This window comes from Rhinolophus ferrumequinum, chromosome 11, assembly GCF_004115265.2.
Source record: "Rhinolophus ferrumequinum isolate MPI-CBG mRhiFer1 chromosome 11, mRhiFer1_v1.p, whole genome shotgun sequence".
NCBI lineage: Eukaryota > Metazoa > Chordata > Mammalia > Chiroptera > Rhinolophidae > Rhinolophus > Rhinolophus ferrumequinum.
The window spans coordinates 62,897,602-62,969,690 of NC_046294.1; positions in this window are offsets into that span (position 1 = coordinate 62,897,602).

Consider the following 72,089-nt stretch of genomic DNA (forward strand, 5'->3'; position numbering starts at 1 on the left):
TAGAGAAAAGAAGACATTTTAACTTCAAAGGAACAAAAATACCGATCAGCTGGCTCCTCCACAGAAATGACAGAAATCATAAGATATATAATGATAGTTTCAAAGTTCTGAAAGACAGTAATTGCCCAGCTTTACTATTATGCCCAGTAAAAATATTCTGCAAAGTTAAATGTAGAATTGTTTTCTGAGAAACAAAATGAGAGGACAACATAATGATAAAGGAATTAATCCAACAGAAATATCATAATTCTATGTTTGTATGCACACAATTACATAGCTGTAATACACATAAAACAAAAATTGACAATTAAAATGAGAAATAGGGAAATCCACAATCACAATGGAAATGTTAAAAACTTTTATAACTAATAGAATAAGCAAACAAACAAACAAAAAAGCAGCAAGGATAGAGCATGTAAAAAACAATAAAATGGTAATGATGTATATACCATTTGCATATGCAGAAAACTGAATCTAACAATGACAGAACCAATTAAAAACAGTACTTTTTTTTCCTTCCAGTTTCTACTTTAAGTTATCTAAAATCAAGGGGGAAGACATAAAAGCATTTTTTGCTTACAGTGAAATTTTACTCAAGGACATACTTAGACATGAAGTCTATTAAATGTACTCAACAAACATAATTTATAATGTCTCTTATCACAAGGATCATTTTCATTTGCATGTTATTTATAGTTAACTTAAAGAGGTGAAACCATGGCCCCAAAGTATAGCTTGTGAGATAACAATCATTGTTCCTATCTCCATTATTGTAATTTGAGTTAGGTATGACAACAGCTCTATAGTAAAGAGATAATTCAGTTCATATTTCATCATCGTTTATTGTAAATAACTTAATAAATTGTAAATCACAAGCAGACTCCAAGTCCATATAGCATTGGGTCAAAATCCTGAGCTTTGGAGTCTGAGAGATATAATTTTGATATTTAATAACTGCGTTCTTGGAGTTAGCTAACCTTCCCACAGAATGAAAATAATAATGCCTATATCACAAGGTTGTGATGAAAATTAAATTAGCTAATTTATATAAAATCTTTGCAGATTGCTCAGCATTGTATAAATCCAGAGAAAACTGTGGCTATTATTCTCCTTTTCATCAGCTCAGGACTTCACTAAATTCATTGCCATATAGTCCTAAATCATTATATTTTATCTCCTTAGGAAGTGCAGCAGGGGCTGGTGGGTAAGGGAGAGGTGAAGGAGAGGATCAAAGGACATTAGACATTATTAATCAATCTCTCTTCTAATCAAGAGTGTTTTTTTTGTTTTTTCTTTAATCTTCTGATGTATCAATACCTTAGATCAAACTAAGATAAAAATCTTACAGGCATTGGAACCATTGTGTACCTTCAATAATGAAAAATATGTGTGTGTGTGTGTGTGTGTGTGTGTGTATGACCTTATCGATAATAAGTAGAATTAATTGTCTAAATCTAGAAAGCAACATTCTTGCCCTTATTTCCAAGTTCTCTGAGGTGGAACACCTCATGTCCACATCCATATTTCTCTGAAATCCCAATTCTGTTAGTAGAAATGGCCCATTAACTAAAATATTAGAGAGTTAAACACACACATACACACATACACACATACACACACACACACGTAGTTCCTGATTTTACATTTATTCCAAGTATAAAATGGCTAACCAAAAACTTATCTTATTCATTATAGAGTACAGATAGTGTGAAATATATGTAGATTCCCTTTTTCCCTAAGGTATACCTGTTGTATCTGTATGCGTATATTACTTTTTTGGAGTAACAAAATAACGGACTGAATAATTCTAATCAAGCCCTCTAGTTAACACTGAATAGAATCATTTGGTTACATGTCTCTACCACTTGACTGTGAGTCAGTTGAGGATAGTGACCAAATCCTATGTAAATATTTGTACCTCCAGGCTACGACAGTGATGAATGAATAAATTAATGCCAGGAAAACATTTTAAATGAAAAGTTTCTATTAGACAAAATGTATTATTATATTGCCATCACTAGCATTTCTTTTACCTTTCATTAATGTATACTATTTTACAACACTATCCAAAAAAATATTTTTTCGACATCTCACATTCCTTTTTTTCCCACCTCTCACTCCCACACTGCCTTTGCACAGCTGAAGAAGCAATTAGGAACCAGGCCATTAAAAATTCAGTGGTGTTTCCTGAAGTTATCGGAGGAGGGTGAGTGTGAGTCTGAAACTTTATCAACCAGCTCATTTTATTTCCTTTCCTGGAGCAACTGGAACCTTATTTCATAACTCTTCTCCAAGTTTTAAAAACAACAAAAAAGGAATATCACTAGCAGTACTAAAATATTTGGTTGCCAATGATCTATTTTCAAAATCAGCCTTTCAAAATCTTCAGTAAGATAATTCTCCAATATAAGAAATATAAGCTAAGTGCTGATAATTTAAACCGAGTCATTCAGTATTCCCTACCTTGAAAACAGGAGCAAGGTTACAATTTTAATTTGAGCCATACTCATTTTCAAATAAATGTACTTGTAAAATGGTAGTGACGATAATGATACCTACCATGCAAAGTATTTTTAAACATAAAATGAAATAATAATGACGAATGTGCTCTGTAACATGTAAACTGTCAGAGAAATAGTAATTATTATCAGCGATATCATTATTGCTAGTAATATAATTATATATAAGTAAAGTAAGTGATCATCTATGTGATACAGTGCAAAGACACCTTGAGAGCATTATGAGAAGACTGATTACCCTGACAGCCTCTCTATACTACTAATGTGCTGTTTACCTGTTAGAAACAAATAAACACCATTTAGAAGATGAATTTGTCATTTATTCACAATCTAGTATGAATTAAACAAGATCATTTTAATCTTAACTACTAGTTGAAAATGACCAATTGACGTGCAGAAGAAGAGAGGCAATTTTATGATATACGAGGTCTAACAATTAAGTTAATGAACTCACCTTAGAAAAAGTGCTACACAACTCATTGCTGAATATCACTATGGTCACTTTTGAAGTACTCCCCTTAGGAAGCTATGCACCGACGCCAGCACCTAGTCCACCCTTCAAAGCAATTTTGGAACTCTTTTTCTGGAATGACCATCAGAGCTGTCGTTTTATTACCCTTGATGTCCTGAATGTCATCAAAATGTCTTCCTTTCCATATTTCCTTTATCTTCAGGTAAAGAAAGAAGTCATTGGGGGCCAGATTAGGTGAGTAGGGAGGGCATTCCAGTACAGCTATTTGTTTACTGGCTAAAAACGCCCTCACAGACAGTGCCGCGTGAGCTGGTGCATTGTCGTCATGCCAGAGCCATGAATTGTTGGCAATAAGTTCAGGCTGCTTTCATCTAACTTTTTCATGCAGCCTTTTCAGCACTTCCAAATAGTAAACTTTGTTAACTGTTTGTCCAGTTGGTACAAATCCCTAATGAATAATCCCTCTGATATCAAAAAAGGTTAGCAATATTGTTGCAACAAGTTTGCGAACTTAATTATAAACACTATAATAAAAAATCTCAGATTAATAACTTAACTATACCACATAAAGAAACTGGAAAAAAGAAAGCAAATTAAAATTCGGTGAAAGAGAAACAATAGTAGACATTAGAGGGAAAATGAGCAAAATAGGTAATAGACCAATAGTGAATTAATGAAACAAAAAGATGTGTTTTTTTTTTAAAAAAAGTTTAGCAATATTGACATACACTGCATAATCATATATAATTGTGGACAAATAAATGCATTTGACCTCAGATCTGGAACAAGGTAAAAATGTCCGCTCTTGTCATTTCTAGTCATTCTAGCCTGGGAACGTAGACAAGAAACAGAATTAAAAGACACCTAGTTTGCAAAAGACAAAGTGAAATTATCTCTATTTGTAGATAAATGATCACGTACGTACAAAATTTTAGGGAATCCACTCTGGGCAAAAAAAAAACTTTCATAACTAAAAAAAACAGTTCATCAAGTTTGCAGGATGTAAGACCACCTTAGAAAAATTAATTGTGTGTCTATACTCTCACATGAAAAATTGGACATTGAAATTAATAAAACAATTCCAGTGACCATGCCTCAAAAGAATAAAATACCTAGGAATGAATTTAACAAAATAAATGTAAGACTTTTGAACTGAAAACATCAAAATATTGTTAATGGAAATTATTGAAAACCTATGTAAATGTAATCACATTCTGTGTTCATGTATCAGAACACTTAAAATGGTTAAGATGGCAACACTCCTCAAATTGATCTACAGCCTCAACACAATCAAGATGCTAATATGCTGGCTTTTGTTTTGACAAAAATTAACAAGTGAAAATGAAAATTCATGTGAAAACTCACCCGAGAAGCCAAAATAATCTTGGAAAGCAGAACAAAATTAGATTCAAAATTCCAGTTTTTAAAACTTACTACAAACCTACATTAATCAAAAGACATATACAGCGTAAGGATAGACATATACAGTAATGGAATAGAATTTAAAGTACAAAAATAAATTCATATTTATGGTCAGTTGATTTGTGACAAGGGTGCTGAGGTAATTGATTAAGAAAATAATAGTCTTTTCAACAAATTTTGCTGCGAAATTGGATTTTCACATGTAAAGCAGTAAGGTTGGACCCCTTCCTAACCCCATACACAAAATTTAATTCCAAAAGGATCACTGATCTAAATGTAGTAGATAAAGCAATACAACTCTAAAAGAAAACATTAGAGTAAATCTTCATAATTTCAGATTAAGCAAAACCTTCATAAAATAGACACCAAAAGCACAAATGACAAAAGAAAAAAATAAGACTTCATAAAAATTCAAAATTTGTGTCCTGAAAATGATACCATCAAGGAAGTTAAAAGCAAACCCACATATTAGAAAAAATATCTTCATGTCACATATCTGATATGATGTGTGTCTAGAATATGTAAAAAATTATTACAAAGGAAAAGATGCTCAGCATCATTAGCCATTAGTTAAAAGCAAGTTTAAAACACAATGAGACAGTATTTTATACTCACTAAGGTCACTACAACAAAAAAAGACAGACAACAACATGTTGTCATAAATGAGGAGAATTTGGAATCCTTATACAGTGCTTATACAATCCAAATACTATATAAAATGGTGCAGCCACTTGAAAAATAATTTTACCAGTTCTCAAAATGTTAAGCATCGAGTTACCATATAACTCAGCAATTCCACACCTAGGAATTATTGGGTTATATGACAAATGTAAATATATGTTCATACAAAAATATGTACACGAATGTCTACAGCAGCATTATTCTTAATAGCCAAAATGTGGAACAATCCAAATATCCATCAACTGAGCAATAGATGAAATGTGGTATAATCATACAATAGAACATTATTCTGCAATAACATGAAATGAAGCATTGGTACATGCTACAACATGCATACATCTTGAAAACATTATGATAAGTGAAAGAAGCCAGTTAACAAAGATCCCATATTGTATGATGCCATCTACAAGAAATGCCCAGAAAAAGCAAATCTACATATAAGAAGTGGATCACTGTTTGCCTTGAGCTAAAAAGAAGATGGAATGTGACTGCAAATGGATACAGGATTTCTTTTTGGGATAGTGAAAATGTTGGGGTGATGAAATTGATAGCAGTTGTACAACCCTGTGAATATACTAAAAAACATTGAGTGGTACACTTTAAATAGGTGAATTGAATGAGGTAAATTATATTTCAATACAGCTGCTAAAAAATAGTCACAATAAATTAGGTCATAATATATTAAACAAAAGAAAATCCAAAATAAGTATTGAGATTTTTTTTTTATTGACCTAAAATCATCAGAATGGAATCTCTCTTATCTCACACCTGCCCTTAGAGTATTACAAATTCCAGTTATTTCTCTTCAAGATGCTATATTCCTTTATTCTTTCCTCAATGATTTAAAGTAATCATTCAATTAAAAATTGCTAAAAAAAAACATTTTAGAGTGTCTGAGTTTAACTCAGAAATTAGAAAGCCATAGGTAAAACTGTCTATTCCATATATGCATTTCTATCACTGGCTATCTAGTTGCAAGATTGCTTTAACTCATCAAGTTTACACACAAGAGGATAGTCTTCTTAAGTTTACTTAAATTGGGAGCCAAAATTTTAAATTAAAATGTTCTCTCTCCCAACCACTTCAAATGTATTAAGTTCTTCAGAAGTTGTAGAGTCTGGGAGGGTATTTATCATAAAATATAATTGTTCTATACTCTGAGAGGTGAACTGTGATGCATTATTCTGAATGCCTTGCATGCTTTGTCCAATGGTCAAAGTGACCTAATTACTGCAGACTGGTGGGTCATTTATGGAAGACGTATTTTTCAAACCAAAATCATCGATGATGATATCACCTACACCCTATGTAATATCCCTTATATAAAACAATATTCTGCAAAGTCATTTTAAATTTTGATTTCAGTAAAACTGTATTCTATTCATATTAACGTGCACATATCTTCTAAACTATTAGAACTATGTTTTAAGTGATTTCTAATACACCTTGGAAGAAGGCATAGAAGAAATAATAAATCAGCAAATATTATTCACTTGGTATAATCATTTTCATACTTGTGATTAGACAAAATCAATGTATTTGCTTAAGAAATTCATCTTTTTCTTCATAATTTTATATAGCTTCTAAATTCCTAAAACATAAGAACAATGCATTTTTTAACATCTGTTTATCCTTGAGCCTATTGTTGTGTTAGGTATATATATTTATAATATATATATATATTATATATAATATGTATATATATGTATATATTTTAATTAAAAAAAAAACTTTCAGCAAAGAGAGGTACCCCAATGGAATATGCTGCCTGAGGTGGTAGCAACCTCCTCCATTCTGGGAGCTTTAAGGATGGATTGGTCAGCACTTTACAAATATGTTGTGAGGGAAGAATCATTCACCTAAGGGGAGTTCGGGCTACATTAAACTCACAGTCCTTTCCAATCTTATGATTTTGTGAATATGGGTGCATTGCCACTTACTTTGAGATGTTTATTTTTTTTTTAAAAATTGTTTCCAATATTCTCCCCAGTGAAAATGTGCACGGTTCCATCAATCAGTATCTTACCTAGAAAGTTAGATTGAATGTACACGTAAATGCCATTGCTTTTATAAAGAGTACTATCTGGTAAACAAAAGTTAATCAAATTCTTTAACACAAAGTTTCAAACCTTGTGTAGAGAGAGATTTGGGTAGGCTGGGTTTTCCTAATGCAGTTTTAATAGCTCTGTTTACAACCATATTTCAGTACACAGTGTCTAAATTTAAATGTAATGTGTAATTAATTTCATGAAAAGCATGTTTATTTTTAATTGAAATAATTTGTACTCTGTATTTTTGCCAGGAAACTCAATATGCATATACTTAAACATGTCAGAGGTGAATAGCTACACATTATATATTCATGAGTACTACATTCCTACAGCAGTATTGCACATAACGGGCCCTGTAGCCCAGAAAGACATTTACATTGTAATGACTTACCCTACTGGTTATGAAGAAATAATGTAGAAAATCTGCCAATCAGTGTAGGGGAGCAGGGGAATGATTATTTTCATAGAATCTTGCCAAAATAAGAAAATTCCCTTTCACCAAGTTTGAAAACTAAAAGCAGTCACTGTGTTTGAATTGAAAGCAAAGCTCCTCATATTTATATGAATAATAAAAGCTTATAGAGCCATTGTTGTCAGTCCTAAAGGGATGGCAAATATATTTCAAATTAACAACTCTCTGAAACTGGATGGACAACTATTATACTCATTTCAGCGATCAGAATGCTGTTGCTTAGGAAGTTGTGTTTTCTTCAAAGTCACACAGCTAACTAATTATTAACAGAGCTAGTCCATAAACTCAGAACTTTTTTATGATCTAGGATGTTGCCTGGTAAAAAGTGGGTCCTTTCTGATATATGTTGAGTACATTCATGATGGAAAATTGGGCCTTAAGTTACAGGACTTTGTCCACTGATCATTCCATTGTGTTACGATGGCTTTGTACATGAATGCTTTTCAGTGGTGTCCTCTGAAAGACTTCATTTAGAAGAGCTGATTACTTCAGGTTTTGCTAATCAGGTAAATGAAGTGTCTGACTACAAAGAAGACAGAGTTTCAAATATGCTTGCGGCACCTTAATCTAGTAGATCACCTTTGTTAAGTGAAGATGTGGTGGCTCCTGCAATGATGACTTTTTGGGGTTTCATTAAAAATATGAGACACCAATAATCATAATCATATTTTGCTAAATTCGACATTTCCATCTTCTTCTGTCTATAACACAGACATGAGAAAGTCAGGGAAAGGTCAACAGATGTCCATGAAAAAGAGAAAGAATGATTACCACTTTTCAATGCTCGTTAGTGTAAAACCACAACAGCTCACTTGGATGTTTTTTGGAAAAATGTCTTTTGGATCACTCGTTTGCTGGCATATTAACTTAATTTCTGCCAAATGAGAGAGTCCATATAGGAACCATGATTTATTTTGGTGGGTACAAATCAAAATATCTTTGATAAAGAGATGCAGGTAGGTAGTTCTGATACGTGCAGTAAGATGAGAGCACTTAAGCCAGCCCCCTGAAGGCTGGAAGACCCGTCTCTCAGTGCCAGGCCAGCTGCCTCAGAAAGTTCTACTGAAGTGGCATTTATGCAGGTCCTTTGTTCAGGAACATGCTAACAATCTGAGCTGGCCCTGACGCGTGCCCTGTATTTTTGTCTTTTGAATTATTCCTGATTTGAATTTTGTCATAATCTCTTCCCGCTACAGCGATGGGGTCAGTTTAGGGCCAGATTAACAGGATTTAAGACACTGATTGAGTCACAGATTCCAGGACTGGTGGAGATGACAAGGAACTGACTACAGCAGCTACAGGATTTCCAAAAACAGCTAGAAGGAGACACAAATCAGGAGACAATGAGAGATTGTAGTGCCTGGGAATTAAGGGTCAGCAACTGAGAATCAGTACCAGTCCTTGCATCTAATACCTCTGTGAAGTAATTCCTCCATCTCTGCTTTGGGCCAAAGGTTCCTTTCTCTAGCCCAATATCTCCAATCGCATCCTGTGTTTAATCCTCTGATAACAGGGTAAAGAGGAATAAAGAGGGACAGGTAGACCTGGGTTTCAATGAGATCTATCACTCACCTTGATACTTTGGGCAAGTTTTTAATCCTCTAAGTCTCATTTTTCTGTATTAATAAATTAGAAATAATAATACATTACTCACAGAATTTTTGAATGAAATAATATATGCATTATACATATAAAGTGGTTATCTAGCATATATATGATATATATATCTCATATATATGTGATATGGTACATATCACATGGTATATACCTTTTTCTTCACCATATATATATAAATATACACATACATACATATCATATATATCACACATACATGTATCACACTATATATATCATATATATGTATATATATATCTCAGACATTTATATCTCATGTGATATATATATGCTTGTACATATATATGATATATAGATATTGTGATATATGATATATGTGTATGTGTGTGTGTGTGTGTGTGTGTGTGTGTGTGTGTATATGGTGATATATATATATGGTGATATACCATATAGGAATATAAAGAGTAAGTGCACACTACAATAACCACTATTTTTATTATTAATATAGAAATTGGAAAACTGTTCATCAAACCAGGTTCTTCTCCCCCTGGTCACTGAGATAGATTATTTCCCTCTGTGATAGGTTGACTATCGGCCCAGAAAGAAGTCTATGTCCTGATCCCCAGGACCTGTGGATATGTTACATTATATGGTAAAGGACACTTTGCAGGTGTGATTAAGATAAGAATCTCAAGCCGGAGAGAGCGTTCTAGAAGATTCAGTTGGGCACAATGTACTCACAAGGGTTCTTATAGAGGGAAACAGGAACATGAAAATCAACAGTAGGAGATATGAATATGGAAACAAGAGGTTACAGTGACGTAAGGAAGGGACCACAAGCCAAGGTATACAGGCAACCATTAAAAGCTGCAAAAGAGTTGGACATGACTTCACACCTCAGAGTTTTAATTCTTCCCAGTGAAACTAATTTCAGACTTCTGACTTCCAGACTATAAGAAAACTTGCAGAGGGGTATGGCCACCTGAGAGAGATCTGACCAAAGAATGTGGGTGGAATCCATGTACCTAACAATAGGTCTACTCCATAAAGTTAACACAATTATTTACCCTTTTTCATTCTCTATCTATGAGGCAGAAGTCAAGAATTTAGAGGTGGAGTCTACCTTGGATGTTATAGAGCAGCAAAATGAAAGGAACCTTAGTCCCTAAATCAACCTGTGAAAAACTATCTACAAATATCTCACTTTACTGAAATTACTTTTTTTTTTTTTTGCATACCTGTACTATGAGACAAAACATACCATGGAAAGAGGATATGTCTTATTCTTGTATCCCTATTGCTTAGCATTATGTTTGGTACATAGAAAGCATATACTACGCAGACACATTTCGTCAAAAGCAACAATATTGATTTAAACTGAACTGGGCAGCTCAGAAATGGAAGATCGTAAGGACAGATTGGGAAGCAGAAGGCAGAGTAGGTACAAATTTTTGAGACACGGGTCAAGAATAAAGCCGGCATCAAGGGTTAACTCATAATGGATATGGGCCAGTGGCCTGTGGTCCATAAGCTCTGAAGAGGTTCAGAATGGGCCTCCCCCAAATGTGCCCCTTTAGCATGCAGACTACTTTGAGCTGAAGACAATCAAGACCCATGAGACTGAAGAAAAACTCCTATCCCTCCTATCCCTCCCTCAATTACCTAAAGAATAGGGTCTCTGGCCCAGAAAGATTGATAACTTTTTATCTGAATGACCTACCTGTACAGTGGGACAAGCATCTAATTATTAAACATCTGCTCTTCTTACTGTCCTGTGAAGTACCCTCTGCCTCTTTGAAGCCCCAAGCCCTTATCCCAGTCCTTAGCTCAGAATGGCACATAAGCCTCAATTGCCAGACTTGTCCTTGGGTCTCACTGACTGTGCAGCCTTTGCACATGCAGAATGAAATTTGATTTTTCTCCTGTTAACTGTATTGTTCATTTAATTATTACATGAGCTAGAAGTACCTAGAAGGATAGAGGAAATTTGTTTCCTTCCTGACAGCTAATTTAAATATAGAGATCCAGATCAGTTATCTACAATACAATGGGTGACCATTGTAAAGTGGGGTGAGAGTGACGGCTTACGAATTTTGGACCTCTATTCAAAATTCGTAAAGAGAATTCCTGGTTTGCTTATATCATCAATCTCTTGATCAGAAACCACTTAGCCTTGCTTAAGTTATTCACTTCTTTACACATGCTAGTTGTGTGTTAGAATTAATAAAACCATACTTTCCACCCTGGTTCACATGGGAAAGCAAAATAAAAATGTTCTCACTAGAATGAAACTGATTTTTCCCCCCAACGATCAAATAAAATAAGGAAACTATCAGCTCAAAGAATTTTGTTGCCTCAAATGGAGTCTGTGTTTCAGAGAACATTTGCTTTTCTTATTTTCAGTCTACCTAAGTTCTGCATTATTTGAAGAGCAATCTAAACTTTTTTATAAACTAAATGCTCCTCTGATCTGGAACAAACTTTTGCTTTTATCAGACAGTTCTCAGGCCTGATAATAGTCAAGATCATTGTCATTGCAGTCCCAAGATATAGTCTCTTTCTCAGTGATGCATAAAAGGATTTTCCTCTCTTCAAATGATAATTAAATTAAAAGCAAAGTTGGGAAGAAGGCTTTGAACTGCTCTGGTGAGAAAGGTCACTGACTGATCAGCAATCTGTTAGCACAGCTGTGTCCAGAAGAGACTTTCCAGCCATAGCATCGAAAGTGGGTTCTTCACATCAAGCGAAAAGGCAGTTGGTTTCGCTTCTTTTAAATACTTTGCTAGTGACACTCAGAAGCCGGCAAACATACACACATTTGGCGAGCTTTGCAAAGACTTAGGTGAAACACCAAATTAAATTGTCAAGAAAACCCACAAGTGGAAAATGTCATAAAATCCACCATTAGGAAATAAATTGTGATAATGGAGCTGATTTCTGTCCTTTCTGTTAAATGTGTCAGTGCCATTTTGCTCATTTCCTTGATCTTTGTTCCACTGGAGGGGAAGGAGTTGCGTCCAATATTTACGCTTAGTATTACTTTTATAAGCTGTATGTAGTCAAGTCATTTTTGCATATTCAGTGATCTAGCTTCTAATCTAAAACAGACAACAAAGTGGCAATGACCAAGAGACTTTAACGTTGCTTAAAGAAAAGGAAAAAAGTATGTACCATGAACAGCAAAGAATGGCAACCTGATAACATTGGCTTCATACAGATAACAATCTAAGTTTTATTTTTGTTTTTAATTATTTCCCTAATTTTATAGATAACTAAACTGAGACACATATGATTAATAACTTCTCTGAAGTCACACAACTAACAGATAACAATCTAAGTTTAGTGTTGAGAAGTTTTACCCCGGTGCTTCTCTTTTATAGCTGGGGAATTGGAAGATAGAGGACTTAGTTTCTTTATAGGATGTGAATTTATCCCTTGGGTAATTTCATGTTCAAACATGTCACTAATAACTTCCTTTAAATCAATGGGAAAAAGAATGGACTGAACCTAGTGCAGATTGGAAATGGATTTTTAATCCTTTTCAAAATGGCTCACTGTGTTGTCATTTGAGTTTTTTAATAAATGCAAATGACTCATTAACCCCACTGTAGAAAAATATAAATGGGAATTCTGTTTATCATTGGTTTCACTATACAGCATAGAAGTTTGATGAATAGAAAAAATAATAACAAATTAACATTTGCTCAGTGATGTCTAAATGGCAATGAATGAATCCAGTAATACTCCTTGAAAAATAAAGGCAGTAGTTGTGTCTATCTCAGCAAATTTACAAGGCTTTTTGGTGCTTTTATAAATACTTTGTTTGCCTTGTCTCAATCCTCACAACAATCCTTAGAGTTAATTGTTATCATCATAATTTTATATGATCTTTAAAGGTAAATTACAGCCTTTAAAGGCAAAGTATGCAGTTCATAAATCTAAGTTAATACAAAACGGCATTCTTTATAGTCCCCTAATCTTCCCTGATAAATTTTCCTAACTTCATATCTGGAGAAGAGATGAGAGAGACTCAGCCCCTTTTCTTCCCAGAACTTCTTATACCAAGGAATCCATGGCTTCTAAAGTGAAATAATAAACAGTTAACCTCCATCAAGTCCAAAGGGTAGATCTATTCCCCCATCTCTCAGACAACGGATGACTACTTACATTTTTGTAACTAGGAGGGGGCCACTCAAGTGATTCTTAATGAAGAATTAACTCTTGCTTAAATGTTTTCTTGGTTAAAAAAAAAATCTTATTATATCTTTTATTGTTGTTGTTTATAAAAAGTATTCTTGCAATATAGTGAGTTTATTTTTTAAAAAAAAATAAAAGAAGAATCACATGAACTTATGCATTTATTGATTTACTTTTATTAATAAAATAAGATCCCATGCAAAGGGATCCCTGCAGGAAAAATCCATTGTGTAACCTATTCTTCCAATAATGTATTTGGAGTAAGCAGAATCCCAATATTTGGATCTGTCTTGTCTAGTTGTTGACAGCCTCTAGAATACCCTGACAGTGTCACTTCTCCAACTTACATGATCCACAAGAATAAATTAGAGCCACAAGAATAAATTACAATCAAGGGCAAGTAATAAGACTTCCTAAGAAGAGGTCTGATCTGTACTGAATGAATTTTATGATTCATATTGGGCACAGCCTTATTTGTCGATAAAGATCACAGGGCAGAAGGCTATTGTCTCTTTACCTTTGACTCACTATAAAAGTCAAAGATACCCATCTTTCTTTCCTTTTTTCTTTTAAAGACTTAATTTTTTAGAGCAGTTTTGGGTTTATGATGAAACTGATAGGAAGGTGAAAGGATTTCTCATATACCTTCTGCCCCCACATATGCATAAAACTCCCCCATTATCAACATTATTCTCCAGAATGGTATTTTTTTTTTTTTTAACTAGGATGAAAGTACACTGACACAAGGAGGAAAATCCATAAGTTTACCTTAGGGTTCACAGTGAGTTTGGGCAAATGCATAATGATCTATATCCAATCATTAAAATATACATAAACAGTATTTTCACTGCCCTAAAGACCTCTGTGCTCTGCCTATGCATCTCTTCACCACACCCCCATGCCCCAACCCTGGCAACCACAGATCTTTTTTATTATCTCTAGAGTTTTACCTTTTCCAGAATGTCGTATTGTTGGAATCATATAGTGTGTAACCTTTTCAGACTGACTTTTTTTACTTAGTAATATGCCTTTAAGATTTCTCCACATCTTCTCATGGCTTGATAGCACATTTGTGTTTAGTGCTGAATGAGATTCCATTGTCTGCATGTTTACTTACCATGGCTTATTTATTCATTCACCTGCTGAAGGACAACATAGTTGCTTCTAAGTTTTGAAAATTGCTTATTTTCCTTTTGAAACTTATTTTCCTAAATTGCAGCCCTGCTCTGAACAACATAGCACCTTGCCTAGTAAGTCTGGAAAGGGTTTGTCCTAGGCCAGATGGCGTTAGGGCAAAGCCTCTCTGTCAAGTAAGCTTCAGATCAGTGTTCGTTCACATTAAAGAAGCGAGAATAGGGTTTGTACATTGAGGTAGAAATGTTTCTTTTTATAATTAAAATTTATTAGTGTGACAATGGTTAGTAAAATTATATAGGTTGCAAGTGTACGATTCTATAATACATCATCTGTATGTGACATTGTGTGTTCACCACCCAGACTCAGTTCTTCTTCCATCACCATACGTTTGATCCCTTTTACCCTCATCTACTTCCTCCTACCTCCTTACCTTCTATTTAGAACAGGATTTTGGGTAACTTGGAACCACCTTACAAAGGGAGAGAGAATCTCCAGTTTATCAGGCTTGCATCGAGTTTGGCACCAAAATGCCAGGTAATAATAGTTTCACTTTGCACATGGTCATTGTTCTGTGCATGTAAAATAGTTTCTAAATTCTAAAATATCAATAATTTTAAGATACACCTTCAATGCAAGAGTGACTTTTCAAGATGAACTAAATACCACACTAAATGCATACCATAAATTTTGTTGGTAGTGGTTTGTCGGTTTTCGTCAACTAATCAAACAACGAGATATAACTAGGTGCATTTTCTCCTTTTTTTTTTTTTTAGCATCAAGAGTAGCTTGGCGCCAGTGATGATGTTTGGAGAAAAGTCTCTTGAGAAACTACATGTAACTGTGTGCATGTGAGCTGAACAGACCCACAATCCACAAGAAAGGTTGCAGCTGAACTCCGAGGCTTTAATGAAGGCTGCCCTATCCCTCCCCACTTGAAGGTCCTTAGCTCTCACTACTTAAAAAGAGGCACAGTAGCACTCCTGCATGTCCCATAGCCAGGGCGGTCTGCTGGAGAGGAACTCTTGGCCCAGACAAAGCCTTCTTCTGCAAAGGTTAAAGGAGAATGAATTATGAGAGAAGAGTGATACTGGCATGGAAAGTTCCTCAGTATTTCAGGGAGGGCTAGCCATCACACAGATGTGACTGAGCAAATGAGTGTAAACCACTCAAATAAATACAACCCTGGAGTTCAGCAGGTTGCCTGTTGGTATCAGGGAAAGATTCAGGACAGCTGTTGACAAGCGTCCAACAGACTCTGCTGGACTACATTTCAAGGGTGACACTGGCCACCATGACCAAAGCAACTGGGTTGAAACCTGCAGGGATATACTAGTTATATTTCTATCTTATAACCATTTCTATTCTGTACTCTGTGTTTGTTAATGAACAGGACTCTTGGACTGATTAAGTCCCAGAAATCCAAGAGGAGATGAATGTGGTGAGGAAGCCAAGCCTCACAATAAACGCCCACCAGTAAGGACAGCCAAGAAATTAACTGGACAAGTAAATGAGATGACTCTGTTTGTGTATATTTGCCTCACAAAAGTTATGCATAAAAAAAAATCACAATTTTCCATCTGGCATCATTTTGTAAATATTGGAAGATACATTAAATAATTATAGATCAAACTGTAAGTTAAAATTAATCTGGAGGTGGGTCTCCCAATGTAAATTTAAAAAAAATAATAATCAGATGATCACATAACTAACATCACACATTTATAGACAATGGCAGCCAGAACTGTCAATCACACCCAACTCTCAGCCTGGTGATCACAGCATTTCTTTAGATATCACAAATAATAATAATAATAACAATAATAATTAATACAAATAATTCTAGGAATGTTACATTTTAGTATATGTTCAAGATTTTTAACATGTACATAAATCTAAAAGATAATGAAATGCATTTCCTTCAATAATCTCACATGAGAGATGTCATGTCTGCATAAGGATGTGAGTATTGAAAAAAACCCATGAACTCTATTATGTTACCTAAATTTACTGCATTCCATGTAATCTCAAAAAGTACTACTTGTCATTGAGATCCATCTTTGATCATTTAGCTAGCTCAAACTTTAGTAATAAATACAATCCTTTCTAAGAGTCTCATTCCAGACATGATTACTCGCCTTATATTTTAACTCCGATCCTTACAGCAATCCTGCAAAGGAGGAATTATCAACATCATTTTTAGAAAATATAGAGTTTATGCATTCATGTTTTACATGTATTCATGCAATAAACATATAATGCTTCCCTGTTATTTGCAGACACTTCTCTAGATACTGAGGATTCAACACCAAACAAAAGAAAAGCCCTAGTCTCATAAACAGATAAACAAACAAAATAGAAGCTGATAGTTTTGACCAATTGAAGAACCACACCAGAGTTGTAGGATAGAGAATCAAGATGGGAATAAGTTCCACTTTAAATACGGAGCTCAAAGGAGGTCTCTCTAAGCCCCTAGTCATGTGAAGGATGTAACATAAATATCCTGGGGAAAGGAACTCCAAATGGAGGGAACAAGGGCAATTGCTCAGAGATGGGAGTGAACTCAGTGTCAGATGGGTACTAGATCTATTGGGGTGATAGATGGGAGGGGGCTTGGGGGGATGGTGAAAAGGGGAAGGGATTCACAAGTACATGTTGGTTGTTACACAGTAGTCATGGGGATATAGGTTATAGCACAAGGAATATAGTCAATAATATTATAATAACTATGTACGGTGTCAGACGGGTAGATATTAGATCTACCAGGGTGATAGATGGGAGGGGGACGTGGGCAGGGTGAAAAAAGGTGAAGGGATTAAGTTGGAAGTTGGAAGTTACAAAATAGTCATGGGGATGGAAAGTAAAGCATAGGGAATACAATCAATATGGTAATAATTATGTATAGTGCCAGGTGGGTATTAAACTAGTTAGGGGGATCATTTCTTAAATTATATAAATGTCTAACCATATGCTGTACACCTTAAATTAATATAGAATAATATTGAATGTCAACTGTAATTGAAAAATGAGAAAACAGGAGGAAAGGTATAAAACAAGTCATGGGGATATACACACCACATGGGGAATACAGTCAATAATACGGTGATAACATAGTACAGTGTCAGATGGTTGCTGGACTTATCATGGTGATCACTTCATTAGGTACATAAGTGTGGAATAACTATGGTGTACACCTGAAACAAATATAATCTTGTATGTTAGCTATATTTTAATGAAATCTTTTGAAAAAGGCATCAAAAATGCTAGGTTGTTTGGACCACAGTGCTCAAGAAATAGAAAACGATGAGAGAAGAAAGGCCAGGACAGATAATGTAGTGTCTTGTAGGCAATCAGAAGGAATACGGAATTTTAATTTGAACCAAGGGAGGCTTTTGACTAAGGAATTATATGATCTGATTTTAATTTCGAGGTTCAATCTGGCTGTAGAGTGATAACAGAGATAAATTTGTACTGTAAAGGGTACAGGAGTGAAAGCAGGGAGACCAAGTAGAAGGCTATGGCCCAAGTAAAAGAAGATGATATCCTTGACGAGAATTTGTGTTTATGGAGCTGATGAGAAAAAGGTAAAATTCAGAATAGATTTTGAACACAGATTTGCATGACTAGGATAAGGAAGTTAAGGGTGAGTCCTAATTTGGGAGCCTAAACAAGTGAATTACAGTCAAGTTTATTAATACTATGCATACAACACAACAAAAGGAAAGGGAAGAAATAAGAGTACCACCGCCCAGTCTGGTTCCCTCATTGTACTCGTTATACTATAGTATCTCCTGCGGGTATGAAGAACACTGCCCAAGCCTTTCCTCTTCAAAATTAGCGAAAATCCACAGCTGAGCTAAATTGATTTCTAGGCCTTCGGTAACTCTTTCTCAGTATTAGGAGTTCTTGGGGGAAAGCAGAAAGGAGACGTTGACCCTTTTGAACAACTGACAATGGAATGCAGATTAGATAGAATTGCACTTAATTGCTAGGAAGATATTGACACCAATAAAGAGTGATTCTATTTATAGTTTAGATGCTGTAGGGAACCTGGGAAATAATATGCAAAACACTTTCAATTATCTTGCTTTCTTTGGCTATTCTCTCAAAACACATTTTCAATAGTTCCTTGAGGTTATTATAACAAAAATACGTTCTTACCCAGAAGCAGTAGGGAAGGTATCAAAAAGAACAAATTAACACAATCAAAGCAATGGCTAAAAAATTGTGGCAGCTACAACCTGTGGCTTAACTGTGTTACATGGGTTTCTGCTTTAAGGAGCTCATGCAAACATAGGGGGACTCCAAAGTGCAGTTAAACAGGAAGCATTTGCTCCTGCTGCTCCTGAGGGTGTTACTGTTGACAGAACAGACCTAGGTCAGTTCAAAACCTCCTGGAATTTATTGAGCATTCTTGGCACAAAGGCAATACTGATGGAACAGAAGTTACCTACTGGTATGGCAGCCTTTATCCATTATCCATGAAAGGTACCGTCAGATGCCCTGAGGCTTTAGAGAGAAGTAAAACCATATGTTCACTGCTGCTAGGGTGACTGTACAAAGCCATAGCCCTTGAGCCATACTGATGATGTTAGTTGGATAAAATGATGGCACCATAAGGTCTTTCTTTGTGAATTTTAATAAGTTAAATGCTCAGAAACATAAGGTTATACACCCCTAAGACGCCAGCCTCACTAATCTATTTGTTTCCCAGCATCACTGGAAAATGCTGTCAGGCTGGAGTGGACGCCCTTCTTGAAAGCTAAGGTAACAGATGATTTGCATGGTTTTTACCCTGACATTTATTGGCTAGTAATACGACAGTGTTCAGTCTAGGTGATGCTCCAGCTTCTCAGCAGATGGTAGAAATTTACAGAAGCATACGCAGGGCTTTTTTCAGCGGCTGGGTTTTAAATAACAGGCTGTATCTGTACAGGATTTTGGAGGCTCTTGGATCTATGTTCAAATCCCAGCTCTTCCTTTTATTAAGCTGTAAAACTATGGGAAAGTTATCTAACCTTTCTGTATTTCTGTCATAAGAAACGTGGAATTAATAATAGCTACGTCTTACGATTATTATAAGGATTAAGTAAAATAAAGTAGGTGATACACATAGCACAATGCTGAAAGTTTAGTGAGTACAAGGTACTCTCCCCAGCCTAACACCTCGGAGGTTTTCCTAACTGTGTGGACTTCAAATTCTGTTTAAAACAGAAAGTAAATAAAACTGTGATGAATTTGTAAGCCACCAAAACTTTCACTGCATATTTTAAACATTTTTTTTTTTTCTGATCCCGTCTTGTTAAACCATGCAAACATGATTTAAATCTCGTACAATACTAGTCATCAGATTACAGGGACCTGGAAAAACACCTCAGCAGACTATTTGATCTGGCATGTAGCAAAATGTCTGGGACTCTGCCCTGACTATTAGTCTAAGCGACAGCATCACAAGCAACATAAAGGATTATAAATAGCTGCTGTAACTCCAACGCCGGTGCCAGGGGACGTCAGGGGAGACTGCGGGCAGTGCAGACGTAAAGGGGGTGGTGGCGGAGGAAGGATGCATTAAATAATCCGTTGAAGTTAGCCAATGTTTGTTCACGTAAGCATCGCTTATTGATCACTTGGTATGTACCAGGCACCATGGAGAATTCTCACCATGAAAGGCAGCCCAGCTTAGTGTCAAGATTGTAGGCACCAAGGTCAGGCACATCAGGGTCCATATCCCAGCTCTGTCATTGGGACTTTATTCACAGGAGTTACATAGCCGTGTGCAGGGAAAGCTGAAACCTGAACCGCTCCACCTCTGTTCATTGTAGATTGCTTACACATAGGTCAGGCATGTTTACCCATAGCTCATTCCTTTATGTTTCTTTCAGACATTCAGACACTGTGCTCCTTAAAACAGTGACAGTATCTCCTGCTTTGAGACTTTCTTACTCGTGGTGACACAGCAGGGGAAGACTAAACTATCAACTCTATAAACTATATGCTGGGAAACAAAAACACACACCTAATCCTAGTGCTCCCATCACTAGGGAAAAATCTGAACTTTTATTATAGTAGATAGGGTTTCTCATTGTTACCTTTTCAAGTGTCTTCTACTACCAGTCTTCATCCTAAATGTAATACCACTAATACACAAAACTGCATGCAAAGCACAGTGGTGTGTAATAGGTGAGACGTAAATATCATCAGGCCCTTTTCCTTCCTTGCAGGTACCCTCCCTGAGTGAAATGACCAGCATAGTCTATTTTGGTTGTGTAGAACAATAACAATGAAAAGCACAGAGCCATTATAAAATCACCGCCAAGTCTTCGTGCCCTGCACTTGGATGGGGAGGGATTTCCCACCGCAATCTATCTTGCCCCCCTCCCTAATTATGACAGCCATATTCCTTTAGGGTAGAGATTTGCGCCAAACTTTTTAAAATCCCTTGGCTACATGACTAAGACCTACTCAGCCTCCTTCTCCATGAGTAGCTTCAAATGTCTTGGCAAAATCACACAGCTAAGTGGAACCGGCTCCTGAAAGAGCACTCCTTATAAACTGTCTTGTCCATATGTTTCTGGAGGATGTGCCATCTGGGATTAGAGTGCTCATATTTTATGAAGCAGGAAAGCAAAAATATGTTCACAATTTAACAGTCTCATTTTATGGGAAAGTGGAATTGAATTTACAACAAATTTATATCATCTCAATATGTGAACCCACTGTGTGCCAGAAATCATATCAGGTACTCTTTGGAGTTGAAATGAATTAGAAGACATTGTGCTGCCTTTAAGAAAGGGGAAAGTTCAAAGAGAGAGCGTGAACCTGCCACTGGTCAACCTGTCAGTAATATACTAACAAAGTTATAAATAAATATCCTAAAAAAAGACTTCACCATCCATGCCAGATCCAGATTGGTAGCAGCTGCCTGCATATTGGGAAAGAAGCTGAAGTTCAAAGCAACTGTGTGTTTTTATAATGTCTGCCATGAGCAGGCAAATGTGAAGACAACTATGCCCTGAGCTTGTCTTCTCCATCATAGCTTAAGGAAGCAAGGACCACATTAGAGGCTCATTTGTAAGTGATGCTGATGTCACCGAGCTTCATTCATTTAATAGGCATTTATTAAGAAGCAACTAAATGCTAAATGCTCTGGAGCAAAAAATAACCACAATCCAGTTCTTGCCCTCAACGTGCTTATTAGGCCTCTGTCCTCTAGCCTTCTCTGGTATCTTCACAGATGCTCACTGTGGCATTTGCCACACTATGTAATTTGTTAGTTAGTTGGCAATATTACTCCCTTCAGTTGTGTTTAAACAACAGACCTCAGCCCATTATTATATCATTATATTAAATTTAGTATGTTGTGACAAGAATTCTTCTGGTTCTTATTAACAACAGAATTGAATAAAATGTAATAGAAAACATTAGAGTGCTTCACACATAAATGTGCTGTATGTATATATGTACCGAAACAAAAATATTCATTTGCTGGATTTAATGTAAATTGTAATTATTAGAGTAAATGACAGTTTAGAAAACTTAAAAGCCACCTATGTATTTATCTAAAAGTATTCCAAAAAAGAGTATAAAAAGCATATTTTAAAAGTGGAAGGAATGTGGATTAAAGAAATAATAGTAATAACAACAAACATTTATAAAATATTCAGGATATGTTCTCTAAAAACCATACTCTCTATTAGAGAAAGAGAGATTGACTTCAGCTCTTCTGGGACAATACACTTGCCTGCATTTTCCCACTACTAACTCCCACTTTATCGTGCATATACCTTCACCATGTCACTCATCATAGTGTTTTCAGTTAACCAATTTACCTATGTGCATTATTAGACCAAGGGCACCTAGAGGACAGGGAACATTGTAATCTATTTTCAAATAGCCAGGATTTAGCTCAGAGTTAGATACCTGGTAAGTCCTCACTAAATATATATACTGCCATGCACAGACCCTTGGGAGACACTGTAGGAAAAAGGATTTTGCCCTTCGGCCTTGCCAAAAGTGACTCAGACGAACCATAGCATGATAGATTCCATGGATTAGACCAGAACGGTTAAGTGAACAATGGAACAACTAGCAGGTTAGCAGATGTAAGCACAGAATTCTTTATGAGAATAATATACTTTTGAGAGTTGACTTAGACTTGCTGAAGTTCTCTGAGCATCATCTTGAAGCATAATTCTCTACGATGCCTATGTAGACTGTATTTATTGCTGAATATTGAATATCATAAAAAAAAATTCTAAACTCAACCTAAAAAAAATTATGAAAGGAATGTAACAGTGAGGGGTTGGGGTGAAATTAAATGGGGAGAGGTGATCTACCTTAAAGTATTTCATAGAAAGAACTAGCATGATGTAATGATGGGCAATCCAAGAACTGCCACATGTTTAGGTCCTTATAATAGATCACTTACAGGTATCTTCTTAAAGGAGCCATTTTCTCAGGAATGGCTCAGGTGACAGGGATGCTACGGTCAGTGTTCTACTGATTGGGGCCCAAATGCCTCTGGTTCTGTAAAACTCACAGCCAGCTTAGAGAAATGAAACTAAGATTCTGGAAACTGTGTACTCTGAATCTGGCTGAAATCATCATGAACATCTTAGACCGGGATACCATGTAAGCTAAATTCAAGTTCTAAGTCCAAGGCAGGTGAACACCATAAAGAAGATTCAGGAATACTATTTCAGATAAAGTACAAAGAATCAGTTTCCAGACTTCACCCAACACAGAGTCAAGTTGTATCAATCCAGAAAAACTTCCTATTTGTTTTCTATTCTTGATAATTACTTTTTTTTCCTGTAAATTATATCAAAATTTGACAGTGGCATATCACTGCTCTGTATCAACAGATACTGTGGGTGAGAGTTTACAGGCATGCTGGTTGGAACAATAGAGATACCTATTTATGCACTATCTACCCTGTGTAGGCATCATGCATCACTTTCTATGGTATTTTGTCCAAATAAATATACATCTTACATATGCATTACAGAGAGATGAACCAACTTCCCTAAGGTCACAAACATGGAAATCAGCAAAGCCAAGACTGGAGGTCAGGTCTCTCCATATCCAAAGTATACCCATGTTCTTTCCATTTCACTATAATGGCCCGCAATCAACAGGCTACTATCTGCCAGAGACGTTCTTCTGTTACTTCATTAATATACCCAAACTTCATCACTTTCTTATTAGTAACTCCTTTTTGCAGATGGAAAAAGCAGAGGTGCAGAGAGATGATACGACTCTTCTATGATTACATCAGTAGTAAGCAGATGAACAGATTTAGATACAGGCCTGTCTGACTCCAAGAATTTGAGTTTTTACACTGTCCCTAACACAGTATGGACATACTTCAGAGATACTGCGGGTTTGGTTCTAAACCACTGCAAGAAAGCAAGTATCACAATAAAGCCAGTTGTAATCTTTTTGCTGGTAGAGAGTCTTGCCTTCAGTTTGTAAAAAACGCCAACATCTGTGAAGCACCATAAAACACCGTATGTCCGTACTGAATTAATTCACAAATACGGAAGTAGAATTTGCTTACAGCCTCATCCTTATAAGATCTGAGACTGTATGACTTGAGCAAGTCATTTGCCCTCTTGGAGTCTCTATATTCTCCCCTCCCCCACTTGCCTAATCAGATTGTTGTTAAGACCATGTTTAAAAAAGCGTAAAATACTGGCTTATAAATAGAAATCAGTGTCTGAGCCTTAAGACAGTTACTCTTTTTCCCCCAATATTCAATGGTTCAAGAGATAATTATTGTGTCATTACTTGAGGTTTAATTTTGGTTAGCATTACAGTCATGAGCCTCATAACGACATTTCCATTAATGACGGACCACACATATGGCAGTGGTCCCATGAGATTATAATGGAGCTGAAAAATTCCTATGACCTAGTGACATCAGAGCATCATAGTACAACACATTATTCATGTGTTTGTGGTGATGCTGGTATAAATAAACCTCCTACACGGCCAGTCTTATAAAAGTATAGCACATACAATTATGTATAGTACATAATACTTGATAATGATGATAAACAACTATGTTACTAGTTTATGTATTTACTGTACTATACTTGTTACCGTTATTTTACAGTGTACTCTTTCTACTTATTTTACAAAAGTTTGCTGTAAAACAGTATGCCATGTTATGCCAGCAACAGCGTCATCCATCTCCTGTTTACTGCATCTCTTGCATGCATCACTTTCTCTTGTGTTTGATTTAATCTTGTGTTGTTTTGTTCATCATGGCCCCCAACCATTCCCACATGGATGAAATTCCCTAACCAAGGAATTTCTCAGAACATATCTCTGTTATTAAGTGACATATGACCATTTAATAAAATGTATCAAATTATGTGCGTATGTTAATCTCCTTTATAAAATCATATAGATGATGTATTACAGAATTGTACACTTGAAACCTATGTACCTTTACTAACCACTGTCATCCCAATAAACTTTAATTTAAAAACAGGAAAAATATATATGTAAAATCCTGTTATTCAAATTTTATTCATTCTTTATATATGGGGAGGGAGCTCAGACTAAAGAGTAAAAAGTTTGAATCAGAATTTTTCATTAAAAAATAAAATTTTCTTAGTACTCCAAATAACTGAAAATAAGCTGTTAATAAATTAAAGTCCAGCCTAGACTATTTTAATAAATAAGACATGTTTACTTGGTGTTACTTATCTGGAAATAATCAGTTTATATAATATTGTGTTTAAAACATATAATAAAATCCTATGATTTACTTTATTGTTGTAACGTATAGAATGCTGAAGTATATTGTCTGGGAAAAATATGCCTGTGCTTCTCCTTTACTCACACACACAAAATACTTCTGAACCTGGATGTATAGCATACTCCCACCCCCAACAAAGTAATTCTTTGTCATACCAGCTGGGTGTCCTACAATCCAATCAAAGTCTAACACTATCTGGAGTTAGGGCAGACCCCACAGGTTAAGGGCCCCGTTCTTAAGACGGTCCCCCACTTCAGATGCTAATCTCAGGTAGCTGGTCCCCAGGTTACCCATAACTTCTATTTGATTTGGCTACAAATCAGTTTCCCATAACCCCTTCCTCGATTTGATCATTTGCTAAAACAGCTCACAGAACTCAGGGGAACACTATGCTTATCAATTCATTATAAAACAAAGGATATGATAAAGATGAACAGCCAGAGGAAGAGACACACAGGGTGAGGTCTAGAAGGGTCCTGAGTGCAGGACAATCTGTCTTAGTGAAGTTGGGTCACACCAACTTTCTGACACATAGGTATTTTCATAAACCAAAAAGCTCTCTGAACTCCATACTTTGGGGATTTTTAAGGAGGCTCCGTCACGTAGGCACAATTAACCATTAACTCAGTTTCCAGTCCCCTCTCCCTTATCGGGAGATGGGAAATGGGACTGAAAGTTCCAACTCCTAATCATGGCTTGGTCTTTCTGATGACCAGCCCAAATCCTAAAGCCCACCGACCATCACCTCATTAAAACAAAAGACACTCCTATCACCCAGAAAACCCCAAGGGACTTAGGAACTCTTTGTCAGGAACCAGAGTCAAAAACCAAATCTTAAAACAGAAGATGCTCTTAGTTATCGATTAGGAAATTACAAGGGCTTTAGGAGCTCTGTGCCAGGACCTGGGGTCAGAGACCAATATACGTATATACATACATATTTCTTACTATTATCTCACAATATGTTTTCTTCATATTTAATGCAAAAGTAAGTTTCAGAATAATTCAGGCGAATAAGTACAACTTATATATTAATAGACTCTGAATTAAGGAGGTTTAGGTGTCTCTATGTTATAAAGGAAGTGACTGAGATAACATTACAAAGAACGGAGGTCACTGGATTATTTTATTACTTCCTTTTTACTTAATAAATGCATTAAATTTCTTTCAAGACTTTTATGATTTTATGACACAGATTCAAGTATGTTATTAAAAAGGAAACTTTTTGCATTCTTAAATCCTTAGAATAGGCTCAAAGAAAGCTGCTGCGTGGACACTAAACAATAAACCCACTTTTCTGACTTGCAAGTGGGAGTCTGGGACAGTAGGTCTTCACTAAGGGATCTGCCATGCACTCCACACTTACAGTTGTGGCAAATTTTCTCATTCCTCAACGGGGCGGCCTTTCTCAGCATATAGTGCAGTACCTTGTGAATAAAACTGCTCTTGCAGTGCTTTCCCAATTGTTTTTATTAAAATTAAATTTATTGGGGTGACATTGGTTAATAAAATTATATGAGTTGCAAGTGTAGAATTCTATAATACATCATCCATGTATTGTGTTCACAACCCAAAGTCATGTATCTTTCTGTCACCATATTTGTCCCCCTCATCTGCCGCCCACCTCCCCCCTTACCCTCCGGTATCCACTAAACTCTTTCCTGTTTCTATGAGATTTTGCTTGTTCGTCTTGTTCGTTTGTTGCTTTCAGTTTTATATTCCACATACGAGTGAAATCCTATGGTTCTCGACGTTTTCTGATTTGTTTTGCTTAGCATGATAATCTCAAGATCCACCCATTTTGTTGCAAATGGCAGTATTTGATTTCTTATGGCCATGTAATATTCCATTGTTTGTATGTGCCACCTCTTCTTTTTCCAATCATCTATCAAAAGATAATTTTGTTGTTTCCATGTTTTGGCCACTGTGAATAAAGCTTCAATGAACATAGAGTACATATATAGTGTTTTCAGACTTTCGGGGTAGATACCCAGAAGAGGGATTGCTGGGTCATATGATAATTCCTTTCTTAATTTTTTGAAGAATCTTCACACTGTTACCAATAATTTTCAAAAAATGTTTTTCAGGAGGCCAAAGATATAGAGTTAAATTCTCCTGAACTCCTTCAGAACTAGCTTCAAAACTATATATGCTCATAAAATAAAACTTCTTTGTCTATAATATAAAAAACAAAACATATCCAAAACCACAGCAAACAAAGTGAAAGCCTTTCCTTTCCTAGACCCCAAAACACTAATATTGAACCATTATACACCCACTCTCCTATCACTGGGTAGGTAAGCTTTTCTATTTCAGCAGAGGATACATGGCAAAAACAAGTTTTCAAATAGTTCAAAGGGCCATTTCATTAATAAAAATCAACTGCCGAAAGTAGTTTTCTCCACCCACGTAAACAAAAAAATTTGTATCAGGCCTGTTTTAAAATAAATATAATCACACATGTTTTTTAGAATTTACTTTTTCACAAAGTAAAAAACCATCTCGTTGATCTTCCAAACAACCCTTAAGAAAACAGGCCTGGATTGTTACCTTCATTTTGCAGACAAGAAAACGGAGATGCAAAGCCAGGAGATGCTTTAGCTAAAACAAGGAAACTGCCTTAAGTTTCTATTAGGTTGGTGGAAAAGTAATTGTGGTTTTTGCAATTATTTTTAACCTTTTAAACTGCAATTATTTTTGCACCAACCTAATAGATTCAGGGTTGTGCCAACTTACAATTAAAACTTACCAACCAACCAACAAAAAAAAAACTCATACTTCTGGAATTGATGGCAATGGAAACAAGGTGAAAAAGCAAGAGGAAACAAAAATACCCACGACAGGAGGCAGGCCTACAATGGCAGGCCTTCATTTAACTTTCTCCTCTGTCTCTGCTTGGACAGGTAAGGCCATCCCACATCCTGCCTCTTAAGGCAAAGAGAATCTACCTGCAGCATCCAATAATCATAGTAGATGCCTAAGACCTAAGACCTTATATTACAGGAAAATGTGGGTTAAGGCATTAAGGGCTGTGTAGAGAGCAAGAAGTCTGACATCTGTACTTACGATATAGTGTAAGTCCTGTGATCTCCCCCCAGACCCTGCATCAGTGAATGTAAATGGAGAGAGCTGTTGAGGAGAAATGGACTGACACCCTTATTCAGGACTGCTTAAAATATAGTCTTACATTTGGAGGCTGAGGTTGTGCCCTTATGAAAATATATTGGAAGCCATAAACCTTCTCTTCAGTAAAAAGGTACAATGTGTTTTAATAAAGATTATTTCCTAGAATCTGGAATGTTTACAGATTTCCTTATGCCAATTTAAGAATCTCCATGAAACCTGCAAACTTGAAACTAAGAATTACCGACAGTCTGATAAAAAATGCATTTAAGATAGGGCTTCAGCTTTTGAAAACAGCTATTTAGGCAGTTTGATGTTAAACACAATCAGCCAATTAATTTCATTTAATTAAAACTCAGTTAATTAAGGGTAAAATATCTACAGATCATTGGGCAAAATCAAAACAAAACACTGAAAGAAAAAAAAAACAACAACAACAATTGAGCATTATTTAAATTTGCTAATGTCTCCAGCAGACGTTTAATCCCCTTTTTTCTCATAGTTGGTCAGCTGCTCAGAAATGAAAAGAACACATGCATATTTAACCCAGTCCTTTCCCGAACCACCAGTACACTGTGCACCTTGAACTACCTGAGACTGAATCAAAGGCAGGGCAGATTACAAGAAAACAAGAGATTCTCTGATGTCAAATGATTTTACAAGTAGTTCACCCAGATTAAATGTTCTACCAGATTTCTCTCTTTGCTCTCACAATTTAAAATTTAAACCTCCCCTGTATTCAACCTCTCTGCATCTACAGCTGGAGCTGCTGCTTCAATGTACTCGTATACAAATAAGTATACACCAAACACATCTTGGCTCCAAGATTCCGCAAAGGTGGGCACTTTCACAATCCTTCCTATGCCGAATTCTTCAACATGGCTCCAGGGTATAACAGAACATGTCTGTGAAATTTGCATTTTTCTAATTAGTAAATTTGTGCTTTAGCTACCTCCACAGTAACCAGCTGCCACTTGTGTTTCCTGTATGTATGACACCTCATGATACCACAGAGCTTTCTCTCTGAATCTTCAATTAGAGAGCAAGATTGCATCTTTGTTAGCCTGTAGGAAAAATATGTATCTCCGCTTATTTTGCTTTCCCTTAAATAAACTTGAAACTGACCAATTTCCAAAGTGTAAAACAAGTAAATATCAGAACCGCTATTTCCTGACTCCTCCAACCCAAAACGGAAGGAAGGAGGTAGTCCAAAGTGATCTGCTTATGATATTTTAGATTAAAGTGAAAAATGAATATAACCAGAAATAGCTTAAAAATGAATTTTCAGTAGAGACTATGTAGGTATTGCTGAAAACTTTGATAAACAGAAAGCATCTGTTTTGCCTAAAGCCAATATCACTTTGGCTCACTCTGACTTTCCCCTCAAATGCAAGGAAATGTGACTATTCTGCAAATAAGGTGAAAACCATCACAAGATAATGTCTATGTAGATCACAACAAAGTGGTGAGTGACAATAAATTTCTTATCCTTGACTCTCTTAAATTCCAGCAAGACATTTCAAATAAACCCTAAGATTTTTCTAAATAGTGCATGTTCTGCTGGATTCCATCTTAATCAACTGAGTACGTGCCTTTGGATACAAATGGGCAAGCATTGGAGAAAAAGCTTGATGGCTGTGAAATTACATCCAAATAAGGAAACTATTATATGGAAACACCAACTTCTATTCCTCGGCTATGAACAACTAGTAACAAAATGATTATCAACAGTAACAAAGACCTAAGACATTATTTTGTACACTAGCTATTGTATAATAGGTCTCATATTATGAAAACAGAGCCTGAGAGAAATCAAGTAACTTGATAAAAAAAAAAAAATTACACATTGTATAAGAAACAAACCTAATTTAAGCATCTTCTGTCCTTCACTCAGCAAGTATGGAATGTTTAACATGTGTCAAGTACTATGCTAGATGCTGAAGATGTAGAAATAAAACATAGGACATCTCCCCAAAGAGTTAAAAGAGATTGACTTAGAAACAAAATCAACAAAAGCCTATGAGATTCATACTATTAATTTTCATTTTACAGATTAGAAAATTGGGATTTTGAGAGGTCACACATCCAATGAGTGGAACACACAGATCTGTCTGATTTTAGAGTCATGTCCTTTACCTGTTCTTTATAAGTGTAAGAGTTTTCCAATAAACATGTTTGAGTGTGTGTATGTGTGAGGTGAGCAGTGGTGGAAGGAAATTACAATAGTGTATTTACAATTGTTCATAATCTCACTCTAGTGAGCTATCCAACAAGCTCTATTCAAAAATAAATACCAGAGGCAAGCATTAGCCCACAAATGCTGACCTCTGACCAGAGACATTTTGCAGAGGTACAAATAAAATTGTGCTAGTCAATGCTCATTACCTTGAGCAGAATTGTATGTGTGTGTGTGACAAGTTTCTATTGATCCTACCTATGCTACAAACAGTCAAAGAACCCATCTGTCAAGAGCTTTCTAAAAGCCTGCTCTGTTTCATCTCAACTAACTCCTCACCCTGAGAAATATAAACTTGACAGGAGCAAACAAGCAGCCGTTAGCGGCAGAGACTATCCTGTTAATGATGTTGGCTATGCTCCATTCCGGGATGGTCAGGGCCATTCTGCAGTTTCAACTGATGTAGAATGGACTCTCTGTTAGTGAGTCAAGAGACGTCATCTCTATAATCCTAGGCAGGTGGGGAGTGGGTGATGGGCTAAGCAGAGGATGGAATCCATGATGGTATGGATGTTTACTAAAAATATACTTGTCCCTATAAAATAGTTTAATTTTTATGTCGTAGTCAGAAGAGCAGGGAACTCTTCCTAAACAAGGAAGAGAATCCAAATTCAGCCCAAAGCAGGTAGAGGAAGTAGTCAAATTGATGTTTCAACTGTCTATGATATTAGGAGACCTGACTTCTCTTAATATTCTGCTTTAGATAGAAGCTTCTCTAGTACATAGTTTCAATTAATAGCAACACCTACAACAATAATAAACAATATTTTTAAATTAATAAATACTAATTACAAAAACTACTGATTTCAAACTTCACAGTATGTGGTTTTCCTTATTCCCATTTCATAGCTTGAAAAAGTCACCAAAAACATTTAAATTATTGCTCAGTGACGCAGAGCTAATTAGTGACAGACTGCTGGAGTCCAGTACACGTCAATATGGCTCCAAAGTCATGTTTTTCTATTATACATTCGTTTTCCAAGATTGCCTCAATAAAGTATCACAAACTGATTGGCTTAAAACAACAGAAATTGATTCTCTCACAGTTACAGAGGCTAAAAGTCAAGATGCTGGCAAGGCCATACTCTCTTTTATTGAGGTCCTAGGGAAGGATCCTTCCTTCTTCTTAGCCTCTGGTAGTCGCCAGCACTCCTTGACTTCGTTGGCTTATAGCTGCATCACTCCAGTGTCTTCCTCCATCTTCATATGGTCATATGCCCTCTGTGCTTTGTGTCTGTGTCTCTCTACATGGCCTTTTCATAAGAACACCGGTCATTGGCTTTAGAGTCCTCCCTAAGGCAATGCAAGCTCATCTTATTTAATTGATTACAAAGATACCGTTTCCAAATAAGGTCACATTCTGAGGTTCTAGTGGATATGAATTTTGAGAGAGAAACGATTCAATCCAGGAAACAAGGCAATTCAGCAAAATAAATAGGTAAATAAATAAATAGTATCTGAAATAGAAAAGAAAAAAGCAAAACTATCTCTATTTGCAGACGACACGATTGTGCATTTAGAAAAACCTAAGAAGTTCACAGATTCTTTAATTTTAAAAATCAGAATTATTTCAGGATACAAGATTATTATACAAATATTAATGAATGATCCAAAAATGAAATTTTAAAGTGACTCTGGGTGGTGAAAACATAATGCAATATAGAGATGATATATAATAGAATTGTACACTTGAAACAATGTAGTTTTATTGACCACTGTCACCCCACTAAATTTTAATTAGAAAAGAGATTTTAAAAGGTTTCATTTTAAAAGACCAAGAAGAATAAAATATTTAAGAATATATTCATCAAAATAAGTTTCCACACTCAAACTTCAGAACATGTTGAAAGTAATTAAAAAAGATCTAATAAATGGAAAATATGGTGACGAACGACAGGACTTTATATTGTTAAGATGGTTATACTCCCCATATTTATTTTCAGATTCAATGCAATCCCTATCAAAATCCCAGCTGGATTTATTTATTATTGTTTTTATAATTTTTTGCAAAAATTGACAAGTTGATTATTAAACTCCTATCAAAATGCAAGAGACCCAGAATAATCAAAGAAAACTTGAAAAAGAAAAACAAAGTTGGAGATTTTAATCACTTAATTTCAAAACTTAAGAAGCTATAGTAATTGATACAGTGTGGTACTGGCATAAGGATAGACATCTGTATTTTCTATCCCATTTTTATCTATTATTCCTGCTACCACTGTTATCTCAGCAGTATATTGTATCCCACTGATATATCTATATTGACATTTGTCAATATATCTATCTTTCTAGATAGATAGATAGACAGACCGATAAATGGGATAGTATTGAAAGTCCAGATATAACACCTTACATTTATTGTCAATTGATTTTTGACAAGAATACGAAGATATTTCAATGAGGAAAGAATTGTCTTTTTAACAAACAGTGCTGGACCAATAGCATATCCATATGGAAAATAATAAGATGGACTCTCACCTATACCACAGACAAAATTTAACTCAAAATGGATCCAAGATATGCAGGAACTAAAACTATAAAACTTTATGAAAACAATGTAGGCATACATCCTGTGACCTTGTGTTAGACAATGTTTTCTTGCATGGGACACAAAAAGAACAAATGACAAAAGAAAAATATAATTTGGACTTCAAAATGGAAAATATTTGGCTGACACAATATGATCAAGGAAGCGAGCAGGCCACCCACAGAATGAGAGGAAATATTTTCAAATCATATATCTGATAAGGGATTTAGTCAAGAATATATATAGAACTTTTACAACTCAATAATATATGTATATATAAACACACACACACACACACACACACACACACACACACACACACACAAATGACCCTCTGCGTAAAATAAGCAGAGGATATAAAGTTCACTAGAACTATGCCCAAGTGGCAAACAAACACATGAAAGCACCCACAACATCATTAGTCTGCAGGGAAAGGCAAGTCAAAACCACAGTGAGATACCACTTCATAACAACTAGGATGATTATAATAAAAAAGACACAGATAATAAAAAGAGTTGGTGAGGATGCAGACATTGAAAAACTTATACATTGCTGTGGGGAATATAATATTGTGCAACTACCTTGGAAATCAACTTGGCAGTTCTTCAAAATGTTAAGTTACCATGTGATCCAGCAATTCCATTCCTAAATATACACCCAAGAGAAATCAAAGCATGTGTCTACACAAAAACTGTACATAAGTATTTATGGCAGTACATTTAAAATAGTAGAAACATGGAAACAAGCCAATTGTCCAGCAGCTGATAAATGGATGGATACATAAAATGTGGTATATCCACCCATAAAATGGATACTCCTATTCTGAAATAAAATGAGATGAAGTATTGATGACATAGTATAACATAAGTGAACCATTAACACACAATGCTAAGTGAAAGAAATCAGTCAGAAAACACTATATATTATATGATTTCATTTATTTGTAATGTCCAGAATAGGCAAATCCATAGAAACAGAAAGTAAGTCAATGGTTTCCAGGGGATGGGTTCAGGGTTTCTTTTAGGTGAGATGAAAATCTAGATAAAAGTAGATTATAGTAATGGTTTCATAATATTGTGCACATTTTAAAAACTATGTACACTTTAAATGTGTAAATATTATGGAATATGAATTATATCAATTAAGCTGTTTTAAAAAACCTATTAGAATGAGAAACCTATAATTAGGTAGAATTTTGTAAAAAGTCCACAAATTAAAGGCCATATTTGACATATAAAGAAACTTTTAAAAATTCTCCTTTATATAATCTCTCCCAATCTGTTAAAATAATTGATCTTACACGCTATGCTGTCCACTGAATATTTCCATTTAATTTCTTTGTTCTGCAGTCATTTTCCTACTTATTTTTCCAATCAATTTCTCTACTTTTCTTAGTATGTGCTACATCTCCCAAATTGGCTTAATTTGCAAATTTCCTATACTATTTACACCATTCTGAGAGACAGTAGAACTGCTAATTAAATTGGATCTAATACAAGTCTCATGACACCCACCCAGACACCCCAACACGGTGGATTTATATTTATCAATTATTTTTGTTGTTAGTCTTTGATCAATTTGGTCTCTGGCACTTATGAACATGACTTTGTTTTTAGAGAATAGTACGTAAAATATCTGTATTGATTAGTACATAAAAAGATAAATAGGCATCTTTTAAACATTTTAAAATTAATTCCTGCCCTGTCTTAATTCCACTCAAATTATATTAGGTTTATTGCATTTAGAGGATAATATGATTTTAATATCAATATGTTAGAACTATAGTTAGATTGGAATTTAAGATTACATCTATGACACCCAGGCACCATCACATAGGTTGGCTCTTATTGGGTGGCAATGACACTTATCCTAATTTTTCGTTGACAGTTATTTATTTGTTCTTTGTTTTTTGTTTTTTCTTCAGAGGAGAGAATTACTTATCCATGTTTAGGAGGGAACAGCATCAGGAAAACTTTCAGTGTCACTCTCCACCCCCATCTGACTCATTTCAATCATTTCAACCCCCATCTGACTGATTAAATCAGTAGGTGGTGATAATGGTGGAATGGTTTATTAATTGACACTCTAAACCCCAACATATGGTGCCATGGGATAGGACATTTAGATAAATAGAAACCAGCACTAAGTCGGGACTACAATGAGGTATCAGTCTCATATCCTAGAGTGCAGGTTTCCTCATAAAGCAGCATAGGAGAACATTGTAATTCCTTGCTTATTGAATTGCCTGACTCAGACATCTAATCCAAGGCAGTGAAACTGTGGAAATGCAGCTTCCCCACCAGTGTCTTTGTCTCCTGAAAGATGGATGGAGGGAAGTATGGATGACCAACCGCAGCAAGCAGAAAGAGTGAATACAAACTGATTTCATCTGAGCACTATTAGGTCCAAGGCAGAAAGAACAAGATCTAAAAAGTCAGGCTATGCTTTACCTCTGCTCCAATTTCATCTATAAGAAATATCCTTCTTCCAGCTAGAGAGAAGGAAATCAATGAAGGCAGAGACTGGAGGTGTCCTACAACACTGTTTCCTTCTCAGACGTGAAAGAGGAGCTCCCTACCTCCACCTCCTTCTTTGTAAACAAGGAGGTTAATCAGGAGGCCCCTCCTTTTCCCCAACAGCTGAACAGTCTGTTGGGCAGGCACTGAGCAACTGTGTTTGGTCAATGGTCCTACGTCATGTCAGTGCCTTAAAAGTCCAAGCTATTACATGCCAGTAAACTAAGAAATGTATTTCTCCTGGCACATTCCCTCCCCTCTTTTCTCTTCTCTTCTCCTCAGCTCTCTTCTCCCCTCTCCTTCTTTCCCCTCCCCTGCCCTTCCCTCCCCCTATTCTCCTTTCCTTTCAGGCATCCTTCAAAACCTTTACATACTCCAGTAAATTTGGATTCTATCCCTTTATCTGATATCAAGATACTATCTCTCTTGGTCTTTTTGTATTACCTGTCTTTATCTTTTGGTTTTTCTCCTTTACAGTGTCTGAGCTTCATACCTTTTATCGGAGAGTAAAATTCCAGTTAATCCTCACCCTACGCTAGACCTCTGGATTTTCTCCAGACCAAATCCAGAGCCTCAGATCTTCCTTATCCAGCAGAAGAGAATAAGAGAAAAAAAAAAAATGTGTTTTCAATTCAAATTGAATTTCAGTTTTAATACAAATTGATCTAATGTTTATTTGCACCCACCATATCACAGATACTACATTATGCCACCTTACTCTGTTCACCAACCTTGCAAAAAGAGGCTTTTATCACAATAGCACAGCTTATAGCAAATAATACTTATTGTTTCTCACGTATCAGTCATGTTCTAATTGTTTTACATGGTAACACGATTAATCCTTACAATAAATCTATGAAGTAAGTGCAATTTTAATCTTCATTTTAATGAAGGAAAAACTGAGGCACAACAAAGCTTAAGAACTCTCTCAATGCTATAGCTGGTAAGTGGCAGAGCTAGGATTTGAATCCTGGAAAGTTTATCCAGATGGGGAGGTTAAGGTTATGAAAATGGAATAACTTGACTCACTTCACAATTAACAAAGACTAGCACCAGAATGCAAACATAAGACTGTCTCTTACTAACATCTCTTTTCTATTATGCCTGACTGCATGATAAATCAGGAATAAAAAAGGATAACTGGATCATATACATTTGCTTGGTGATATAAATATCTGAACCATAGATAAAAAACAGTCTGAACTGCATATAAAGAATTCAGAGGTTATATTATTTACGTATTCATCCATTCACTCAATCATCCAATAGATAGCCCAAGCTGTTGGTAAGGCACAATGGCCCATCAACAACTTCCACAAAAATATCTAGCACTGAGACACTTGTTAATCAGGGTAAAAGTCGGCAACCAAATTTTAAAGTCTTGTTTTAGACGGTGGAGGCATAACATTGGAGGATTTTCAACATATAAAACCACTAGAGGGAGAAACCAGAGGGTCTACTCAGAATGTAGTTCAAGTCGCTTGCTGGCATAGGTACCAGGGCCCACTACTGCCTGATACAAAGCTGTGAACTATAAACTCAGCCCCTTGATTTCCTGGGATATGAAAGGGAGATTTCCCTTCAGCCCCTCACAAAAGTAATGTTCAGATTTTCCTGCTGCAGTTAGAAAACTATCACCCTGACACTAGTAACAGAATAACAGCCAGAGTTCTTTTTCCTCCCAGGTGCTATTTGAATATTACAGCTCATGAGGCTTGGCTCACCCCAAATATTCACCCACTCAGTGCTGCCAGAATAGAGCCAGAGGCAAAAATGGAACATATTTACTTTGTGCCTCTCTTTTGGTTCTTTCACACTATGTCCTACATCCAAAATCAAGAGTGGAGCAGCTGCATTCATAATTGTATTTTCTCAGTTTATTGATGCCAATGCCGTGTAGGAAACATATACAAGTCCTGCTAAGATCAAGATATAATGTAAAATCTCACCTATATTCTCCATTCTGTTTATCACTGGCTCTGGTTTCCTCAGTATTTGTTGTAGAGGAAGTGAAGACAATAAGTCTTTGTCTTTCACTCAATCACTCACTTATTCATATTTTTTAAGATTAATACTTTAGATAATTATCAATTATATTGAGCTCCTCCTATGCAAGATTCTCGTCATAATACCTCACTGCTCAAAGTCCTTGGTGGTTCCCAAATGTTTAATAAAGTGCCAAATATTTTGCATTGCATTCAAGAACCTCCATAATCTAGTACCTGAGTATCTTTCTGCCAAAAGATTTGCTCATCCGTCTTATCCCATTTTTAAGTGACACTCTTCCCTTTGTGACATGCCCAATGCCAAATTCAGGACTTTCCTTGCTCACTATGGTTTCTTATAAATAGTCATTCTTCATCTTATGCTATGAGAACTTCTCTTAAATGAAAAGTCGTGCAGGTTATTTATATGTATACTCTTCACTTTTATATATTCCATTGCAGTTATCATAGCATCTTACAGCTGTACTCTTTTTTAAATAAATGGTTACTCATTGATTTAAACTGAACCTAAATGCATAGTTGGGTATGGGCATATAAAAAATGCTTAATATCTATTGCTATGCATTAAATTGTAGAGGATAAAAAGCAAAATAAAATTCCTTTCCTTAAGGAAACCACCATCTACTTAGGGATCAGAGGAGTTTATGGGAAACTAAGAAGTTAAAGTACAAGATCAAGTTGCCTATAACCAAGATTTAAAAAAATGGTACAGACATTATGTATTACACAGGGCTCCGAAAACCATATGAACAAGAAAAGTTGGGGAAATAAAACTTAAAAGTAGAACTTAAGGCAAGACTTAAAAGGTAAGATATAGAGGAGCAATGATTGAGATAAGGGTAGCTAAGTAGCTGGAAAAATCAGAGAAAATGTATTACCAGCCTATTTTCAGCCAAGGTATGGCAAGCGACTGCTTTCTTGAAGACGCAACATGACAGTAGAACCACAGCTCCTTTCCTCTCAGTCATTCTAGTCTGGAACTAGTCCAGGATGACCATTAGCTTGATGCCCCATTGACTTGCACAAAATGCCAACTACTTCCTTTAAAAATTATCTCTTCCTGGCTTTCATGCTCCCTCATTAAAAAGTCTGCTTATGCCCCCTTCTCAGAAGTCAGATCTCATCACACCTGCTGAGTGGTAGTGGGATGGATTATACTACACCCTGGCGTCAAGTGATGGGAAGAGGGTTGGAGCCAACTGAGGCCGAGCATATTGTTTTTTCCCCTGGTGTCTTTAGGACCTTTGAACTTGGATTCCATGTAGTGCTTGGTTAGGTATAAACATAGACCTACCAAAGGAGAGAAAGTAACTCTGCAGAGACAAAGAGAAGAATAAGCAGGCATGCAAAGAGACACAGAGATGAAAAACCAAGCAACCTCAAAAACAGAGAAGGTAATCCTTCTCCCATCTGGCTCCAAGTATATAGGAGTCCCTGTCTTCTCTGGGAATCTATGGTATATCCCACATCTACTTTTGTTTTGTTCCCTCATTTTAGTAATCATTCCACCATCCCAAAGCATGTGATTCACTCCTCTTATCACCTTTTGGCATGATCCTTGAACCTTTTCAATTTCCTCAGTTTTTCTCTTGGCCCTGCTTCAATTCCAAGGTCAATCATTAAAAAGTGACCCCCTTGCTTATTTTTCCATCTCCTTACCTCTCTATAACTTTGTAACACTTATTTTGTTGAAACTTCAACCCCAGTTAAATCTAACTTTTCAGCTGTTCCATGTCTAATACCATGCAGCTAAAAGTAGCTAGAGAAAAACTCACAACCTGTCTGAATCTATTTTAATATACTGACCTCTGATTTCAAGTGGTGCTTAAGGCTGCTTAACAATCCAACTACCTTTGCCTGGATCACTTATTCTTGCAAACTCAATAAGATACTTCCTAATTTCTCAAGCCTCCAGTCTTTGTCCTCCTATCCTCCAGCCCAATTCTTACATAGTGAATGTTTCTTGAAAAAGTAGAAACAATTACAAAAGCACTTCCACAAACTTCTACCTCCACATTTCTCACCTATGTACATGTTCTTTCTTCCTGTCAACATAGATGATATATATATACACACACATATATATATATAATTTTCTGTATAAGATGTAGATTTCTTTTTTTAAGATTTTTATTAAAATACAACTAACATACAATATTATATTAGTTTTAGGTGTACACCATAGTTATTCAACATTTATATACCTAAAGAAGTGATCACCATGAAAAGTCCAGCGATCATGTGACACTGTACCATGCTTTCACAATAAGATTGACTATATTTCCTATCCTGTCCATTACATCCCCAGGACGTATTTGTTTTATACCTGGAAATTTTGACCTCTTATTCTCCTTCACTTTATCTCCCTTTCTGAATTTCTCAATTACAGTTGACATTCAATATCATTTTGTATTAATTTCAGGTGTACAGCATAGTGGTTAGACATTTATCTAATTTAAGAAGTGGTCCCCCTGACTAGTCTAGTATCCCCCTGGCACTATAAATAATAATTACCATATTATTGATTATATTCCCTATGCCCTACATTACATCCCTGTGACTATTTTGTAACTACAATTTGTACCTCTTAATCCCTTGAGATTTTTTACCCTGCCCCCAAAAGATGTAGAGTTCTTTTGTGTAATATATCCTATACCTTCTGAACAAGGTCTAATGACTTGAATTAATATATATTTATACAAATTTATATCTCCCACTATTCTGCTGTGAATTCCAGACTCATACATCTAACTCCCCTACTCAATATCTCCACCTCAATGTCATAAGAAGCAGTTTCCATTTACTCCTCTCTTTCTCTTGCTGTCAACATCCGTTTATCAGCAATATCTATCAGTTTATAGATAAATTATAAACAGAACACCACCACAGCTCACCACTTCCCCCTGCTCTGAACTGTCATCATGTCTTGCCTGGAGTACTGTAATAATTTCCTAACTTGTCTCTCTGCTTGCACCCTTGCCCTCTGAAGTTTATTATAAGCAGTCTCAAGAGTGAGCCTTCAAAAATTTAAGTCATATTATGGCAATATTCACCTTAAAATCCCCCAATGGTTTTCTTCCATGCTCATAGTAAAAGTTAATGTCTTTCAATTGACTTATAAGATCTTTTGTAACCCAGCCCTTGTCACTTTTTCTTAAGTATCATTTCCTGCAACTCTTCTCCCCCACTCCCTTGACTAGAGCCACTTGAACCCTCTTGCTATTTTTGAATCATATCAGCTATTGGTCTTCCTCATGGTCCTAGAATTTGCTTTATTTTCTACCTGGAGTTGCTCCCCCTATATATATATATCTGAATCACCCCCTAACCTCCTAAACATACAGGTCTTTGGTCAAATAGCCTTTCTCAGAAATTACTTCCTGCCAATGCCTCCTGTCAAAATACTTCCTGAATTACCAACCACCCTTATTTGCCTTAAACCATCCTGATTTTAGCATTCAAGTTTTCCATCTTAGTAACTCCTTCAGTTCCTGGAAAACCAGGTCATTTAGCCACTTTAATAGCAGTCGATCACATCCATGTCTGACTTATTCTCTTTGCTCGCTTTATTTTTTTTCATAGTACATTTCACCAGCTCATCTACCAGATATTTACTCATGTTGATTTATCTCCCTCTCCCATTCTTTTACTGTAATCGTAGTTAAGGGTAGAGATTTTAGTATGCTTTGTTTCCTTTTCTATTCCCTGCCATCAAGAATAGTGTCTATAGTAGGCACTCCTTAAATGGTTGAATAAACAAATCAATAAATGAATAAAAGAAAAATTGTTCCCATAATGCCTTGTGCTTTAAGTTAGGTTAATTGGGCTTTTCTTCCTTGTACCCCAATGAACTCTAAGATTCTACCAACTTCCTCTTTGGGGTCAGACTCTAAATTTACTCCTATATCTATCTGAGCTATTGAGGCCAAATTCCACTGTACCAAATTTCTCTTCAGCTTTGGCTGAATTTATCTATGACTCCTTCCTATGGGAAGATTTCCTATTACACAACCAAGAGCGAAGAGATCACGTGACAGAGGGTGGCTGAACTTTAATGAAATATATGGAAAAAAGAAGGGGAGTTCTGTTCCAATATAGTGACATAGGAGGCTCCTAACATCACATCCTTCCATGGGCACAGCAAATCTATAGCTGTACACAGAACAATTCCCTCTAGAAGAAATCAAGAAAATAGCTAAATGACTCCTACACATCAGGCAAATGAGGAAAAAGAAAAGAAAAAAAAATAGCAAAATGGGTAGGAGAGACTGAGACAAAATTTTACCGTAAACTTCACCCCTAGCACGGTTACATGCAATCATAAAATCTGGAAGGAACTCACAACTCCCAGCTTCTCCCTGAGGAGTGAAGGGGTTTGAACTCAACATCTAACACTCCAACTTTTAAGCATTCCACTTGAGGAACATGCCCCAAAACACCTAGCTAGGAAAGCCAATGGGGCTTGCTTCCATGAGACATGTCATACTGCAGCAGATAAAGAAACAGTTCTGAATGGGCTTGCAGGACTCACCGTGGCTAACCCCCAAGGACTCAGAGCAGAGGCAGCGCACAGAAATGCCCAGCTCCCCCTCTCTTCCTTCAAGAGGCTGATTTGAATCCTTAACAATTGCTGCCTGAGGGTCAGACTTCTAATTTAACACACATTTAGGTAGACAGCAATCCCTCTTGGAGTCCAGGGAGGATGTGGGTAGGACACCATCTCAACCTTTTCCTACTGGCCTGGTCCAAGTCACAAATGTCTACCTGGAATGAACTTAGACACACATCTGGTAAGCCCTGCTTTTGCAACGGCTGCCCAGGAGCTGCACCCCTTGGACTCAGGTGTTCAGTGGGGCTTGCATTTATGGGTCCCACAGGACTCAGGACTGTAGCAAATAAACTCTTCTTCTGTGGCTATTTCACCAGGGCCCAGCACAGAAGGAGCAAACAGAAACGTTCAGTTCCCAGTCCTTCCCTGAAAGAGGTCCAGCTGCGCACTTTAAAAGCTGCTGTCTGAGGGTCAGCTTCCAATCAACCTACATCTAGGTGCTCACTGAGATCCTCCCTCTGGGGAGACTGACAGGTCTTGGTTCACACACATCTACTGGGAGCCACTAAGAACAAAAAGCCTCCTTGGGAAATCACAAAGGTTTAAGAGGCAATCGAAAGCTGAGGCCAGGATGAATAAATAACCTTAATGAAATGCAGGTAAGTGATTTACCTGATAAAAAAATTCCAAATAATGATCATAAAGATGCTCAGGTCAGGAGAATAATGTATAAACAAAGTGAGAATATATCAAAGAGATAGAAATAACAAAATACCAAACGAATCTTAAGCATGAAGAATACAATAACTAGATTGAAAAATGCCATACATTAGTTATATAGCAGACTAAATCAAGCAAAAGAAAAAATCAGACGAAACATAGATAGGACAGTGAAAATATTGTGGGCTTTGGCCAGCCGCATGGCTCAGTTGGTTAGAGTGTGAGCTCTGAACAATAGTGCTGCTGCCGGTTTGATCCCCACATAGGCCAGTGAGCTGCGCCCTCCACAACTAGATTGAAGGACAATGACGTGGAGCTGATGGACCCTGGAGAAATACTGTTCCCCAATAAAAAATAAAAAATAAATTAAAAAAAGAGCAAAATAAAATAGAAGTTTAGAAAAATATATATCTTGTTGTTTTGCAATTATTTTTAACCTTTTAATCCACAATTACTTTTGCACCAACCTAATAATACAATCAGAAGAGCAAAAGGAACGAAAAAGACACGTAAGAGATTTATGGGATGCCAACAAATGAGACCAATATTCACATTATAGAAAGGAGAAGAGTGAGGAAATTTTTAGGATTTTTTTTTTTCCATTTCTGTGGAAATACCATTGGATTTTTGATAGGGATTACATTGAATCTGTAGATCACTTCAGGTAGCATGGACAATTTAGAAATATTAATTCCTCCAAAAAATCCTGAAAAAGAAAGCTGAAGGCATCACACTTCCTGATTACAAGCTTTATTACAAAACTATAGTAATCAAAATAGTACGGCATTGACATAAAAACAGACACACAGATAAATGAAACAGAATAGAGAGCCCAGAAATATATTCATGGATATATGGTAAATTAAATTACAACAAAGGAGCCAAAAATATACAAAGGAGAAATTATAGTTCCTTCAATAACTGGTGTTGGAAAAACTGAACAGCCATGTGCAAACGAATGAAACTGGACCCCTACTTTATGCCACATACAAAAATTAATTCAAAACGAATTAAAGCCTTGAACATAACACCTAAAACCTTTAAATTCCTAGAAGAAAATATACATCAGTTTTGGCAGTGATTTGTTTTTGTTTTGTTTTGTTTTGGATTTGACACCCAAAGCACAGGAATGAAAAAATACCTAAGTGGTACTACATCAACATAAAAAGCTTCTGCACAGTGAAAGAAACGATCAAAAAATGAAAAGGCTACCTATAGAATGAAAGAGAATATTTGCAAATAATATATCTGATAAAGGTTTAATATCAAAATATGTAAAGACTCATAGAAAACAAACAATCAGATTGAAAAATGGGCAAAAAACATAATAGATATTCTTCCAAATGAGACATAAATGTCTAAGAGGTACATTAAAAGGTGCTCAACATCACTATTCATCAGGGAAATGCAAATCAAAACCCCAATGAGATATCACCTCATATCTGTTAGAATGGCTATCATCAAAAAGACAAGCGATAACAAGTATTGGAGAGGATGTGGAGAAAAGGGAATCCTTGTGCCCTGTTGGTGAGAATGTAAATTGTTTTAACCACTATAAAAAACAGTATGGAGGTTCCTCAAAATATTAAAAGTAGAACTATCATATGAACCAGCAATCCCACTTATATATCCGAAGGAAATGAAATCATTATGGCGAAGAGATATCTGTACCTATATGTTCATTCCAGCATTATGCACAACAACCAAGACATTGAAACAAGTATCTATCAACAGATGAATCAATAAAGAAAATATGACATATATATGAAATATACATACATATTAATAAAGAAAATTATATATATATGTGTATATATATATATATATATATATATATATATATATATAGTGAAATATTATTTAGCTATTAAAAAAAGGAAGAAAATCCTGCCAACATGCATGGGCCTTGAAGACATTATGCTAAGTGAAATTTCAGACAGGGAAAGACAAAAACTGTATCATCTCACTTATATGTAGAATCTTAAAAAGAAATAAAATTGAAACAAAACAAAAACCTGATACAGAAAACAAATCTGTGGTTGCTAGAAGTGGGGAGTGGGGGTGAGACAAATAAGTGAAATTGGCCAAAAGTTACAAACTTCCATTTATAAGATAAATCAGTGCTGGGGACATACTATACAGCACAGTGACTACAGTTAACAATACTTCATTATATATTTGAAAGTTGCTAAATGAGTAGAGCATAAAAGATCTCCTCAGAAGGAAAAAAACACTACTATGTGTGATGATGAATGTTAAGTAAACTCACTGTGGTTGTCATATCACCATATAAATATGTATGTATACATATATATTTATAGTATCCAATCATTGTGCTGTTCACCTAAAACTAATATATGTTACATGCCAATTCTATCTCAATAAAACTTGAAAAACAAGAGAGAGGGTGACTAAATCGTGTCACCCCCTCCTACATTCTTTTATTGACGCCTTAATTTCTAATACCTCAAAATGTGACTATATTTAGAGATAGGGTCTTTAAAGAATTACAGTAAAATGAGTTCATACGGGTGGGCTCTAATCCAATATGACTATATCTTTTAAGAACAGAAGTGTCAACATAAGAAATGTCCAAACTGGTAGAGAATTTTTATACGAGTTTATCTGAGCCACACTGACAACATTGCTGAGCAGCATGATCTAAAATGCTCCCCAAAATGAAACTTTTGCAGTTTCTTTTATACATTTGCAACAAAGGAGGGACCATAAGAAAAGAATACCTGAAGGTGGGAGACAGTAAGGGTGGGATTGTATTATAGGATAGTTATCAGGATTATGTACTCTCTTAATGGTGGTTAAGCTTCTGAAGATGCTGAAAAAGAGGCATTTCAAAGGTGTGTTAACCTAGATGCACAAAAACAATGGACAGGGCTTGCTTAAGGCCAAGATAACGTTTTACTAGGGAAGTTGTAGGCCTGAAGCATGACTACCCACCATGATCTGCCCAGTTAGGAATTTATGATCAGATCACTCTGGGAGTTTACTTTTGGTTAGATGTATTACAGGGCCCCTTTTTCATCCACAAATGAAGACACAAACACGCACTGAGGGAGGACGATGTAACAGCATTAGAAGAACATGTCGGTCTAAAGGCCAAGAGAGGACTTAGCAGAACCTAACCATACAACACCTTGATCTTGGACTTCTAGTCTCCAGAAATATGAGAAAATAAAATTTTGTTGTTTAAGTTACCCAGTCTGTGATACTTTGTTGACAGCCTTAGACACCTAACAGAGGGACTTAATTAGGAACAGTGGCCTGAGGGAGATTTAGGTATACAGTTTCTAATAACAGCAAAGTCAAAGACTAAATAGTGATTTTTCACACTTTGATACACAGAAGCCCCCAGTCTGTCCTGTTTGTGTGTGTGTGTGTGTATATAGATAGATAGAATATATATATATATATATATATATATATATATATATATATATATATATTCAAAGCATAATTTGTCTAATAAGCAAGAGAGGTTACATCTAAAGAATTGGTTCAAATCCTGGTTCTGTTTTCTTAACACTATTAGTTTTCAGGGTTGTTGTGAATCTCAAATGTGATACTTAATGAAAGGACTTAATATGAACATTGTGATTAATAATGACAGTAATATTTTATGAATTTTTGGTTATGAATATTATTCATGAATTTATAAATGTTATTTTTTATCAATTTAAGTGTCACTTAAAATAAATTTCTATGTTAATGTTTGAGTAATAACAATAATGAATAATGAATAATTTGTTTTGTTTAATGAATAATTTGTTTTGTTTGAAGAATCTAAATTAGTTGTATTCAGGTAGTCTCTTTAGTTCCCTAATTATTAATAATAGGAAAACAATTTAAATGTTTTATTTATACACTTAGTAAATCAACTCACTTGTTAAGTGTGTAGCTATCTGAATTTTGGGGATAGAAATATCAACAGATACCGTTATACGTAACAGGTTTACCTAACCAGTTCAGTTCTAATTTGATGAAGGACAATCAATTTGATGCTGTAGGTTTAAACTTCTTTAATGGACTTAAACATTCATTGTACCTTCTCTCAAGTTTTTACATAGGTGTCCAATTGTTATTGTATTTATTCTACAGATATAAACAACAGAAAACTGAAAAACACAAGAGCTTAGGCATTTGCGTATTGTGGTCTCACTGTTAGATCCTAAATACTAACTAGTTGTGTGCCCTTACCAATAAAATAATTCTAAAAACTATCTGCTTTGGAATTTTCTTTCAAACAATCTCTATATAATTCTACTGATGTTTTATTACATCATTTCCTTCCTGCTTCTTTCATCTTGCTTGTATTACTCTAATAAATTTCGATATTTGCTCCTATTACTGAACTCATACTAAATGGATAAGAAGGAAAGAGCTTTAATAACACACAAGAAAACAGAAGTGCATAGTATAAAATGGAAGAAATTAATAACCCAGAATGTGCCAGACACTAAGTTATGTTCTTTGCATGCATTACACCAGCTATACTTCCGAAAGAACCAGTGAGTAGGCAACTCTTTCATCTGCTTGTCCCCTGTCTCCCAGAAAGGAAGGTTCAGAGAAGTTACAAAGTAGTAAGAGATGGAACAAAGATTTCAATCAGGTCAGAGTGTTTCTACTACATCTAGCTGTCCCTCAAGCAAAATGTTACTATGTTGCTTCTATCCTAATTTCTTGTGTGCTCCCTTTAGCAGCCTGTATCCCAGAGGGGAACACCTTGTTACACCTTAAGTCGTTCCAACTCAACATCCTCCCAGAAGAGATTCATTATTCTGGACACCTTGATGCTTCCTTCTCTCTAATCTCCCCTGCTGAGGTCTCTGAAGTTAGTCTCACACATCTGTATGTTTCTACTAGTAAACCTCTTATCTCTTTTGATCTGTGGCATCAGATCCTCAGGGCAAGCTTTGAGGATCCATTCAAGTATTCCCACACACTATAAAATAATCATTTATACCAATTTCTTTATTCTCTTATCTTAAACAACCTTTTGCTCTTAATTTTAAAAAATGTGTATCAGCATCTTAGGTTACTTAATCATCTCTGTTATGTCTATGTCCTAGCCAATCCTCAAAGCGAAAGCATCAATATTCACCTGAGCCCCTCAAAATCACTAGGATATAAAATATGAGACTATATTTTTAACTTTTGTCCATGGGATTCTAGCATTGCAAATGGATTTTAAGTTGCTTTATATCTCTTTACCCTAAATGTATCCCATTATCTCCTTCACTCATCGTACCAAACAGGTTATTTGAAAAAAAGGGAAAAATACAACTTTCTAAATAACAATGATGTTTTGATTCTAGACAGAAATTTACTTAGTGCATTAAAGTTTCAAAGGTTTGTTAAGCAACCTCTTGGCCTCTAGAAAATCACTCTAGAATAGAAGACAAATCATGACAGCAGGATATGGGCAGGAAAGAGAATAGCTATCATAGACAATTTGCCATAGGAGCACAGTGGGGGAATAAATAACTTGTCAAGATCATTCTTAAGAGGCTTCATAGAAATGATGTTTTAATACCATCATTAAACATAAAATAAGAAGCAGAGAGGGAGTCAGAAACTATGTCATAAAAAGCTGACTTAGCTGTAATTCATTTGGCCTATGTTACAATTGCTCTGTTGGATGAGGAAAAGTACAAGGTTTGGATTCAGGAATCCTGAGATAGAATTCTAGCTTCATTAATTGCTGTGTGAACTGGGAGAAGTTTGACAAATTACTTAATATCTAAGCCATGATTTCTTCATTTTTAAAAGAATAATCCTTTCTATTTATTGAGTTGACTTGAGTATTAATCAGAGAAATATATATTAAGTTCTCAACATATAGTGATATTTATTCAAAGTTAGTCTTTCCCTTCAACCAAATGCAACAGCTTCTCTGAACTAAAAGGAAGGACAGCAGAAGTAAGAAATCATTCAGTTCTGAGCTTTCTATGGACTTGTAGTACAGTTTGATTGAAGCAGGATAGGTATTAGGAAACTGACAACCCCCTCCAGGGTACAACATGAGGTGCCTCACTGGTTACACAAGTAACAAATGGCTGTATCCAACCTGCAGCTAGAGAAAAACAAGAACCAGTTTCACCCAGTAAGGCTAATCCTTATGACCAGGGACCTGACCTTTAGCTAATTATAATGTCATTATAATCTCATTTACATTGCTTTACTACAGCTGCCATCATTCATCTGATTCCATGACAGTTTCAGAGGAACCAAATAAGGAAGAAAAAGCAGAAAATGGAGGGACCCACCCCGGGGAAGGAAATGAATGAACCATGCCAATGGGACATCACCAATTCCCGCCCTGGGAGGGATACACACCCTTGATCATGACTTCCTCCGCGCCACTAGTTCTCTGAGTTCATGGGCACTTTCCTCTCAAGCATGCACTTTCATTTTCAATAAATCATTTCCACTTTCCTGCACCTGTCTCATTCTTGAATTCTTTCTTGCACAGAGACAAGAATCCAGTCACTGCAGCTCTGGGTTGAGTCCTCTCTTGGACATCCCCATGAGCCTCCCACATCATGATACGCAGAGCAAGAGTTTGGTAGCCACGACATGAACAAAGATTGGGAATCTGGAGTCTTTCACTTGTTAGCTAAGTGACTGACTCTGAGCAGTTATTTATCCTCTCCAAATCCTCAGTTTTTCTTTTACAGCATGAGAACCCCAATAGAATTGGTATCGTCATCATTATTATTAGAAAATACATATATGTAAAATAAAGGTAGAGAAATCCTTTCCTTCGATTTGCAAATTCTCTGCCCATCTTTTCAGCACTTACTTTGGTTTCCCTTATGTGTGGTTTCAGAAATCAACACCCGTCCCTTTCAGCACATCACTCAGTCTCCCTTAATGCATTCAGATAAATTCCAAGTAAAGTTTACTTGGTCCACTGCCTTCTAGCTTCACCTGCTCACTATTTATATGATCCTCTTGTTCATTTGAACTAACAACTGATTTATCACACATGCTACCATTAGATTAAGATGAAATCATCAAGGCAAGGACTTTGTATACATTTGTATGTTGTATAAATCAGCATGCTAGCTAGTTCAATATTCCAAATAAAAAAGCTACACATGACTTTTTTAGGACAAAATGTAAATACAGTCAGATGTAGTTTACATTTGAATCTGCTCCTAGACTTCATCTATTATTGCTTGGTCAAATCAGTTCAAATCAAATCTAAAGGGGGAAAATAATACTCCAGTAATTCATTATTTAAACAAGAACAAGTCTTCCTTTGAGCCAAATTCTCTAATTATAATACAAGATTAATGCTACTATGAGGTCCTCAAAGGGAGGGACTATTATATATACACACACACACACAAGGGGGTGCCAAAAAAATGTATATAAGTGGACACACACAGATAGGTGTGTGTGTGTGTGTGTGCGTGCATGTGTGTAACCATAATCCAGCGGATAGTAGTAAAACATAGGTGAGACATAAAGAGGCAAAAGAGCATTTGCCAAATTAATTATATGCACATCGGACCTGCCCCAAGGAGTGAATAAAAATAATAGTATCCAACATTAAAAGTATGTTACCTCAAATCATTAAATAATTTGTGAGATAATGACTCTTATGATCACCACTTTATGGTTTAAAAAACATTTTCAAGAGTCTTGTAAATACCAGAGTCAAGGTCTAAAACAAGGTGATCTGGTCAAAATGGTGGCGAGGGTAAATGCTGTACTTACCTCCTCTCATGACCACATCAAAATTATAACTAAACCACAGAACAATCATCACTGAGAATCACCTCAAGTCTAGCTGAAACAAAGCCCTACAACTAAGGACATACAGAAAAAGACAGCTGGAGTCTAGTAGGAGGGGCAGAAATGGGATGGGCTAGTCCCACAACCACATGTGACCATTAAAAATGGGAGGGATATCTCTACTGCACAGGTCCCTCCCCTCCATGGAGAAGCAAGGTGTCCCAGCCTCACATCAGACTCCCCAGCCCATGGTTTCAGTGTCACGGAAAGAAGTTTCCATATCTTCTGGCTGTGAAAAGCAGTAGAGATGGTGGCTGAGTGAGACAAGGGTGGCTGCAGTCCTAGGCTTCCCTCTTAAAGGGCCTGTGTGTCAACTTACTCAGTGATGGGCTCACTTGCTCTGAGTTGCAGCTCTGGGGCAGCAGCTCAAAAGAGGCCAGGGACATATGAGGAAGAAATGAATTGTGTGGTTTCAGAACAAGGGTTGGAGGGGCAGCTTTCTCACAGACAAAAATGCTAGTAGAATCCATTATTTCTTTGTCGAGCCCTCCCCCTTCCTGACGTGCAGGTGCAGGCAGTCACTATATCTGAGTGTCTACCACCCTGGCTAACACAGTTCATTTGCCCTGCCCTCATTCCCTGAGACCTGGCCCCACCCCACTTTGGGGCACTCCTAAGCCACTTCTAGTGGCTTTTCCTTATAAATTGCCTGCCTTGGCTCATGCTGCAGATGTCCCTAAAATCTGTCAAAGGTTCACAAAACCCAAACAAGCAGCATCTGGCTTTGGTATGTCCCATACATTTAACTGAACAGCCCCCAAATTCGTCAACAGTGACAGCTGGCTTTGGTTTGCAGCTTGGCCTCTTGAGGTACCTCCAAGCACAGCATGGGTGGTGGTCATCTGTGGATTGCTTTGTGGCTCATTCCTGGTGACCCTGCACAGGACACAGGCTGTGGCTGATCTTGCCCTCTGGTAGGGTCCTTTCCAGGAGGCCCCAGGGCTGTCACTCTTGGTGACCACCTTTGGACCCAGCAGAGCATCACTCAGCTCCCTCCAAGGAAAACACACCCAAAGGGCATACTGGGCAGGTACTAGAGCCCTGCTAAAGTGAATACTTCTCTGCAGGTTAAGCCCCTCCACAACAGATCCTTCATAATAGTACTGGCCAGTCCTCACAACTAACCAGCCTGAGGGTCAATCCCTCCCACTGACATGCAAACAGCAACCAAGGCTCAACTATAATGGGAGAGCACACACAACCCACACTAGGGACACAATTGGAGTACCCGGCTCTGGTGACCATGGACTGCACCACTGGGCCCCACAGGACACCTATTTCATAAAGACACTCTGTTAAGACCAGGAGACATAACAGACCTACCCAATATATAGAAGCAAAGACAGGGAGGAAGACTAAAAGGGGAGACAAAGAAACATGACCCCCCCACCCCACACACACACATACAAAGAACAGAATAAAGCTCCAGAAAAAGAGTTAATCAAAAAGGAGACAAGCAATCTACCAGACACAGAGTTCAAAACACTGGTTATAAGGATGCTCAATGATCTCAGGGAAAACTTCAACACAGAGGAAGGAGACATAGAAAGGAACCAGTCATAAATAAAGAATACAATAACAGAAATGAAGAATGCATTACAGAGAATCAACAGTAGATTAGATGAAGCAGAGGACTGAACCAAGGATTTAGAAAATAAGGTGGCAGAAAATACCCAATCAGAACAGCAAAGGAAAAAAAGAATCCAAAAAAATGAGGGCAGTTTAAGGGTCACCTGGGACAACATTAAGTGTACCAACATTCACATCATAGAGGTACCAGAAGGAGAAGAGAGAGAACAAGGAATTGAAAACCTGTTTGAAGAAATAATGACAAAAAACTTCCTTAACCTGGTGAAGAAAATGGACATACAAGCCCAGGAAGTGGAGAGAGTCTCAAACAAAATGAACCCAAAGAATCCCACACCAAGACATATCATAGTTAAAATGCAAAAGGTTAAAAACAGAGAGAATCCTAAAAGCAGCAAGAAAAAAGAAGTTAGTTACTGACAAGGGAGCTTCTATAAGACTGTCAGTTGATTTCTCTTTTGCAAGCCAGAAAGGATTGACAGGAAATATTCAAAGTGATGAAAAGCGAGGACCTACAACGAATATTACCCTACCTAGGAAAGCTATCATTAGAATTGAAGGACAGGTAAAGAGCTTCTTACACAAGAAAAAGCTAAAGGAGTTCACTACCACCAAACCAGAATTACAAGAAATATTAGAGGGGCTTCTTTAAACAATAAATTAATTAATCAATTAATTTAATTAAATGAAATGGTAACAACTACATATCTATCAACAATTTTCTATGTAAATGGATTAAATGCTTCAGTCAAAAGATAGGGTGGCTGAATGGAAAAGAAAATAAGACCTTACATATGCTGCCTACAAAAGACTCATTTCAGATTGAAAGATACACACAGACAGAAAATAAAAGGATGTAAAAAGATATGTCATGAAAATGGAAATAAACAAAAAAATCTGGAGTAGTAATACTTATAGCAGACAAAGTAGACTTTAAAACAAAGGCTATAAGAAACAAAGAAGGACACAATAATCTCACTTCTGGGTATTCATCAGTAGTAATTCACTACTTCAAGGGGATGTGTGCATCCATATGTTTATTGCAGCATTGTTTACAATGGTCAAAATGGGGAGGCAGCCTGGGTGTCTGTTGATGAATAAATGAAGAGGAGACAGTACATATATACAATGGAATATTGTTCGACCATGGAAGGGAATGGGTTCTTGCCATCTGCCATGGCATGGATGGACCTGGAGAGTATTGTGTTGAGTGGAGTGTCAGACAGAGAAAGACAGATGCAATGTGATTTTGCTTATAGGTGGAATCTGAAGAACAAAATATACAAACAAAACAGAAACAAACTCATAGACACAGAGAACATTTTGATAGTTGCTAGACAGGAGGGGTTTTGGGGTGGCTGAAAAAGGAGAAGGGATTAAGAAGTACAAATTGCTTGTTATAAAGTAGTCATGGGGATACAGAGTATAACATAGGAACTATAGGCAATAATATTGTAATAACTATATATGGTATCAGATGGGTTCTAGATTTATCGGGGTGATCGATGGGAGGGAAGTTGGGGGCAGGGTGAAAAGGTGAAGGGATCAAAAAGTTCAAATTCGTAGTTACAAAATCGTCATGCAGATGTAAAGTAAAACATAGGAAATATAGTCAATAATAAGGTAATAACTATGTATAGTGCCAGGTGGGTACTAGACTAGTCAGGGGGATCAGTTCTTAAATTATATAAATGTCTAACAATTATGCTGCACACCTGAAATCAATATTAAGTAATATTGAATGTCAGCTATAACTGAAAAATTTAAAACGGGGAAAATGTGAAGGGGAATAAGAGGATCAAATTTCCAGATATAAAACAAATAAGTCATGAGGTTGTAATGTACAGCATAGGGAATATAGCCAATAATATTGTGATAGCATGGTACGGTGTCAGATGGTTGATGGACTTTTCATGGTGATCACTTCTTTAGGTATATAAATGTTGAATAACTATTGTGTACACCTAAAACTAATACAACATTGTTAACTATATTTTAATAAAAACATTTTTTAAATATCTAAACCAAAAGCTAATAGGAAATATAACTTCAGATTTTAATCACAATACTAAATGGAAAATCATATTACAGAATTATTAATGCCTTAATTTAGAGCTCCATTTTAGACTTTCCCTTGAATTTCAGATTCACATACTTAATTATCCACACATCTTTTCCACTTGAATATCTAAAAACAATTCAAAATAACATGTCCCGATATGAACATTTGCTATTCCCCATGTCCATACCTGCTCCTCCTTTAGTATACCTGTATGGTACTTCATTTCCCACATTGTTCAGGCTCAAAATATGGATTTGTCACTTCCCTCTCTCATTTCATATCCAAGTTATCAGTATCTCCATATGGCTGCATCTTCAAAATATTTTGTAATTTTGACTATTTGTCACCACGTCCACCACTACTGCCCTAGTCTAAGCTATCTTTCATATGTTTTACTACTATAGTCTTCTAACTGGTCTCCTTGCTCATGCTCTTGATCCCTACCCTACACATGATATCCTATCAAATTAGAAATGAATACCTCCACTAATTCCACACTAATGGAATAACATGAAGAAGGAATAAAAAAAGGTCTCTACACATGGAAGGGAATTAATCTCTAAGATATAGTGTTAAGTGAGAAAGGCAAAATACAGTATAGTGTATATAGTATGTTAGAGGATGGCATGAATATGTATATGTGTTTCCTCTTACATGCAAAAAGAAACACTGGACTTACAAACAAACAAAAATTAAAACAAAAGAACGAGAGGAATCAGTGATGGAAACAAAATTCCATCAATGATGGAAACAAAAATATACCTGGCAATATAGTTTTGACTTTGGAATAATCTAAAGGTGGCACAATTTCAAAAATAAAATTAAACCAAGAGGTAAAAAAGCTATCTGTAAAAGTGAGAACAAACAAATGAATGAACCTAATTATACATCAAGTTGGTGACATAAGTCTAGATAAAACATATTTTTGTCAAGCAACTCAAAACACAACATTTTGACTATACATGGAAAATAGAACATATTTAAATGACAAATAGAGTTGGGAAGAAATCTTAAGTTTCACTCAATAACTTTATTGAGTATTATTATTATTATTATTATTATTATTATTATTATTATTTTGAAACTAGTTCATACATTATAGGATAGAAACTAGTTCATACATTATAGGAAACTAGTTCATACATTATAGAAACTAGTTCATACATCATTATTTGATGTCATTCAGAAACAGTATTTCCTAATTAAGAGAAAATAGTTATAGTGTAAACTAAGTGAAACTCAACTATTTTACATTTCCTTTAGACTTACCAGTATAAATTCTGATTTTCCTCAAAATACCTATTCCCTGTTTCTAGTCATTGAAAACAATAAGAAACAATATCAAAACCAAGGCAATGAATATATCTACTTCTCTGATAATGGTCTCCATTTCTCACTCTAAGAAACTTAGCTCCTTGGGAGGATTAGCTAATTCCAGGATGGGGCAAGAAATGCAGCAAACAAGCTTTCAACAAAGAATGAGGATGTGTCAAAAGGTCAAGGATATATGTAATAGCTGTATTCAATGTCAGAGGCGTAGTAGATGGGGGAGAGGGGTTATCACTGTGTAAGGGATATAAATGATAAATGTCTATTACATTGTTTTGTACACCTGTAACTAATTTTTTAAAAAAGCTTAAACAAACAAACAAAAAAACAGTATATGACCTAACTATAGGGATTGTCATTGAACAAAATTGAGAACATCTGAGCATCAAAAACAATTACTGAAGCATATTGAATATATAACACACATGAATTCATTTGATATTCAAAACAAAGAGAGACAGAGATAGAGAGAGATATGATTGCTGGTAAGTAGAAAAAAAATCTTTGAAAATGGTCATTCAAGAAAAAGATATCAATATTTATGAGGTGTAATCACAAAATGCAGTTAATGTTTAAATAAAAGAAAAATTATTACAGTAAAAGACACACTGCCATTAATTCCTCTCAAAGTACTCCCCCACACTTTGAACATACTTACCCCATTATTGTCGCCACTTTCTGAAGTAGTTCTGGAAGTCCTCTTTCATTGAGTGTCTTTACTTCATTCTCCATCATGACAATGTTCCGTGTCACACATCGCTTCTAGTACAGCAATTTCTGTCAAATAAAAACATTAGTGTGTCCTCATCCATCTTATTCACCAGATCTGGCAACATGCAACTTCTGGCTCTTCCCAAAAATCAAAATGACCACGTAAGGAAAAGTTTTGAATCAATTCAGGACATCCAGGCAGCCACAACAGCGCAACTAAAGCCACTCACGAAAGAGGACTTCCAGAGCTGCTTCAGAAAGTGGCAAGGACGATGGGATAAGTGTGTTCAAAGCAAAGGGGAGTATTTTGAGGGGGATTAATCGCAACGTATCTTTTACTGTAACAAAATTTTTTATTTAAATATTCACTGTAGTTTTTGATCACACCTCGTATGTTGCCTTTCCTGTGCAAACTGTATTCAAAGGGAACAATAGCACTAAATATTTAGAGGGGAAAAAAATTGATACATAATTCCAGCTGATAAATATGGAAAGACTGACAGAATTAGAAAATTGTCATTTAGTAAACCCTAATGAAATAATTGATTTAGGCAAAAATCATCAATGGATGATAAGATGACATGTTGATGGAGGATTATTACAATGCAGGGGTACGGTTATCATTACCTAAACACACAGATCAATCTTAGCCTCACAGAGGGGCCACCTGACACTCTGTGCCTCCTGCTGTGATGCAATCTGAAGTGCGCAGCCTCATTCTTTTAGAAAAAGATCCAATCAAGACTTCTCAGCTAACTTCCAGTTTACACAAATTAAAAGATAGAAAGAGAGAGAGGAGAGGAGAAGCAAGTCACGTGACATCACAATGCAGCAAACAGACAAATCCTTCCTGTGAGATAGTCTATAGCAAAACTGACCAGAGGCATTCGATAAATCAATGGCATGTTAAAAGTGTGGTGGTGGCAGGAGATAGAGGCACTGCCCCAAATTAAAAGGGATTTAAGAGAAATAATAATCAAATACAACATGGTAGCTGAAGGAGATCATATTTAAAAAAGAAATTTAAATCTGGACTAAACAGTATGTATACCAAGAAAACATTTATTTCTCTGAGTGGAATAATAGCTTTTAGAGTTATATATTCCGCAGGTAGAAGTGATATAATATGAAATCTAGGATAGGTATTTATTTCAGCAAAAATTAAATAAAAAAATAAAGTAGCACCCAAAATGAAATGCACAGAAAAAACTGTAAGCTTGACAACTTCCTAATAATTATCAAATACGAATGATGTGTCTACGAGTGCTCAGTGTTCTAGTCTCCTCACTTTGTGTGTATTGGAATATTTTCACAGAAAAGTAGAACATTTTAGATTACTGAATATTACATTATTCATCCACTTGTCCCCCCACCAATGACTTTATGTTAGAATAAAGAAGAAATCTAAAGTACTTACTAGGCCTTATGTTACCTAGCCCCGGCTCCCTTCCCACACTCATCTCCCACACTCTTGTACTCACTCCCCCTGCCCCAGGTACCCACCCCAGTCTCCTTGTTTTATTTCAAACGCAACCGAGCATGACCCCATCTTAGTGTTCTTCACTCTTTTTTTTCTTAAATGCTCTTCTCCTACTGTATGCACTACACTAAGAGAGAAGTTGAATAACAAATTTAAATAAATTTAAATATAATTGATAGCAAATTAGAAAACATAAGATACACAGGATTTGAAAGGAACGATCCCAGGTCCACTGTTTTCCTTGTTCATTTCTTTTTGTCCTTCATTATCGCTTAGGCCCTGGGAGTGATGTTCCTCCTTCTCTTTAAAAGCACTGAATCACTACGCAGATTTTTAAAAATGCACAGGCATGGTTTAGAAAGGGTGAACTATTTTTGCCAATGACATGAAAATAACTCTCTTCTAAAAAAAAAAAACAAAACAGGTTAACATCTTGAAAAATGGGCACTGCCTGTTCTTGGGTTTTTGGTACTCTAATAAATAAAAAATTCTGATGTACTTTCAAACATATATTTCAAATAAAGACAGTATTACATGTTTTGAGTCCTTGGCTCAGTACATGTCTGCAAATGCATATGATTCAGAGGGCTACAGTTATCGACGCCAATCCAGCTGGGAGACTGGACCTACAACACATGGAGCTCTCCGAGAATGAAAGATATTGGAAGTAAAATGGTCTGTGACATTTAGAAGTTGTACTTTAAGTGCCCTAATAATTCTTGAAACGGATAGACTAGAAAGCTCATGTAGCAATGAATGCACAGACATGAGTTCCCAGATTCAACTGCTTGTAAGGTCTGATACTAAGTATAGGATTATGATTGTTTTGTATTTCTTCTCATTTGCAAGACACCCTACAAATCAATAGAAGAGATTTGCTGTAACAGGGGTTAAGGAACTTGCTCTTACTGATTGAATTAACCTATGAGAATCTACCCCCTTCAGCTATTATAAAACCAAGTTAATAACATTGACTAAATGACAAGTGAAGATGAGGCAACTTTGCGATTCATATTATAATCCACTTTTCTTTTGGGAAAATGCTTTTCAGCTCTTCTTTTATATTCTCTACGAATATAATACATTTTCTCAAATTAAAGTAAATGAAAGATATAGCTGTGACACTTCTCTCTCATTTTAAAAAATTAAATTGCCATATTGCTAAAGTTCCAATTCCCTTTAATTAAGTAACCATTAAAAGGATTCAAGTTGACTATTCAAAAAATTCTAGCGGATGTGAAACTGATTTGTAATCTGGAGATCAGTGCTAATGGTTATGTCATTACTGTCATTTGTCTCCATTTACCATTTAAAATTAGAAGAATGTCCACTAAAGTAAAATTCCAAGGTGCACATGCTCCACTTCATAGGCGACTGTGTAAGTGACAGTTGGAACTGCAAAGAAGACGGCCTTTTTTTTTCCCCCTTTGACAGCACTTACCATACGGTACTCAAAGATTTTTATGGACTTTTGGTTTCAACATCAAAAGTAACAGCAAAGCCTTAGAAATGTTTACCTTCCCACTATTAAATGTCTGTAATGGAGCAAGACCGCCTACCTGAATAATTACCTAAAATCTGTTGATAAGGAATGGGTGGACTAGGATGGCCCATGCTCCCAGCCTTTCCAGGCAACCTCATTCATTGTGAATACAACCAAAGTGGATTTAGAGAAGGGCTCAGTTTCCCTAGCAAGACTCACTCTTACCTCTGGCAACTGTTAAAGGATAGACAAGGGAAAGACACCCAGAGTTTTATCAAAAGCCTGATTTCTGCTCTTCTCTATAAGCTAAGCTAGAGACAGACAGGTGAATTATTAATTTGGGTCACACAGGGGCACGAAAAAGACAGATTTTCAAATTCAGTTTCATTGATTGTTGGTAGGTCAGGAGGTTTGAAATGGATTTGCACGGGGGTCTGCCGAGATGGTCAACTGAGTTCATAATCGTGAAACGATGCAGGGCTGCTGCCTGCACTAAATCATGGGGATTTTCTTTCTCCAGTTCCAGTATGTATTTCATGCATGAAATCTAATGTAGTCTATAAGAGCTAAACGTTAGCGTCATAATTGGGTTTGAATTCTAGTTCTACTGTTTTCTACTAGTGTGTTTCGGGCCTTAACTTCTCAAAATTCTATTTTCCTAATTTGCAAAATGGGCATGGTGAAAGCAGAAATAACTCTAAATGGTTTTTGCAAAAAGGAAATTAAAATGTATATGCCTGAGGATATGAAATACAGAATGAGGAATATAATCAACAATGTTGTAAAGATTATGTAAGGTGCCAGATGGGTACTGGACTTATCAGGGGGATCACTTCATAGACTGTGTAGATGCCTGACCAATGCGATATACACCTGAAGCTGAAGTAGAATAATATTGAATGTCAACTATAAGAAAAAAAAAATATATATATATACACACACATACACAAATACACACATGAGTGTGTGTGTATACATATATATGGTCATGGGAGTTGCAGTATAGCATAAGGAAGATAGTCAATGGTATTGTAACAGTTATATAAGATGTCAGAGGGGTAGTAGCTTGGGGGAGGGGAGTTATCACCTTGTGAGGGGTATAAGTGTCTATTATGTTGCTTTGTATACCTAAAACTAAAAAAAATAATTCAATGTGTATGAAACTGTTAGCATAGTTCTTAGTATATAACTGCTCAACAAAACTGAGCTTAAAAAAATTATGGCAGTGTGGAGTTTTCTCAAAAAATTATGAATAGAATTACCATATGACCCAGCAATCCCTCTCCTGGATATCTACCCAAAAAATCTGAAAACATTTATCCATAAAGACACGTGTGCTCTAATGTTTATTGCAGCTTTATTTACGGTGGCCAAGACATGGAAACAACCAAAATGTCCTTCGATAGATGAATGGATAAAGAAGTTGTGGTATATATACACAGTGGAATACTATTCGGCGGTAAGAAAAGATGAAATAGGACATTTGTGACAACATGGATGGATCTTGAGATTGTTATGCTAAGTGAAATAAGTCAGACAGAAAAAACAGAGAACCATATGATTTCACTGATATGTGGTATATAAACCAAAAACAACAAAAGAACAAGACAAACAAATGAGAAACAAAAACTCATAGACACAGACAATAGTTTACTGGTTACCAGAGGGTAAGGGGGGAGGGGGCTGGTAGATGAGGGTAAAGGGGTCAAATATATGGCGATGGAAGGAGAACTGACCGGGTTGTGAACACACAAGGTGATAGATAATGTAGTACAGAATTGTACACTTGAAACCTATGTAATTTTACTAACCATTGTCTGTGTCAATACATTTTAATTAAAAAAAAAAGAAACCACTGAAAATATCTAAGAGAAACTTTGAAAATAGGTTTTATCCTTATTTTTGATATTTGGAGAAAAGGCTGTAAAGTGTATGTAGGTCAACTTAATCACTGAATATTTCCTGTGAATCTCCCATTAATGCATTAAACATTAAACACCTGTGAAATAGCAAAAAATAAATAAATAAATAAATTTCCCCATCTCCTTCTAATAGGAAGAAAGAAATCCTGCTTATCCATCAAAAGAATTCCTATGCCTCCTCCTCTTAATGTCTTTTCTGACTATCTCAGGAACAAATAAATCTCTCCTTTACCTACAGACATGTCACAGTAGCATGTATCTCCTTCCTTCGTCGTTTTCCTAATACCTCAATTTTGCTCACCTCCTTTACTTGTAAGCATTCATTTCAAGGACGAAGACTTCACCTTCAGCTCCAGAAGTGGTCTGCTTAGTTTGAGGGTAGGATGACACAAAGCAATACAGTATAAAGATTGAGTGCAGACTCAATTATTCCACTTGGCTGACTTGCACACTTACTTCCTGACTTTGAGAAAAATTACCTAACCTCTCTTTCTTCCTTAGTTTCTTCAAGTTTAAAGTGGTGAATAATACTAATACTACTACTAATAATAATGACAATGAAAACATCAACAAGATCCATATCATACAACTGTTTTGAGAAATAAATGCATGGGAAGCAGGTAGATCACTGTTTGTACCTAGTAAGTGCTCAATAAAAGTTGCTAATGTTACCAAGAGCAACCCATTCCTCTTACTTACAATGATTCAGGAGTGGGCACAAGACAAAAAGGAACAACTCCTGGGAAGTCTGTGGGGAAAGTTCTACTGTTACAAAGACCAAATCACATGAGGTATGAATTCCTTATTTTCCTTCTGCACATTGTCGGATCGGGCTATGACACTTGGAGCTATCTTGCTCTTAGCCTGAGGTTAAAGGCTACACTGAGGATGACTTGGTAGAGACGAAAATAAACAGGGTCTTTCATGACATAAATAAGCTTCTTGCTATACCTGTCCTGGATCATACCAAAGACAGTGCATCTTCTTGTACACTTTAAGTCTGTTTCAGCTAGAGTTTCTACCCTAATTTAAATATTAGCTATGGGGTCTTATCACATGCTGTGTTGCATTTTGTTATCTGTGTATACTTTCTACTCCCTCCATCCTCATTTCCACCATCACTATCTAGTAAAATCTTTGAGAGAAGGAATAATGGTCTAGTAAGATATGCATAGGCTCATAGGCTTTGGAGTTAGATAGGTCTGAGTAAGCATCCTGCCTCTACTCTTTGTATGCTATAAAATCTTGAAAAAGTTACTTACGCTACTGAGCCCCCATTTCTTCATTTCTACATTGAGGAAAATAACATCCACTTTGCAAGCTTTTCTGAGAATTAAATGATATATACACAAAATGTCTACTGGTCCTTAGTCCTGAATTGACACTCTATAAATGTCACTTCTATTTTGCCTTGCCCCCTTATAATTTACAACCGTTTCTGCCTTTCTTGTAGTAGATACTTAACAAATTATTACCTGCAGCCACAATTACTGTTTCTAAGTTTTGCATTAGGGCTGCAGTAACGGCCCTCTGAATTTGAGAGCATCTTTGTGCAAGAATGTGAAGCCAGATATCAAACGGGCTATTGCAGACAGGAGTGAGAGCACAGGTCCAGACATTCCATAATTTCATGTCCCTTCTGTCCAACTTTCTGAATCCTCCCTAGCAATCAAGGCCCAGTTCCAATCTTTGTTGGTGAAATTTTTCCTGGCTCCTATACCCAGAGTTCTCTTCTCTGCCTTGGAATTCTGGAATGGCTATTTTTCCACTTGCAACCTAGCAGCATGTCTCAGTTTATTAGTCATGTCTTAACCTATGTAAAACTTACATCCACAACTAAAAAGTTTTGAAGGCACATTTCCACTTTGTTTTCTATCTCTTGGTTGTACTTACTACAAGTGGTAGTTATTTACGTATTTAGCAATAATGTCATATGTATATTACTTTACTGTTTATAAGCAACTACTATGTCTGTTATCTTGTATTACACGCTGAACTACCCTTGTTGGAAACAGGTCAGTAAGGTTGTCACTATTTAGTAAATGAGGGAACAGCCTGAGAGGACATAAGCAACCGTCCATAATTATACATCTGACTTGAATCCCAGTTGTTCTCCTGAGAACTTGGCCTGGGATGATGGATAGATTTGGCTTCAGACATATTCTAATGCACTCTTCATTCCCACTCAAAGAAGCATGACAGAATGCAAGATAAAGGGAACGGTGTTGAATCCATTCTAATTATTTAAGTCAGTAATTCACAAAGTTCTATACTGTATTATTAATACTAATTGATAATAAGTTATTCATGATTCAGTTTGCAAATGATTGCAACACACCAATACCTCCCTACACCTGTTTAGACAACCACTGGCACATAGTGTCTGGGCAGAACACAAGCATTTCTGTTGGCTGAATTGGAAAGAAAAGTTCATTTCTGGCCTCTAGAAGGCCATACTTTATTCTTCCCTAAATTGGCCATTCTTGGCATTCTTTCCATTGGTGTGATTTTTGAAAGCCAATTATCTGGTGATGAGAATAATCATGTTATAATACAGGGGACTAAAATGATAACCAAATTTAACCAGTGTTTGATGGGCAGAAACACCTGTTGATATAATAAGTGTGAAATTTTGCTGTAGCTCCACCAGAGTATTTCGCTCATCTTCATTCTGCGTGGGCTCAGGCTGACGGAGGACCCATCTCAACACAGTCTTTCATGATTGCTACAGCAAGGGACATGGCAGACTGTTCTTCATACATCTACATTAAGGAACATCCAAAGTCCTGCTCACACTGCATAGGCCAACACAAGTCCTGAAGTCTCACCTAACTTCTAAGGTCCAGGGAAATGCAATCTGACACAGGAGTGGAAGGAAACGCTAAGCGTTTCTGAACGGCTCTAATATCACAAAAACCATTCCTGTTATGAGTTGTACAGAAGTCAAGAAGGCCAACACCCAAGGTTATAATGATAACCTTACTTTTAATAATATTTGACACATCTACATATACATAATTATATATATGTATACACACACACACACACACACACACACACACACACATATGTAAGTTTCTACCAACCCTCCTCTAGGTGATATACACACACAGTATTTATTTGCTCTTCAGCTCCTTATAAATTACATCCTTCTCTGTCTCATTAATTTTACCTCACTCTTAACTTCAATCATTGTTTATAACAAGAGTTTTCCATCAGTTCCTTGGATAGATCAAGCTACTTTCTACTTTAGAGCCTGTAGGTATGATGTTGCCTCACCCCAAATGCTCTTTGCACATACATTTCCCTCGCTGATCATCATCCATCTTTCAAGGACACACGGCAGTTGCTCACCATAGAATATTTCCTTGGCTTCCAAAACTAGATTATGTTGGTCTGTTTGACATTTTTATTGAAAGTTGGTTTTTTTATGTCACTTATCACAACTGTAATTATGTATCTAATATTCCATCTCCTTCTGCACTTTTTTAAAACTTACAACAGTATGTCTAGTGTCTAGTATAGTATCAGTTACAAAATTGTGTGTTAAATATTATGCTGAACTAACCAACGTTTCTTGGCCACCTAAGAATGTGACTTCTCTGAGAGTAAAATCGAGTATAGATCTTTGTCCTTCTCTACCCCTTCCCTTGGTTTCTGGTCTTTTTAAAGAAACCATCTAAGCAATTAGAACCAGGTCTTTGGAGATACTGATGGCTAAGCTTCCTCTTGAACCTAGTGACAGAAATTTCAGGTGATTAGGGCTTTATATTGGATTTCACCAGAATAACTTTCAAATGATTTATGTTCTCAAACACTCAGGATAGACACAACAGGATTACATTCCCCTGCTCTTTTTTCATTCTCTCAACATTTGGCAAAAGATTCAGTGTATCACCATAACTACCAACTCCCCTGTCTCTTTCTCGGCTGGGCGCTGAGTTGTTTTATTCACTTTAAAATCTAATCCCAGGATTTATACAGTCCCTGACCTCTTTGTACACATTTCATTTTGCTGATCTCACCAAATCCAGCTTGGGACGGTGCTTGGCTCCTTGCTTTTCTTCTCTAGAGAATGTCATTGTTACATTGTAACTCCCAAACCAGAGTACAGACAGCTTGAAATCTGTGCTTCCCTCTAAGGTATAAATTTATTGTGCAAATTGCTTTGCTAAACAAATTCTAAAGTAGCAATTGTGGCGGGCCTTTATCAGACAGCACAGGACCAGGCAGCTCTGCTGCTCCCCTGCTTCGGCTACAAAAAGGCACACACATGAGAACTGAAGGTTATATGCTATATTCCTGGTACCAGTTTTCCCATCTAGCCTACTTCCATCTTCCTTTTTACTTTGCTATTTTACTTAATATCATGAAATTAATTTTCTCTGGGTTGAATTTGTTAACCTAATCACAAACAATGAATATCAGTGCCTTGCCATACAAATTTGTCTTTTCATACAAATTAGGTAATACAAAGCTCGCATGGTCTTCCAAGTCCAAAATCTAACCTAACATCTCAAGTCCCCAATTATACTGACTTACCTTTGACCACATAGAATGTGTTCAATGCGTGTAGTTAATTACTCAGTTCCTGTATAAAGACTGCATTCTGTTTTCTGTCATTGGCTCGTTTTTTTTTCCTCTGGTCTTTTCATTGTGGCCACGTCTCAAGAGATGAAATCTTAAGCTTGAATGTTAACTTATCCAATGAATATGAGAAAGAATGTATCCGACAGAAAACATACATGCATATCCACTTTGGAGAGAGGCCTACCAGGAAGCCAGGACCCGTCCCTGGTCTGTCTTTGGCGAAGTCATGCCAGCCTTAGACTCTGTCGCTCTCCTCTGTGTGAGTTCCTTGACTGCTAACTAACAGTTTCTCTCACATGTGCCTTCTTCTTTAATACCTGTAGTCTTATTATCGGCAAGGGTTACTCTAGCGATGCATATTTCTATAAAATCACTTGCATAAAATTATTCATACTTGGTTTTATAGTTTACTTTCATAGAACTATATTAGTGTTTCACTTCTCAGATTCTCATGGGGGTGCAGATGAGGGTTGAAGTAAAGGTGGATGGAAATAAAATTTAAAAACTCTGAGTATCTTATTTTACCTTTCTCTTCACTGATGTTATTAGAACCCCATCAAGTATTTCCTGTACTATTGTAATAGCCTCCTAAGCAAGAGTAACATTTCTTTTTTTAAAATTTTATTTTATTGTGGTAAGAACATTTAACAAAAGATTTAACTTCTTAACCATATTTCAAGTGTAAAATACAGTATTTCTGGCCAGAAGGACACTGTGCAATAAATCTCTAGAACTTACTCAGGTTGAATACCATATTTTCCCAAAAATAAGACCAGGTCTTATATTAATTTTTGCTCCAAAAGATGCATTAGGGCTTATGTTCAGGGGATGTCATCCTGAAAAATCATGCTAGGGCTAATTTTCCAGTTAGGTCTTATTTTCGGGGAAACACGGTAGTTGAAAACTGTTTGTCAGTTGACTACAATATTGATTTTTGTAAAGCATCTCCCCGATCCAGTTATTTCCTTGCTCAAACCTTTTCTGGATTACTTTTGCAGTGGCTCTCAAACTCTGGATCCTGGACCAGCCACATAAGCATCACCTGGGAACATGACAGAAATGGAAATTCTCAGGTCCTCCTATATCTCTACTCAATCATAAAACTAGTGGTGAGACCCAGCAATCTGTTTCAACAAGCCCTGGAGGTGATTCCATTACTCACTTGAGTGTAAGAACCATTAGACTGATGAAAATCTAAATTGCTAAAAATGCCATTTAAGATCCTATGTGACATGACATTAACCCACATTCCAGCTTCATTCCATACAGCACAGTGTGTATTTTCTAAGCACTAGTAACACTGCAAGACTTTCTATTTTTTGAATATGCAGTATCCTTTATGCCCCACATTATGTTTAAACTACTTCCTCTCTACATCCACCCTCTCTTCCAACCACCAGTAACAATAACATTGCTACAATTCTCTTTATTCTCCAAGGCCCTTTCTGAAAAGTACCTGCTTTTTAAAGAGTTTTCTGATTTTCCCCTGGATCAAACATGATCCCTTCCTCTTTTTAATCTCCAAAATAATTTGCTTTTATCATTTCATGGCATGCATTGCAATCTAGTTACGAAATGATTTATGAACACGTGTTCCTCTTTTTCCCCATGTCTAGAAGGCATTGCCAGCCATGGACTGCATACTATTCACCTTGATTCTGCTGCAGCATCTTGCATATAGAAGCAACTATCTTCTATTTCTATGAAGAACAGTTCTTGTTCTTCTTCTTGACAGTTTTAGACCTGGGGCTTTCCCCAAAACCCTCCACACAAGCATCATGTTATAGAACTTTCCATCAAGCTGTAGTAGAATGGAATATACCCTGATTTTAGATTGGATAGAATATAAATATAATATAGAATATAAATATTCTATAGCAATACAATATAAATTCTTAATCACCTGCATTCAAATCCCAGATCCAAACTCCTTGCTGGTGACTTCAGGCCATTCCCTTACTTCTCTGTATCTCATTTATTAAATAGGTCTAGAGAGTATTCTATCTACCTCATAGGATTATTGTGAGGACTATATTCCATATAATACACATAAAACATGTAAAGAAATAACTACTATTATAAAATGCGTACCATGTTATAAAGCAACAAGAGCATAGTGATTATTGAAGTCGATGCAATCAATAAATGACCAAGACAAAATTGGAAATTAAATATTATTTTTGCACAGTATTTCCATTCTGTGTAAAGAAAGAAAGGGGGGGGGGTAAAATACGGGCTACATAATACGTTAGGCTAATGTGTATCGGAGTCAGAGCACAGGCTACTCTAAAGGTGGTTCTTCAAAACATCACTGAATAGTTGTTACCTGTGTCATTCTCCTAAGTAAATATCCATGATGGGATACTCCTCCACTTCTACAAAACATAAGCTATATTATACTATATATCTAAGATGCCTTCCTAATGACCTAGAGACTAGCTCATACCTCCTAGGTTCTCACCTAGAAGCTAACATCCCTGTCCAGTGCTACAAGTACCTTGCTCTTACCCCAAAATAACGTATCTCCCCTCCCCTCTAAATCAGTACATGATTTCCATGGCTACCTGCCACACTTTGATGAAATAGGCCTTCCAAATAATGGAACAGATAAAACAGAGATTGGAACATGTTAGTGAATAGATTGCTTTGGTCATTTACATAACAATAAACATCAATTTGTACTTAATTTAAATAAACCCTCAAGGGAAAATACATCAGTCCTCTGGATGTTTCTGCATGTGCGAGTTATATGAAATGCTTTATCAGAATCTGCATTATCCAGCTCTAACTTTCATGTTTCATAGAGCTTCTTACTATACTATTCTATAGCCTCTGAAAGTCACCAATAGAAATTAATGAGGGTTTTCTCCCAATTACATCATGTTTCTTGTATTGCGTTTTGTTCTTGCTAATAAAATCAGACATTCTAGTTTGAGATATTGATTAGTGCTGCCTTCCATCAATTTTCCTTCAGTAGTTTTTGTCAATGGGATTCTGAACTATAGATTTATAAGTTACTCAATTTTTTTTTCTACGTCTTTTTATTCACAGCTGGTTATGGCTGTGTGCAGTGACTACAATTATACATATCTGATCCATCAGGTATACAGTCAGTTCATTGCTATACAAATATATTAAACAAAGGCTATTTTTGAAAATTGAGCTCTCTTGTAGGTTAGCTCTAAAAACAGCAGGTTGATAGAAGCCTAAAGGATTTCAGGCCTTGGTAGGAGTGTGTGTGTGTGTGTGTGTGTGTGTGTGTGTGTGTGTGTCTGTGTGTGATCACTGGGGTTTCTCTAATTTTGTGACACTGGACTGAAAAACAAATGTCAACTTATGCTTTGTATCAGTAGTTAGCTACTGTTACATAATACATAACCTTAAAACTTAGTGGCGTTAAACAATAAGTATTTATTATTATTATCATATCTAAATGGGTGGGGGCTGTTTGTTGATCTAGGCTGGGTTCACCTGTGTAGATCTACTTCAAGCCATGAATCTGGCTGAACTTGTCTCCTGGCTGAAGTTTGGGGCTCAGGTGTACTTCGCATCTGGTCATCTGGGCCCAGAATGAAGCAGAAGAATACAATAGAATAGCATTTATTTAGGGGTAGCACTTTTCATTGAGATGAAAAGCAAGGAAAAAGCAGAAACATATGGGGTCTTTTAAAATCTGAGCTCAAAGCTGGAATATTGTCACTTCTACTTTATTTTGTTGGTCAACGCAAGGCACATGGAAAAATTCAAAGATAAGGGATGGAGAGATGCCTGCTTCCTTAGTGGGAGGAACTACCAAGTTGCATGGCAAAGGATATGGATATAGGGAGGGTTGAAGAATTAATTTAAGATGAATAATGCAATCTACCACACGTCCTCATGTATTGACGTAATGTTAAGTAGTTAGTTTGCCTAAATATATTATACCTGGCTCCTATACACAAGGTATGATCAAACAATAAGGTGAATGTTTAAATAAAAAATAATTTTTACAGTAAAAGACACATTGACATTAGTCGCCCTCAAAATACTCCCCCGCACTTCAAACACACTTATCCCATCATTCTTGCCACTTTCTGAAGCAGTTCTGGAAGTCCTCTTTCTGACTTTGGGGAAGAGCCAGAAGTTGCATGGTGCCAGATCCGGTGAATAAGGTAGATGTGGACACACCGCAATGTTTTTATTTGACATAAACTGCTGTACCAGAAGCAATGTGTGACGCGAAGCCTTTCCATTGTGATTAAAAACAAAACAAACAACCAAACAAAAAAAAACAACTACAGTGAATGCTGCTGCCAAGTGCCATCCAATGGAAAGGCAGGGATCTTCAACACTTGAAGTAGTGCGTGGAACCTTAGTAACAGTGTGAGACAAGTTTCAACTTGTTCGGTGCAGTCGGCCGGGTGTGCGGTACTGTAAAGAGAAGGTGTCTTTTAAAGTGTGCCATAAATCATGGAACTTGAACAACGCATTAACATGAAATGGACAAATATTTTCATTCTCCATCATGACAACGCCCCGTGTCACACATCGCTTCTAGTATGGCAATTTCTGTCAAATAAAAATATTACGGTGTGTCCTCATCCACATTATTCACCAGATGTGGCACCGTGTGACTTCTGGATCTTCCCAAAAATCAAAATGACATGAAAGGTAAACGTTTTGAATCAAGACATTGAGGCAGCCACCACAAAATAACTAAAGACACGCACGGAAGACGTCTTCCAGGACTGCTTCAGAAAGTGGCAAGAATGATGGGATAAGAGTGTGTGAAGTGAAGGGGAGTATTTTGAGGGGGATTAATGGCAATGTGTCTTTTACTGTATTTTTTTCTTAATTTAAGCATTCACCGTATTTCTTGATCACACCACATGTGGTTATTTAGGTCATGCTAAATATGGCCTCATTATTTCATATACCCAGTAACCTCTGTCCTTTGAGAACAGATATATCTTATGCTGCTTTCTAGAAGTATGGCCCCAATAGTGAATAATTAGAAGCCAAATCCATTGAATAGCTCTGGTGTTATTTAAATGTATCATGTAACAATAGAGAAGCCTAATTTTAAATATTGGCCCTCTCACTACCACATATATGAGTTTGATTATAACCCTGGCCTCAGAGTCTTCATTTATAAAATGAGCATTATAATACTTACTTGTCAGATTGAGGTAAGTATTGAGATAACTTCATAAAGCACTTGGAATAATAGGTGGTACAAAGTAATATTCAATAAAGGTAAATGTTGTTAGGCTGAATCAGACTTTACCTATCATGAGCAATCATGAAAAATTTCTACTGATACTAAAGTAGGTAAATTTTGAAGCCATGTGCTAAAGCATATAATGATAAAATTTCCTTTTATTTTTAACAACTTCTTTGAGAACTCATGCACTTGATAAATGTGTATTGATTATCTTCTATGTGCCATGCACTATGTTTTAGGCATTGGAGATAAAACAAAGAATAAAACAAACAATTCTTGCCCTCAAAGCAGAAGAGACAGATAATAAACAACATATACATTTTTATATGCATATATAGGTCTAATATTTTTACTATTTATTTTTCTACTCTCTTGAATCACATTTGCATGGCTACCTGCCATGATTTGATAAAATAGCACTTCAAAATATTGAAACAGACAGAATAGAACATGGAACATGGGAGTGAATACATTGATTACTTAAATGACAATTTTTAGTTAACTTAAATAAACCCTCAAATGATAAAGAGAAAAAAATAAAGTAGGAAAGGAAAGAATATATACAATTTTGGGGTGAGGGGATGTAATTAGGTAAATTGGCTAGAGAAAAATCCTTGAATTCTCACTTCCTACCGAAAGTTTACGTTAGGAGTTTTTAATCTGAGGTTCATGAACTTCTTATAGAGTACATTAGTGTTTTCCAATATCTCTGATGCCCCTAAAATTAGATGCAGGATTTTGTTATTTGTGTTCCATGTCCCTCCTCATCAGCACGTTTGAGATTCCATAGCTTTCATGAGATATTCAAAAGGCTTGTGGTAAGAACATCCTCAAATTCATCAATGTGATACATCACGTAAACAAAATAAAGGACAAAAATCATATGATTATATCAATTGATGCAGAAAAAGCATTTGACAAGATACAACATCCATT